A 72,089-nucleotide genomic window follows, 5' to 3' on the forward strand; every position below is an offset into this window, starting at 1 on the left:
GTAAAACAGTACTGTAATTTTACTGTACACCATAAGCCACTTTGAACCAAAACTTGATTTTGGATAATAGTGGGATACAAGAATGCATAAATAAATAAATAAATAAATAAATAAATAAATAAATAAACTTATTTAACAAGGGCACATGTGATATATGCTGACCCCTCCTCCCCCCATAGGGAGTTTAGTTATTATTATTATTAGTTTAGGGAATAAAATTTAAGTTCTGCAATTGAAAATTGAGAGTCAAGAAGAATATAAAAAGATCCTTGTAAAAGTAAATTGGAGAAGTTAAGCAAAAGTGAGATAGAAGAACTGTTTCTCTTCATATTTATGAAGAATTAAAAAAAAAACATTGTAGATTTGGTTTATCAAGGGACGTTAAAAAACAGTAAAAGCCCATAATCTTTACCAGCAGTAATTATTAAGAAGAAAGACATTGGTATCATTTCTTATTTTGATTACTGCAATGTAAATATTAAACTATAGAGTTTTATATTCTGCTAAGTTCAGAACAGATTGTACGTGGATTACAAGCAAGAGTTCCTTCATTCAGAAGAATTAGAATAAAAACATCTAAAAACTTAAATCTAAAATACATCCCTCATCATCACTATAAGACATCTTTTTCAACAAGCAAAAATGACTCTAGCACTCTTCAAAAAGCATAGTATAGTGGTATTCTCCGAATTTCTAAAAGCAATTTGTTCCAAAGCTTCACTCCCTAATATAAAAAGAACAGCTCTAACATGGATTTCTTTCCAATGCCTCTAAAAGATGGATAATTTAATTTCAAATTACGTTCTGATTTATCCGAGGAAAAAGATGATGGAAAATCCAAATAATTAATCAAATTACCAGGGCCATCACCATGTAACAATTTATTCATCATACAAACAAGCGTAGAGGTCCTTTTAGAAAGGCACGCTGAAAAATGGCTTGTGGTAATGTAGGCACGGGTTTTGGGTGTGCGCCAATCCATTTTTTAGCTCGCCTGTAAAAAAGGCCTTTCTAAACTTTTTGCCGAAAATGGACATGTGGCAAAATGAAAATTGCCGTGCGCCCATTTTGGGTCTGAGACCTTACTGCCAGCCATTGACCTAGCGGTAAGGACTCACACAGTAACCAGGTGGTAATGACCTACGTGCGCCAAATGCCACCACGCGACTATTACACGTGCCCGAAATGAAAAAATATTTTTAAGACACGCGTATCGGACGTGCACCAAAAATGAAATTACCGCAAAAGCCATGCAGTAGTCGGGCAGTAACTCCATTTTGGCACATGTTGGGCACACGTAGACACATGGCTTAGTAAAAGGGCCCCTTAAATTGAAATCTTGGTACACAGGAAGCCAATGTAATTCCTTTATAAGGGGGATGTTCTTTCATACGTTCCCAAACCATAAATCAATCTTGTAGCAGTGTTCTGTAGAAACTACAACCTTTGTAGCAAGTTTTTAGTAAGATCCTCAAATAGCAAGTTGCAATAATCCAAATATGAAAGTAAAACTGCCTGTACCACTGTTGTAAAACTATTGGAGTGGAGCTTAGAGCAAATTGCTCTTAATTGCCATAATTGATAAAAAATGTTTTTAGACAAGGTCTTCACGTCACTCAAAAGTTAGACCTGAATCAATTATAACTCTTAATACTTTTGAATGACCTTCAATCACTAATATCTCACCTGTTTTCAATTCCAAACAAGTTATAATGAAGGATGCATATCTCCTTCATAGGATTAAGGAATCACTTGATGCTCTTGGACATACTTCTGCTCTTTAGACTTGTCATCAGGATATTTCCAGTTGGCTACGGAACCAGAAGATGCAAAGAAAAGTGCTGTAGTCACTGCTTTCAGTTTGAGTGGACAAGGGTGTCTTTTAGTTTATGTAATACCCCAATTATATTTTCCTGAATGATGCAGATCATTTTAAATGAATATATCATGTCAATTTTATTACTTTATTTGGATGACACTTTAATCTTTCATCAGATTTTGACTTCCATTTGAATGATTTTTTGCTTCTAAACTCCCTTCCCCCAGAGCATTGTTCCCCTTCTGATCACCCCCCCCCCCCCCACATGATCTTGCTCTCCTTCCTGATTCATCATAAGCGGCCCCTATTACAAACCCTCCTACATGATCTTATGCTTCCTCCCATACCCCCATGAGCAGCCCCATTCTAGACACCCCATTCCTCCATAGGCTTTCTTGCTCTACCATAGGGTCCCTGGTAGTCTGCTAGGTAGTTTGGACATGAGCAATTCCTATTCGATCATGCTGGTTCTGGGTTCAAAATGGCTGCTATGATGTTTGAGCAGCACTATCACAATAACTACCTAGCATCATGAGACTGCCTCTAGAGGTTGCAACAGCCATTTGCAGCAGGAGCTGGAATGGGCAGGAGTGAGTGTGCATCACTTCTACCTTGAACTACCTGCTAGACCACCATGAATGTTATGGCAGGCCCATAGAGGCCTATTTGGGGAGGGGGCTAGGATGGGGGCTGCTCATGGAGGGGGTGCCGGAAGGAGGGTAAGAGCATTGTTCTGGGTGAAGATGGGGGGGGGGAGGTCTTAAGGAGTAAACTATATATTCAGTCTACTATTTGGTTAGCTAACCAAGTAGTGGGCTGAATATCACACCTTGCCGGGTGTATTCTGGGCACGACCAGAGACTGCATAGATCCTGGATAATCAGTGCCAGTACCCATATAGATGCTAGCATTGAATATCAAGGTCTAATTTGGCCTACGTTGGTCAGTGTTTAAAAAACCACTGACTGTTGTCAGCTGAATATTGACTGGAAGATGTTTTACCCAGCCAATATTTGATACAAGGGGAATATGTTGAAAAAAATGATATTGAAATGGTTTGTGAAGAAATATCTTTGAGTCCATTACAAATTAAGACATTTCAAAGGCAAGACTGTACCTTAAAACCTATAATTATGATTATATTAACTAAAGTATCCTTAAATTTAACCCTGTGTTCTGAAGAAACTCAGAAGTTGTAGAAGCAAAGATCCTGGTTAAAATTAGAACGAGGCAGCACAAGCCTGTCTCAAGACAGCACATCCAGTGTGAGCCTTTATTCTGTCCTGCAGCACCTGCTTCCACATTTTCAAAATACACTCTTTTCCTTTCTTCACATGTGCATGCTTGTGTGTACTTTGTCCCATGCATAAGCCTCTTCTGTATCAGATGTGCACTCATGGGTCCTAGGCACACGTACATGTGCACCTGACTATGCCCTATGGCTCTAGCACATCAGGCACATACCCTTGCACTCTGCCAGTGCCCGAGCCTGCCCAAGATATCTCTAGCTTCTCTCCTTTGAACCATCTCCCCATACCTAGCAACATGCATGCAACCACATGTCTCTTGCATGTGTGCTTCTGTGTATGACATCAGTTCTGGGTTTGTGGAGGAAAGAATCTTCAGCTCCAGCACCAGCTGCACAAAATGCTGCCTGGCTCAGGACATTCAGCCTTACCCCAAACAGGTTCCTGCCTCTTTCCTCCTCACGTAAACCCCGCTTGGCTGCTCAGACACAGCACCACTTCCAGGATCGCAAAAGAGTGGAATTTATTCTTGAGCCTGATTTTTCCCTCAGTGCAGCAGGATTGGAGCATACCTGCCCATCTCTGCCCAGTACTGGAAATCTGCAGCCCCTCAGAGACCCATACTCTGAACCCCCCCCCCTTCTTGGACCTCAAAAGCCCCAGTTAAATTTAATTTAAATTTTTTACTGTTCTACATTCTCCCCTCTTGTAAGAATTTTGCCCTTGTTTCCTCTTAAACAAGTAAAACAACCGAATCACTCAAGCATTCATCCCTGATTGTATTATACTAACTAATCAGTGGACCAAGTCATGAGGAGCCTCATTCAGATACTCAGACAGAGTCTCCCATACAGTGCTCACATCCATCTGCTATGTACTGGAAATACGGGAGCCAGTACTCTAATTAGAGTCCTTTATCACCAGGCACATCTGACTAATAAATATTCAGTTGTCACTTTTCTGGATTAGACTTTTTTTTTCAATGTGTTAGTCTTCCAGTTATTCAGGGAAAAGGAACATTCAACCTTTCTTCCTTTTATTCCAATTAATAGTTGAGCCACCCTGTCCAATATGATTAATAAACAAAATTCAAATTTCTCAGACAGCTTCCAACTGGCAGAATATTTGTCCAATTTGACATTTAGAACTTTCTTGCATGATATTTCATCACACAAACTTTCACAATATATGATGCCATCTGTAAGATTTGCCAGAAGAGATACAAATTAACCAGCTCAATTTGTTTTCAAATTGGCCTCACATATTTAACATGAATTATAATTGTCATTCAGATATTGAAGAAGTTTCCGTTGTTTATCCTAGTAGATTATCCAATAAAGGTCTCCGCTTCAGAACTGTAACCATTTCTCTCTATTTCTGTCTCTTCTGTATCATTGCACTAAGTAAGTGGCTCTGTAAATCCTACCTGGTCAATATTTGTCCTGCAGTGGTCAACAGGGCAACTGGGGAAAAGAGGAAGCAATATGAATCATCTTGGAGAGAGAAGATGGAGCCTGTATTCACACAGGTGTCATCTACAAACCTCCGACACAAATGGAAAATCTGGACAAAGATCTAGTTATAGATATCAAAAGGCTTGGAATAAAAGATGAGGTGCTGTTGCTGAGAGATTTCAACTTGTCGGATGCAGATTGGAGTGTTCCATCTACAGAGTCGGAAAGTAGAGAGAAAGGATGCTTTTCAAGGTGCTCTCCTCGGGCAAATGATGACAGAACCCACCAGAGAAGAGGCAATGCTTAATCTCATGCTCATAAATGGGGAAATGTGTCTAATATCTGGGTTCGATATATGAGCTAAAGGAGAATCTAGACACACAAAACTCAGTCCTGGATTTCAAACATGCTGAATTTAATAAAAAGAGGGAGTACCTGAGGAAAGAGCTAGCAGGATGGGAAGATACAATAAGGGAAGTGGAAAGTCAGTGATCCAAGCTGAAATGAGCAATACAAATGGCAATGGATTACAGAGTGACACGAGGACAAAGATTCATCCCCATTCCCCCCCAACCAAAATTTTTTTCCCATCCCCACCACATCCCAGTAGACAAGCGGACTTTGTAACCCCATCTTCTCACTGTCCCCACATTCTCCATCATCGTCCCCTCACCATCCCCATAGTTTTAATTTTCTTCCTCGCATCTCCCCGCTCAAAGCTGAAAGGAATATTTTATGTAATTTTCAACGCCCTCCCTGAACCCACACTCCATACACATTTTTAAGCCCCCTCCCTGCACACACCAACCATCTTTTTTCCAGCCCCCTCCCTGCAAATACATACATCTATATTTTTCCAACCCCTTTCCTCCATCTACCTTTTTTTCAGACCCCCCTGCACACATACAAGCACACACGTGCACACACATATTTTCCATTCCCCATCCCTGCACCCGCAGCCATCCTCCTGTTTCCAGCCCCATCCCTGCACCCACACCACCTTTTTCCTAGCTCCCCGTACATGCATACACATACATACACCCCCCTACACACAATATCCTTATTTTTGCTAGCCTCTCTCCCTGCACCCACAACCTTCCATCTTTTTGACAGCCTAGCTCCCTGCACCCATACTCCGTACACCTCCTCCTTCCTGCACACTCACTGGTCCAGTGCTGGGCAGAGCAGCACATCAAAAGTACTCAGTGGTGTGCTGGTAAAAGTTTAACAACAGGCTCTCTCCCCCATCCCCCTCTGCGCCCCCCCCCCCAAATTGCAGAGATGGCTATAGCCGGGGAGAGAGCCTGGGGGGGGGGGCAATGCATTACTCCAGGGAAAAAAAATTAAATGAACCCAGGTTCCAATCTAATTCATGTTTAATGTGCGATAAAATGCCATAAATATGTAAATAAATATAAACTTTTAATGTTGAGCACCTGATTCTCAAAGTGAACATATTCCAAACACTATAATGGAAATAAAATGATTTTTTCTACCTTTGTTGTCTGGTGACTTTGTTTTTCTGGTCATGCCGGCACAGTATCCGATTCTGCTGCTATCTGTCCTCTTAACTCCGTTTCCAGGGCTTCCTTTCCATTTATTTCTTTCCTTTCCTCCTTTCTTCATCATTTCTGGTCCTCTGCAGACTTGACTGTCCAGTGGATCCAGCTTCTGCCTATTTTCTTCATCCATGTGCAGTTTTTCTCTTCTCTTCCTTTTCCCTCATCTCATCTTCTTCCTCACTCTTCCCTCCCCTCCATCCATGTCCAGCATTTCTTCTCTCTCCCCTGCCCTCCCCTCCATCCACCCATGTCCAGTGACCCTCCTCTCTCCCCTGCCCCCCCTCCTCCAGCCACCCATGCCCAGTGACTCCCTTCTCTCCCCTGCCCCCCTCCTCCAGCCACCCATGCCCAGCGACTCCCTTCTCTCCCCTGCCCACCTCCTCCAGCCACCCATGACCAGTGACTCCCTTCTCTCCCCTGCCCCCCTCCTCCAGCCACCCATGCCCAGCGACTCCCTTCTCTCCCCTACCCCCCTCCTCCAGCCACCCATGTCAAGCGACTCCCTTCTCTCCCCTGCCACCCCCTCCAGCCACCGAGGTTGTCCAGCGGATGCTTCGGGCAGGCAGGAAAGATCCCCAGTCTTTCCTGTCCACTGCCGGTGCGCTGACTCTCCCCCGCTGCCAGATTGCTGTTCAAAATGGCCACCAAGACTTACAAGGGTGGCCTCCAAGACTTCAGCAGAAGTCTCGCGAGGCTGCCGCTGGAAGTCTCGGCGGCCATTTTTAAAGAGCGATCCGGCAGCGGGGGAGAGTCAGCGCCGGCAGCGGGCAGGCAAGACTGCCTACCCTGAAGAATTCACTGGACAAGGGAGGTGAGGGACTGGACCCTGTAGGAGTGAGGGAGGGAGGAAGGAAGAAGAGCCGGCTTACCCTCAGGAACAACCAGCTCGCAAGTCGGTAAAAAATTTGACAACCGGCTCTTGCGAGCTGGTGCGAGCCGGCTCCAGCACACCACTGAAAGTACCTCTTCAGGGCAGGAAAGAACTCCACTCTTTCCTGCCCACTGCTGTTGCTCTAGCTAGTGCCACCTCTTATTCAAGCAGCAGCCTTATGAGACTTCTCCTTGAAGTCTTAGCAGCCATTTTAAAGAAGTGGCAACACTTCTCAGTGGGTAGGAAAGAGTCGGGTTCTGTCCTGCTCCCTAAGAGGCCACTAGACCACCAGGACACATCAAGGTAGGCCCGGGGAAGGCTCACTGAGGCTTGGGGGCGGGATGGGATGGCCAACCTTTTATCCCTATTATTAATACAGGATAAAACCAATTGCAGTCCCTGTTTCCGTGGTGCTACTGCATAACAAACTACTGTTAGTACTATGTGATTTAAAAAAAAGTCCCCATTACAGCAGTAACTCCTGCGGTAACCATTACCGTGTCACGCTCTACAATGGATCTTTATGTAAGGAAAGAAAACAAAACAAAAGCAAGAGGAAAAGGAAACCTATATGGTTCACCAAACAAGTGTCTGAAGGAATAAAGGTAAAACAGGTGGCATTTATGAAGTACAGAAAAATGCAGAAAGAAGAACATAGAAAAGAATATTGCATAAAACACAAAAAAGTGAAGGGAGAAATATGGCTGGCAAAAGTGTAGGTGGAAAAAAAAGTGACTAGAGACATGAAGAGAGGTGACAAGGCATTTTTCAGGTATATTGGGGAAAGGAGGGCTAGTAATGGAATTGTAAGACTGAAAGCAGCTGAGAACTGATATGTGGAGAGTACTGAGGAAAAGGCAAGCATACTAAACACATTTCTGTTTTGTGTTCATGGAAGAAAATCCTGGAGCAGGACCTCTGTTGGCTGACAAAGACATATATGGGAGTGGAGTAGATATCACACCATTCCTGCTCTAGAAAAAAAATCTGCTGCACCCTCTGCAGCCTCACAGTAAGTACTTCAAGTACCACAGTACCTGAAGTACCATAAAGCTGCAGCTAGAGTTTGCATTAGCTATTTTTAAGAGTAGACCATGCCAGGCAGGAGCAAGTGGGCATTGATCTTGCACATTTCCCGTAGACCACCAGGAGGTTGTGGGGTTCAGGCCTCCTTACATTTTCTTTGGGGGGAGGAAGGATCGGAAATGGGAGTCATCCTGCAGGAACACATATGCTGCTATCTGGAGGTTAATTGAGCACTGGCTGATATTTAGAGCAGGGACAGGTTAACCTCACTACATGAAGTCAGGACAGCCTTATTGCTGTCCTAACTTTATGCGGTTACTTAGCCAGATAGCAGAGTGAATATTGCCGCTAACTGACTAGGTCACCATTCTGCCCTAACTCTGCCCCAGACTGCTTCCAGCTTCACCCGTTAGGAAAAGGCCATTTAGAGGGGATATTCAGTGGCACTGTCCAGTTAAGTGCTGCTGAATATCCCCATTTAGCCCTAGACAAGAGATTTAAAAGGCTGGGAGCCTCTTCTGGCCATTTAAATCGCTTTCAGTGTCAGCCAGTACATGTTTTTCTGTCTCATCTGTATTCTTGGAATCAATTTCAGTTTCACCATATTCAGTAGTATGAGTTTCTTCTAACAGAATATGTATATATCTCTATCTCTCAGATTAGAATTTTGTAACATAGTAACATCGTAAATGACGGCAGATAAAGACCTGGACGGTCTGGTCCATCCAGTCTGCCCAACAAGATAAGCTCATTTTACATGGTATGTGACACTGTATATGTATACTCGTTTGATTTGTCCTTGTCATCCTCAGGGCACAGACCGCAGAAGTCTGCCCAACACTGTTCTTGTTCTAAAAGTTCTGAAGCTAATGTCGAAGCCCCTTAAAATTTATACTTTAGTCCATCCATATCTATTCAGTCACAATCAGGGCATAGACCGTAGAAGTCTTCCCAGTCTGCCCAGCACTGGTTTTGCTTCCCAATTACTGGTGTTGCCACCCAATCTCTGTTAAGATTCCATGGATCCATTCCTTCTAAACAGGATTCTTTTGTGTTTATCCCATGCATGTTTGAATTCCATTACCGTTTTCATCTCCACCACCTCCCGTGGGAGGGCATTCCACATATCCACCACCCTCGCTGTGAAAAAATACTTCCTGACATTACTCCTGAGTCTGCCCCCCTTCAACCTCAATTCATGTACTCTAGTACTACCACCTTCCCATCTCTAGAAAAGGAGATTTGTGAGATTTGTTCTTCCTCAGCTAATTCACTTACCACTAACTCTTCTATCTTTAAAGGACACAAAAGCGATGTCTATGAAGCACTTTATATGGGCTTCCTTTCTTCTAGCCTGATTTTAATAGTGTTGTTGGAAATGTGTTCTCAATTACATAGGGTTGTTCTTCCCATAGGTCTTGAATTTTGTGATGACCCACAAATTTTTGTTGTCACAGTAGTACTCTATCTCATTGACATAAAATAGGATTCTTGGATCTTCAATTGTAATCTCTCTTCTAAATGTGGTCCAAATTCTCTAGCTATTTTGATGGTGGTATCTCATTTCTTTAAATGCTTCCTGATCAAATCATTTAAGTTGGTACTGATGACATCTTCCTCTGTATTACTGTTAATATCTCTAGGTAGTCTAGAATCCCTAAACCATTGTTTTTTGTTAGTTAATTGAGATGGGACTTGAGACAGATTGGGTGTGTGTATGTTATGTTATCTGTCTGAGCAGATAAAAATTGACATTTATTTAGGATCCAGTTTTTGAGAAGAGTGACTGGAAGGGAAGCAATAGTAAATAAGAGGGACAGAATGGTAGCTTTCTCTTGTGATACTTTTGAAAGTGAGTGAGACTCCAATCGATCGCTAACAGGAAGAAAACCTCTGGATTTAAAGTGCTCTAAATCTGACTGAAAGGAAAGAGAGAGAGCACATGCAAATGGGGAATGCTCATTGTTCTTAATTAGATTTTGTGAGTGAGAATGTTAAAGAGAGAAAATTTAATCAGTTTTCTGGCCCTCTTCAAGTGTAATATCCTCTTAAAGCAGACACATGCTATAATATCCAGGGAGTATAACCTTAGCACACACAAGACATCTCTGTTCTTTCCTGAAGTTTACTTTATTGAATACATGTAGCTAATTTACTCACAGTTTGTAGATTCTCAGAAACTTATTGCCCTAAGGCAAGAGACTTCCTAGTTCTGAATGCTGCACCAGTAGGTGGAGGTGGAGTTATGGATAGAAAAGGCTTTATGGCAGAAGTGGGAGAATTGACAGGTAGATTAAGGTAGTTTCAGAGACAAGCTGGAATCATGGGCAAACAATTTCAAACTGAAACTTAACAGAGAGAAAACCAAATTCTTAATACTAACAAACCCTCACCAACCAATTACTTCTACTTTTACTACTGGTAACAAAACTTATCCACAGGAGCATAATTTGAAAATCCTGGGAATAATAATTGATCAACATCTCTCATTTGAACCACAAGTATGCAAATTAGTGTCTAATGTATTCAAATCATTATGCAAAAAGATTAAGACCTTATTTTCAAAACACAATTTTCAGATCATTAATGCAATGCTTGGTACTATCAAAATTTGATTACTGTGATGCAGTCTATTAAAGATTTAAGACCTCACTAATCAGAAAATTACAAACTGCTCAAAACACAGCAGCTAGTCTTGTACTTAAAACTACCTGATACTCAAAAGTGACCCCATTTCTACTCAAACTACACTAGCTAACTATAAGTTCACGCATTACTTTCAAATTATGGGCATTCACTCACCAAATAATTTATGGTTCATCCCCATCTTACATGCAGAATCTTATAGAACTATCAACATGCAATACTAAAAAATCATCCAGAGACTTTCTTGTTTTACACTTCCCTCAATGCTAGATTTTCATACCAAAGTACAACCAGATGGAACTCTTTTTCCAAACAACTCCATCAAACTGAAGGCTATCATATTTTGTAAACGATTGAAAACTCACTTGATAAGATCGACCTCTAAGAATAGAAATACCTAACCCTCTAACTAAACTGCAATGACAACTTTGTCCATATTCACATTCTATCCTATATACTACAAACATGTTATATGATCAGGATTTCATGTTATGCTATTATTAGTAATTTGTTCTATGTAATCAGAATGCCTTGTCAGTTCTACTTTTGTTATATTTGTTATATTGTGAGCCACATTGAACCTGAATCCTATTTGAGATAATGTGGGATATAAGTGTCATCAATAAATAAATAAGTTCACTCCAGAGGAGCAGAGAAGCACATAGTTCTGAGGCAAGATGGAAGTGTCTGAGCTTGCATGGACAGAGGGACCAAGAAGAAGACCCACAAGGCCAGAGGGTGAGGTGAAGGGACCATTAGGGACAGAGCTTGAGACAGGCTACAGAGGAGGTCATAGAGGGCAGTCCTTGATTAGAGAGAGAGGTCAAACCCTTGCTGACCCATCAGATCAAAGATAGTAGAGATAATCAAGAAATAGCAGCAGGTAGACAAAGGACTCAAGCTCGGCTGAGGGAAAGAGGATGCCTTTTCAGGAGAAAAGGCCATTAGTAGTACAGCCCATACAAACAAGCAGGGGTGGCTGCTGTACATGGAGACTACATTACACACAATGCATTGCTCACATACCATGGCAGGAAGTGACTGCAGCACTAAAAATCCTAAGAAGTGAGTATAACATTAAACACCGGAAAGCCTAATATAAGGCTGCCGGGGGCAGAACAAATCAGTATGAGTGAGGATTCTGATTGATAAAAGAGAAACAGCAGAAGGGTTAGTTTTCAGTCAGCAGCTGATTCTTCCTGAGTGTTTCTAACAATAAAAAAAGAAGTTTTTTTTTTCAGATTAAGAGTTCACTGTATTGAGAAAATACCTAGATATAGGGCTGAAGGCGGCTGTGTTGTTAAAGAGAAAATAAAGTGTTTTGACCATGGAGCTGTAACCTGATTGAAGCTGTGGAGTATTGGTCAATGTGAGAAAGAGTGCTTGGCAAATACACTTGATTTAATTGGAATGAAAGCCTCTCTTACAAAAATATTTCAGGAATGTGTGAAAGTGGTTGTGTGCTAAGAACTAAAAACAATATGAAACATCTGACTGTGTACAGAAGTTAATAATAATGATATTGATTTTATTTTATCTAAGAAACTAAGGGCCCTGTTTACTAACGTGCACTAGCATTTTTAGCGCTCACAAAAAATTACCATGCGCTAACGCTAGAGACACCCATAGGAATATATGGGTGTCTCTAGTGTTAGCGCATGCTAATTTTTAGTGCATATTAAAAACACTAGTGTGCCTACAGCGTGGTTTAGTAAACAGGGCCCTAAGGGCCTGAAAGGGAGAACCTGTAAATTATTACAGTCTCAAACTAACAATCTAGGGGGTCTTTTCTAACAATTAGTGCATGTTATCTGACTCAGGGCCCATTTTATTCCTATGGGCCCTGCTACAGATAGTTGCACTATTCATTAGTAAAATACCCCCTCAGTGTGAAAAAAGACTGATTGATAGTGTTTGGTGATCTGTATTGAATTAAAAGAAATAACAGTAATTTGGGGGTTGGTTAGGTAGAGATTTTTAATTAAGAGAGGAAATTTATTTTCTTCATTTCAGAACACAAAGGTTATTAATACTTATCTGAAGAAAATCTTATATCTAGTTACATAGTAACATAGTAGATGACGGCAGAAAAAGACCTGCACGGTCCATCCAGTCTGCCCAACAAGACAAACTCATATGTGTATACCTTACCTTGATTTGTACCTGCCTTATTCAGGGCACAGACTGTACAAGTCTGCCCAGCAGTACTTCCCGCCTCCCAACCACCAGTCCCAACCACCAGTCCCGCCTGTTAATGTGCTTAAATGAATGTAGCTCCTAGCTTATATCAACTATTTAAAATCACCCCTCCACATATTACACTGCTAGATCAGATTTCTAAGAGGCTGATTCACCAAGGTACGGTAAAAGTTTATAATGCAGAAAAGGTGGAGATTATTCAACACCATGTATTTCCCATGTTACAGACTTTACTGCATCTTCATCACCTCCTAAATCTTTCTGATATAGTAGAGAAACAAGCTGCATTTTCCAAATAAATTCCACCCCCCCCCCCCACACACAAAAGCATTTTGTTCACCCCAAAGACTTAATAATTAGGTTCACTATGGGGGTCTTTTACTAAGCAACGGTAAACCCAACATGAACTTACCACTTGCTAAACACGGTAGCCCAGCGGTAGTTCCCACCCCGAGCGTGTGCCATTTCCAGACCTACAGAGCTTGCCGGGTGGTAATCGGGCAGTACCGCGTGTTGCCCAGTTACCACCAGGTTAGCACGGGAGCCCTTAATGTCACATCAATGGGTGGCGGTAAATGCTCCCCTCCCCCCCATGAAATGGCCATGCACCAAGTGCTTCACTTGCCGTACAGCTATTTTTTTTTAACTGCCTTTTACCCACTGCAATAAAAGGGGGGCCTCAGCTCACATCAAAAACACATGCTGATGCCAGCACGGGCCCCATTTTGCCGCAGCTGAGTAAAAGGACCCCTATCTGGTATCAAAAGCAATCGTAAATTAGTTGGAAAGTGCAGATGGAGGCAGGGGAAATGAACTACTTTATCACACCGTATGTGTGCAAAAACTCATACATGTAAGTGGTATTTGACAAGAATCTTACTTTCAAGCCTCATGTGACAGCAGTAATAACTGTGGAGGAGTGGCCTAGTGGTTAGAGCGCTGGTCTTGCAATCCAGAGGTGGCTGGTTCAAATCCCACTGCTGCTCCTTGTGATCTTGGGCAAGTCACTTAACCCTCCGTTGCCTCAGGTACAAACTTAGATTGTGAGCCCTCCTGGGACAGAGAAATATCCAGTGCACCTGAATGTAACTCACCTTGAGCTACTACTGAAAAAGGTGTGAGCCAAATCTAAATAAATAAAACTAAAATGTTTTGATTATTGTGCAGGTTAAGAAAAATTAGAGACAGTTTAATTATGAATACTTTCCAAATGGTTGTTCAAACACTGGCCAAGTTCCATAAATGGAACCTTAAAAATCGGAGCTGAAAAACCAAATGGTTAGAGTGATTCTATAAAATACCCATAAAGTTAGGCACAGTTTATAGAATATGTTCTTGTGACTAAAATTTAGGTGCACCCATATAGGCCATCACCTAAAACCAGGCCTAAATACCTGCACGTATTAATTCAAAATGTCATTAACAGCATTACTTTTGAGACACACAGCAGCATTTCTAACTGTAACTAACTGTAAAGTTAGTTAAAACCTAGAAAGAAAAGAAAAGATGTTTAAAGTATCTAGTTATTTATTGTGAGCCTTCAAGGGACAAAAAAAGTACCTTTTGTGTCTTCCTTACTCCCTCCAGTAGATCATATTTCTGTAACCTGGATGTGCGAAGTACTATGTCTATATATGGATGGCCATCTTTTTGCACATGGTCATCCCTTCCCCTTCTGCAATCAGAATTAGACGTTCATCTTTTGGCTCTTTCCTAGTCCCACCTAATACATGCCTAGACCATGCCCCCATGCCATGTAGACATACTGCAGTTTTAGATGTCCATATCATGACTTTATAAAATCGATATTTGGATGTCTGTGTGATATGGACATCTAAATGCCAGTTTTCAAAAGTGCAAAACAGGAACAGAGCTCCTAAAATAATTACCCACATGTCTCTAGGTATTCCGATAATTGTTCATTAGCTAAACTTTCTGCAATTTTCTTCAAAATAGGAATATTTGCAATGGGTCTGTAATTGGTTAATTGTGTTTATTTATTTATTTATAGCATTTATACCCCACTCGATAGCAGGTTCAGTGTGGCTTACAAGGTATGGTACAGAGTATCACAGAGATAAAACAAAGTATGGTACAACGTATCACAAAGGTAAACCAGTTATAGAGAGTAGGACAATAGGACGAGACGTGGGGGAGAGGATTGGAGTGTTCTATTCAAGGATGGGTTCTTTAAGATGTCAGTTAGTAATATATCACCTGCTATGCAGGGAAATTGTCCCTGCTCAGGTAATTCTAATAACCAAGTAAAAAGCCAAATCAGAATTGATGGAGGAGGAGTTTTTAGTAATTGAGAGGGACAAAAGTCTAAATCATAATGTAAAGTGGAAAATCTTTTTAATAATCGATGAATGACAGTTGGTTGAAATGGAAAAACAATAAGCCCTCTATCAGTTGATGTAGAATGAAGCCACAATGGTGAAATAGCTGGGCCACCATCGGGTGTAAGTTAAGTGTTAAATTTCATTGTTTAAAGTATATGTAATGATTGACAATAATCTATGTGGATTTGGTGTTCTGTCAGTTGACGTCTAAAAATGTAAGATTGGCGCTATTATATATATCTGATAAACGGTTTATAAAGCCATGGTTTATAGTTTTTGAAAAACTGTTTTAATGGAGTCATATGCCTAATATGGAATTGTCAGTAACTGTGTTATCTGTTTTCCAATAAGGTTATGTTGGAAGCATTATTCTCAAATTGAGCAGTAGTCTTCCAACTGCATTACTGACAATGAGGTGTGGTGCTTCAGTATTGTGTTTTCAATCGCTGAAGACAGGCAGGCTCCCTTCAGTCTTGCAGAACTTGCCTGTCATTCAGTATTGAAAATGTGATAGTGAAACATTGGCAGGATTGTAGGTAGAGGGCTCCCGCTCAGTGTATAGGGAACAGAGGATAGAAGATTGGATGAAAATGACATAATTGTCTCCTTTAATTGCAATAACAGTTGACATAGAATGGTATTTTGAAACACAACCCCTGATGAAGCCATGGTAGTGAAACATTTGGGCCACTGTTGGGTGCAAATTAAATGTTTTATTTCTAATTTTTTGTGTATTTTTCATTGCAGAATTTTGTTGCAGTTTTTTTGAAATTTGAAAAAAAAATCATATTGATTAAAATTGTATAAAATTAGAAGTTTGTAAAAAAAAACCAACAAGGTTTTTTGACCAATGATAAAATTGAGAGCTTCGGTAAACGTTCTAGTGTCTGGGTGTTTGAGGTCTTTTTCCTTGTGTGTTACACAGTTTACATTAACATTCTTACTTGGTTCTTTGTGAGTGGGTGGTATTTTCCTCTTAGGGCCACTGAACAAGGAATCAATTTCGGTGCTAAGATTTGTAAACTTTCTTGGAGATGAACAGCTAATTGTTTAGCAGTCGGTAGTTTTGTTTTTTGTTTGACAAATACTACCCACAGTCCTAAGCAACTTTTTTGAATCAAAGGAATGTGTCCCTCCTAATGTGGAATAATAGGCTTTCTTTGATTGAACTAACTGAATGTTATATGTATGTATGTTAATTTTTGATTTCCACAGTAATTTAATTTCAGGCTTTTCACATTTTTTTTCTCCAAGGTCACTCTAATTGTTTGCACTCATGTTTTAGATTAAGTTATCATTATACCAAGGCGTTGCGTGTTTGCAAGATATTGGCCACCTAATTAATGGGGCAATTGTATCTAAGGTGTTCTTGATGGCATAATTTAAATTTTTCAACATTACTAGTTAGGTTTTGTTACATCATGTCATATAGCCTGCCTCAACTTATACAGTTCAGGGTGGATAACAATAAAAAGAAACTAGAACTAAATTGTCTGGGAATTACAATAATTACCAGAAAAACCATTTAAACATATGCTCTATATATATACACTTAAATCAAGTTAAGAGAAAACTAAGGCCTACTTTGTGAAAAAGCAAAGCTACTACCTATATCCGGTATTGTTTGAGGACAGCAGCCTTATATTCTCACAGATGGGTAATGCAGGTCTGCGCCGCCGGTCCGGAGCTTGTAACAAACTTAAAAATAGGTCTATGAGTGCAAGACACACTCCACCATGCATGTACAAGAGCCTTCCCACCCGCCTCGAGAGCGCTGGACCAGCAGTACAATATAAAGCATAATAAAAAGGAGACAATTCCAAGGGAAGGTGGGCGGGTATGTGGGAATACAAGGCCTGCTGTCCTCAGAGAATATCTGCTACAGTTAAGTGTCTTTGCTTTCTTCGAGGACAAGCAGGCCTATAACCTTTGGAAGGACAAGTTGAAAGGTGGTTTGACTCTGATTTACATTTATTTATTGGGATTTATTAACCACCTCTATGAAGAGATTCACGCAAGACGGTGTACAAAATAAAACTTACAATTTTGTTTGCAGCATAACAATAGCAAAAAACCAAATATAACAAGAACATAAGAATAGCCATACTGGGTCAGACCAATGATCCATCTAGCCTAGTATCCTGCTGTCAACAGTGGCCAATCCAGGTCACAAGTACCTGGCAGAAACCTAGATAGTAGCAACATTCCATGCTATCAATCCCAGGGCAAGTAGCGGCTTCCTCATGTCTGTCTCAACAACAAACTATGGACTATTCCTCCAGGAACCTGTCCAAACCTTTTTTAAACCCAGATCCACTAACCGCTGTTACTACATCCTCCAGGAAAGAGTTCCAGAGCTTAGCTATTCTTTGAGTGAAAAAATATTTCCTCTTATTTGTTTTAAAAGTATTTCTATGTAACTTCATTGATTATTCCCTACTCTTTGTACTTTTTTTAACAAGTAAAAATATCAATTCACTTCTACTCACTGCTTTTTTTGTAGGAAAAAAGGTACCAGTACTCATTATGGGCAGGGCCACCACCTATGGCTCCACCCCTATGATAGCCACGCCCCTAATACCAACCATGGCGCATATAAACAGGCATCATTGAAAATATTATACCAGTATAGGAGAAAAAAATAACTTGAATTTTTTCATATAAATAATTTCTGTAAGATGTTACAGCTCCAATATACCCAGTGCAAAATAAGATAGCAGATGTAAATTCTCAAACTGGACATATTCCAAACACTAAAATGAAAATAAAATGATTTCTTTCTACCTTTGTTGTCTGGTGACTTTGTTTTTCTGATCATGTCAGTTCCAGTCTCTGATTCTGCTGCTCTCTATCTGTTCCCTTAACTCCATTTCCAGGACTTCCTTTCCATTTATTTCTTTACTTTCCTCCTTTCTTCTTTATTTCTTGCTCTACATCCATAGGTAAAGCTGGGTCCTCCACAGACTTGACTGGAGAAGGTATAGAGTGGATCCAGTTTTTGCCAATTTTCTCCATCCATGTGCAGTTTTTCTCCTCTTTTCCCTTTCCCTCATCTCCATCCTCATCTCCTTCCTATTCTTCCCTCCCCTGCATCCATATGCATCTCCTGCCCTTCCTCTCTCTTCCCTCTCATCCATCCACGTTCAGCATTTCTCCTCTCTCCTCCCCTCTATCCATGTTCATCTCACTTCCTCTTTCTTCCCTCTCCTCCATCCATGTTCATCTCACTTCCTCTCTCATTCCTGCCCTCCCTCCATGTCCAGCATTTCAACTCTCTGCCCTCCATCCGTGTCCAGAATTTCTTGTCTCCCCTAAATCCATGTGCATCCCCTCCTCTGTGTTCCCTCCCCTCCATCCATGTACAGCATTTCTCCTCTCCCCCTCCACTCCCCTCCATCCGTGTTCATCTCACTTCCTCTGTCTTTCCTCCTCTCCATTCATGTCCAGCATTTCAACTCTCTCCCCTCCCACCATCCATGTGCATCTCCTTCTTCTGTCTTCCCTCTCCTCCATCCAAGTCCAGCATTTCTTCTTTCTCCCTTCTCCTCCATCCGTGTGCATCTCCTTCCTTAACTCTCCATTGCCTCAGGTACAAACTTAGATTGTGAGCCCTCCTGGGACAGAGAAGTATCCAGAGTACCTGAATGTAACTCACCTTGAGCTACTACTGAAAAAGGTGTGAGCAAAATCCAAATAAATAAATAAATAAATAATAAATAAATAAATAAATAAATAAATAAATAAGTTGACCACCTGAAGAAAAGACCCTGAATTGTACAGACCAAGTTGACTGTTTATGAACTGTTTCTTTCCCAAGTTATTGTTAGTAAAATAAGTTGAAGTTTTTTGCAACTGAGACTCTGACTAATCTTTGGAGTAAAGTGCCCAGAGAAAGAGTACACTCAGCCTAGTGGTTTCCAAACCTGGTCCTGGAAGCACCCCAGCCAGTCAAGTATTCATGAGAGAAATTTGTATGCGCTACCTCCTCTGCATGCAAATCTCACTCATGAATATTCATTGTGGGTATCCTCAAAGCCTGACTGGCTAGGGTGCCTCCAGGACTAAGTTTGGGAACCACTGGCCTAACAGATTTATTCTGGCACTGGCCAGCACCCAGCTCTAGTGATCCAGCCAGTGGGAGCTGTGTGTGTGGAAGAAGTATTCTGTTTGTGTGACCCCAGTCCTGGGGTAAGGTGGAATGATACCCTGGGGTGGAGCTGAGCTGGATGTGTGCCAGGGGTTACATAAGCAAAACTGCAAAGTCTTAAATGTTCCAGACAAAAAGGTATCAACTAAAACAGTCAAGAACTCATCTTCCATATCTGAGTCTTTATCTATAAGATCAAGGCAGTCCCCTACAGCCCTTTTGCTCTCAGGTCTCACCTACTCCCAGGGCCTTAGGCCTTTCCTCAGTTTCCTGGTTCAGCATTCACTTTGGGGTCCTGTTTGCCCTGGGTTGGGTAGCCCATTTACTCCTGCTGGTTATCAGTGTCCAAGGCTTCTTGGTCCAGAATTCACTTTGGGGTCCTTTTTGCACCAGGTTGGGTAGCCCATTTATTCCTGGTAGCCATCAGTGAGGGAGCTCCTTTCACTCCCTGGGCTAAGGCTCTTCCCTCTGGTTCTTCCTTCTCATCTTTGCCCCCTTTCTACTGCAGGAGTTCTGAAACTGCTCCCTTTGGGGCCCTTCCTTCTCTTGATTGGCAGATAGGGGTTTAAGGAAACTAGAAGCTTCTCCTTTTAGATGGCTTCCCTGTTTCCTAGGGAACACTAAAACTTCTGTCAATCCTTGGGATTCCATTCTGGGTTCCCCAACCCCCCACCCCCGAGCTCTAAATCCCTCCATAAGGCTCCTTTGTACAACCCAGATGGGGAGAAGTGGAATGGGTACACTGTGACTGCTCCTCCCAGCACCACAATACATGAAAAGGGAATGTATGATAACACATAGGACCTATTTTCCTGAAATAGTATCGTTTGCGAATGTGAATTCATTTTGTATAAATGGGAAGAATCACTTTCCAAAGCAAATGGTCTAGCTTGTTGGACAGGACAAAAATAAACGCTATTAATCATACCTGGAACTAATAAGGCCAAAAACAAAGTCAATATCAAAGTTCAACTTCTGTTAAGACCCCAAGCTTTAAAATTTACACAGTAATTTTATTGTTTAGCACAAAGTGTGAAAATGAGAAATGATTGACAGAGAATGTATTACAAATCTTCTCTCCATTCCTGGGATTAGGGCTGTATATATGGAAGGTACAAAGAGTAAACCACATTCATCATTGTGCATTTTTTTCAAACCAAGTTTTACCATTAACATAGCTATTGTTTTTAGCATTGGAAACTTTCATTGACCTTTCTAATGTCAAACATTGGAAACTTTCAGTAGCAAATGCATACACATATTTTTAGATGCATAATCATGTTTCCCCTCAGGTGAAAATAAGTTAACAAGTAAATGCTTGTTGTCAATGTCCAAACATGCAACGGAAATAAAATGTGCTTTTCTATTTTTAGAAATATTTTCACGTATTCTTTTCTTGCTGGTGCGGGAAAAGTGATCTCATTGTTGCAACCATTTCAATGGTGAAAGATTACGTATAAATATTGATTTTAGTCACACATACCAAACTAAGTGCCAAAAATGCTATAAGTTTTTTCCCCTCATTTTGTGTTGATGGGAAAAAGTCTGTAGTACTTCTGACTCTGAGTTTTACATTTCTGAAACTTGGAATTCCTTCCTGTAAAGATCATGATTCCTCTCTGGCATTAATTTGCATTTCACAATACGGGAATTTCTTGTTTTAATTAAATGGAAATTAAACATGCTTGATTCACACCAGTTCATCAAACAACTTCCATTTGCCCTGCGATGTTTAGTATAAGTAACTACCCAAAAAGTAGTGAAAAGTAGAGTGGAGATGTGCTATAGTGGCTAGAATAACAAATTTACTAAATTGCTTCATTTCTTTGAAGCATTGAATGAACATGTATAAAGCCGGTTGATGTAGATTTTCTGAAAGCTTTTGAGAGACTCCTGAGATAATACCACAATATTACTGTATTTGTTCATACCGGAATTGGCAAACGCCTTTACGATACTGTGTAAGCCACATTGAGCTTGCAAATAGGTGGGGAAATGTGGGATACAAATGTAACAAATAAATAATCCAAAATCATAGTCACATGATGCTAGATTCCTCTTTAGGAGTCACGAACCAAGAAAAAGATCTAGGTGTCAATACACTGAAATCTTCTCAGTGTGCAGCAACAGCCAAAAAAAGCAAACAGAATGCTAGCTATTATTAAGAAAGGGATAGCAAATAAGACTAAGAATATTATAATGCTTCTGTATCGCTCCATGGTGCAATCTCCTATTTGTTTATGTTTCAATATTTTTATTAGGTTGATAACAACAGATTACAACAACAATTTTTGCAAAAGCACACAAATATATCATGTCAGCAGACATTCAACTGTTACAAACATTACTGATTATTGTTTTTATTTTGTCCCCTCCCAGACCTTCCCTCCCACCCCCCCCCCCATTCCTTTTCTAATGCCCCATCATGGTGTCATGTACCATGCACTTATGAACGTGTCACATATTTAACATTGTTTACCGTTATTAGTTTCAAGTATTTTGCAATAGCCGGTCCCAGGTAAGCTTACCCAAGGTCACACTCAAAGCATGTACTAATAACACGTGGAGTCCCTACACAATCTAGCAGTGATTAATTTATTCTGGGTCGTGTCAGGTGCTACAGATTTAATAGGAAACTTCTCCCTTTAGGAGGGAGAGAAGCCCATAAAGACTCCCACAGAGCTCTGAACCGTAAGCCCGGTGTACTTTCCATGTCTATAACACCACACCTGTCTATCCGCATTTGTTTTATTAATTGTGATCTCCAGACTTGTAGCGGAGGTTCATCTTTGAGTCTCCATGATTGCAGGATAGTATTTAGTCCAAAATACACAGCCAATTTTGCAAATGCTTTAAATCCCTCTGGGGGTTCCCTCGAATATTTAAAACTGTTAAACAGAAATAAAGGGTCCCAGAGCAGGGTACAATTCCATAACTGCTCTACCTGCTCCAGTACCCTTCGCCAAAAGTGTTCGATAAGTTTACAATGCCAGAACATATGTCCTAGTGTAGCCCTCTTGTGTTTGCACTTGGGACAAGCCTCGTTAGTGGTGAGATAAGGATATATGTGTGTTCTCAGTACCCACCTATACAGCCTCTCTCTCTGTGGTATGGTGAGCCTATGCACATATAGAGCTTTAATATAGGACCTACTACTACTAATACTACTACTTAACATTTCTAAAGCGCTACTAGGGTTACGCAGCGCTGTACAATTTAACATAGAGGGACAGTCCCTGCTGAAGGAGCTTACAATCTAAAAGGACCTGCATGCATCAGCAGAAACTGTACATCCTAGATCCTCCGACCAGGTTCGGGCTAGGCGCGCGTAATCTAGTTCAGCCACCATATCCTTCAGCTGCTGGTGATGGAATTTCAATGGGATAGAGAGCTGAGCTCCTAATGTGAAGTCTTCGGACAAGACCTCTCTTACGTCCTCTGTTAAAGCAGTCCACTCTAGGGAGGCTACATAGTGCTTTAATTGAAAATATTCAAAGACGTTACCCGGGGCGATCTTGTACCGGGACTGCAGATCCGCATATGTGAGCATCTGTCCCTCATTCTACTGCTTTATGAGACTGATTGTACAAATCCTGACTAGATTAATCTCAACACAGCTCTATGTTCTATTTATTGTTTCATGGCTTAACAAAAAATCATGTTATTCTTAACTCAGCAAAGACTGTTGCCTGCTGGATTACATGTAGTCCCACTTTTCCATCACTCTCCCCCAGATTCTCAAACTTTGCTATTTGACTTGCGCATCATTTTAAGTACCTTGGGATTATTTTGGATCAAGAATTCTCCTATACTCAGCAAATTTCTGCCTTGATTTAAGCCTATTTTCTGACCATAGGTCAATTTAAAAGTGTCAGATCCCATCTAGACTCATCATCACAAATGACACTACTTTATGCTTTACTGATATCAAGGTTAGATTATTGTAACACTATCTACTCTGGTCTCCCTCAACACTCTATCCATCATCTTCAAACAATTCAAAATACTGCTCTCTGTCCCTATGCACACACTACCAAATTCGACCACATAATTCCTCTACTTATCCAACACCACTGGCTTCCTATTTCTTACTCACAAAGCCCTTACCCCGGTATGCCTTCATATTTGTCCTTCTTAATTATTCCCTATACCCCAACCAGGGCTCTCCGCTCCCTCATTGACAATCAACTTCACATTCCACCCCCAAAAGAGGCCCACTATGAGACCAATAGGCACCGAGCTTTCTTTTGGATTGCTTCATTACTCTGGAATTCTCTCCCCTCTGCTATTCGACGAACAGTCTTACCCTAAATTTACAGCTCTGCTAAAAACTCACCTATTTGAAAAAGCCTTTTTGATTCTGCTGGGAGCCAAGGCCTTCTATGGATTCACTAGTCCGCAATTTGCTGTACTTACCCTCTATATCTATAAATGACTCATCTTCTGTTACTACTCTTCTTTCACCCTTCCTATTCTATAATGAAATGGTGTTCCTTTCTTTTTATCTTATTTGATGTTAATGTACATCACCTTATTATTTTCCCGAGGAAAAGTGATTCACTAAATCTTAAGAAACTATAAATCATTTTCAGGATGTGCAAAAACTGAGCATGCTCAGGGAGTCCCGGAGTCAGCAGCTGGAGGCACACTGCTGACTTCCCAGTTATTGCAGCAGCAGAAGGAGAGGAGTGGTTTGGCAGGGAATTTCTTTGCTGGTGGGGCTTTGGAATCCCCACCAGCAAAGCTATTATTTTTAACATACCAGGGGGAGGGGGGAGGGAATACGTTGCCCCCTCAGTCTACCTCTGAGCTTCCCCCCAAAATCGGAGGGCTGGCTACGCCTCTGGCTGTGCCCCCTTTTAGTTTGTTAGTTCAACATAAACTCTCTTTCTCCTGTAAAAGATGTGGTATCTACCCCACTACCATCTGGCAGAGCTCATTGACAAATCTCTTCTTCAGTAAAACTGACTGGAAAAGTGTTAATTTCATTTGTCTGTTTTTATTCAACCTACATAGCTTATGGAATTCAAATTTAGAAGCCATTGTACTCTATTATGGAAGGCTCATGTATCCCATCTGAAGGCTAAAAATAAAGCAATGGGGAAAAGCTATTCAAGAGGGTGAGGTGAATTGTGAACATGTGATTCTGAATTTGAGATGGTCAGCTTCAGGGTGCCAAACAGCAACAAATAAGCTAATAATAAGTGCAAGATGAGGTATTTGGGGCCATGTTGACTCCACATCATAGAATGCATTATTGGCCTCATTACAATATATATAAGCCTCATTATATCAACCGATTGGCGAATGCCTTTACGGTACTATAAGCCACATTGAGCCTGCAAATAGGTGGGGAAATGTGGGGTACAAATGTAACAAATAAATAAATATCTTTAAATTACTCTAGCAATGTTAGTCACCTGTAGAAAAAGAAAGAGGAAGCACATAAAGCATGCAAACACAAGTGGAATGATGTGAGAAACCACATTTGCCATGATCAGGAAGTTGCAAGAGACATAAAAGGAGAGCCTCTTTTCTTACTTCAGAGAGGGAATAGAGCTTTGGATACAGCTCATGCCTATTCAACAGATATCACCTCACACCTAAACTTCCTGCTACAACATGGTTCTTTCCCTACTGAACATGGCAACACACTACTTACACCAATACCTAAAAACCCCAAGAAACCAGCGAATGATGTTGCCAACTACCGCCCTGTCGCATCCATCCCTTTGCTAATCAAACTGATGGAAAACAGAGTGACCTCCCAAATCAACAAATATATACATAAATTCTCCATTCTACATGAATCGCAATCAGGTTTCCGTCCAGCTTACAGTACAGAAACCATCCTAGTCACTCTAATATCCAAATTTAAACAGGAAATTTCATTTGGTAACAACATCCTCCTCCTACAATTTGATCTATCAAGCACATTTGACATGGTAAATCATAATATTCTAACCAAACTACTGGATAAACCTGGGATCGGTGGAAACGTCAATAATTGGATAAAAGGCTTCATCACCTCAAGATCTTACCAAGTTAAATCAACCTCAACCATTTCATCTCCATGGTTACCAAACTGGGGCGTACCTCAAGGATCTCCTTTATCCCTGATCCTATTCAATCTCATGATGATACCCCTGGCCATAGCTCTATTCAGACATGGTCTTAACCCTTTCATCTACGCAGATGATGTCACCATTTTCATTCCCTTTAAATCTAATCTAACAGAAATTTTCGACAAAATATCCTTGGGCATTAACATCCTAACCTCCTGGGCTAACGCCTTCAAAATGAAAATGAACAAAGAGAAAACACAATGCCTAATCCTATCATCCCAACACTCAGCGCTCCTCCCTACTAATCTTACCACCCCTGACATCACAATCCCCATATCTGACAATCTGAAAATCCTTGGAGTGACATTAGACAACCATCTCTCACTCGAAAGTCACGCAAAATCCACTACAAAGAAAATGTTCAGCATGATGTGGATATTGAAACGTGTAAAACCCTATCTCCCCCTAAATACTTTCCGGAACTTGGTACAATCCACGGTACTTACCCACGCTGACTACTGTAGCAGTATTTTCTTAGGCTGCAAGACCCACATCCTGAAAAAACTTCAAACTGCCCAAAATACAGCAGCAAGACTTATTTTTGGCAAATCTCGATTTGAAAGCGCAACTCCTCTTTGTGAAAAACTTCAATGGCTCCCTATCAGAGAACGTATCAACTTCAAGGTCCATACATTAATCCACAAGATTATCAACGGTGAATCTCCAAGCTATATGCTTAATCTGATTGACCTTCCCACAAGAAACAGGTCTGAAACTTCACGTACTTATCTCAACCTACACTACCCTAATTGCAAAGGTCTCAGATATAAAACTTATTATGGATCCAATTTCTCCTTCTTAGGCAGCCAACTCTGGAATGCCCTCCCTAGACCTATTAGATCAATCAATGACTATCTACCCTTCTGGAAATCACTAAAAACCCATCTATTCAAACAAGCCTATCCAAATGACACAAACTAATCCTATAAACCATTCTACCCAACACATATCCAGGAGACAACGACCTTGACTACTTTTCCCACCATAACTCCCCCTCCTCCACCCCTTCCAATGTTCACCTACCCTTGCTCTCTCCTCTCCTACTCCCTTCACCCTGTCCCTCTCTCACCAATTCTCTTTTATTATTCCATGATACTTAACTTTACTGTCTTTATCAATGTTCTGTAATCCCTATTACTATGTAAGCCGCATTGAACCTGCTTTTAGTGGGAAAGCGCGGGGTACAAATGTAATAATAATAATAGCTCAAGGCAATTTCATTCAGGTACAGTAGGTACTAGCTCATGTCTGTGGAGATGCTAGTGTTCAAAACAGTATCTAGGGCAATCCTGTGGCTAAAAAGGACACATGAAATCTCATATGATAAATTGCTATACCATTCTAAAACAGAAGCCTAAATATCATTGGGTGGACATTTTCAAATCTTTATATGTGGATGAGCAGTGAAAATTGCCTTCCCTCAATCTACCTAGCTGAATGTGTGTTAGCTCACAATGCATTTCAGGGAGGCATTTTCAGGGAAAATGAATGTATGTAGATTGTATTTTCAGACCTTCATACATTATTTTCTGTGGAAACTCTACCTGCATATAAAGCAGGAACAAAAGCCCATAGGTATTTTATTTTTTGAATTTGGTGCAAAGTTCAGAGGTAGACAGAACCTGTTAACTTTGCAGGAAGGCGATCAGTTTCAAAACTGCCCTCTGATCTGCCACAGAGGATTCCAGCAGTTGGAGCTGCAAGTGTTCCTATGTAGAATATAATAATAAGCATTTGTAAATGAGGAAAAGAATATGAATGACATGCAGAAAACACAATAAAATAATACAAAAATTCATTTGAAATAGAATAAATGTCTCTTAAGTGCCAAGACCTGAAGAGTTCAAAAGTGGAAGTTGTCATGATTCACCTGAATTCTGATTGTCAAAGTCTTCTGCCTGCTATACCAAGGACATCTTGAGTGGCATGATTTGTCTTCAAAACCGGGCCCAGTGATGGATATTGGGTAGAAGCACAGACTTAGCCTTTGTGTAGACAGCCTCAGAAGCCTACATGAAAGAACTATTTTAGAGCTCTCCACATTTAGACACTGGTGCTCTTAACACACAGACTTTGCAAAATTTTTCAAAATGAAAATATATCTTTACTAATAATAATTCAATTGCAGCTACCTTTTTACAAGTACTTTCTCATGGAAAATAATGTGTATCGTAGAAAACGCGCTCTCCATGTGTTTATTCACTTCCCATTCCTGATATAAGCACAACACCAAGTGCTTCTCTCAATGCAGCTAAAAGTTTGTGCAATGTGCAAACTTGTAGACATTTTAAAGGGAAACCATTTTCAGACAGCCAATTAGTATACATAAAACACTTTTCCTTAGATTGTGAGCCCACCAGGGACAGAGAAAGTATCTGCATATAATGTATACAGAACTGTGTATGTCTAGTAGCACTATAGAAATGATTATTATTAGTAGTAGTACCGATTACTTTGAAAAATATTCTCCCCATATAGAACAGATACTTTTCAGTGCTGGGCCATGCATCTGTTAAGAATGAACTATACTGCCCTCTGTGTGGATATATTGTGTAGGAATTTGTAAAATATCACAAAGTTCAAATTGTGGTTGGTCAAGAACAGAATTGTTGTCATACCGTGTCAGACCAAAGGTCCATCCAGCCCAGTACACTGTTTCTAATAGTGGCCAATCCAGCTCACAAGTACCGGGCAGAATCCTGAATAGTAGCAAGATCTCATGCTACTTATCTCCAGGGTTAAGCAGTGGCTTTCCTGGGGTCTACATTAATAACAGTTTGCGGACTTTAGCTCCATGAATTTGTCCAAACCTTTTAAAAATACAGCTATATAAACTGCTTTTACCATATCCTCTGGTAGTGAGTTCCAGAGTTTAATTATGTGTTGAGTGAAAAAAAAATGCTCTCTTATTTAAGTGTGTTCCTATGTAACTTCATGAAATGTCTCCTAATGTTTGAACTTTTTGAAAGAGTAAACAATTGACTTGTGTTTACACATTGCACGCCACTCAAGATTGAGTGGAATTTCTACCAGTACTTGTGAACTTTGAATAAAGCTTAGTGAATGGGTGACTTGATTCTTCACATATTAGTTGTCAAATGTTTCTCTGCCATTGTAAGCCCCATCTAAGCTATTTCTTAGGGATAATCCTTATGTCAACATTTGAAAGTTCTGAAGAAACTAAAGGAGGAAATAAAGAAATTAAGTTAATCTTTTAAACGTTAGCAAGAAAGAAATAAGATGTTTTCTGTTGACCATGCACTGTACATGTAGAAAAGCATACCTTACTGTACAAACTATCCAACACAAATGTTTCTTCAAAAGAAGCACAGTGCATAACAACAGATAAGGATCATAAGGCTCATCCAGTCTGCCCTGTTTCCTACCTGTTGTATATGATGGGGTCACCACATGTATTGCTGATGCTATTGATTAATGTAATAGCTGATGGAAATTATTCTTGTGTGCTTTAGGGGAGCCATTAGCCCTGATAGTTGTATAATATATAATGTGGGGGCTATAGATATGTGGCTTCCTCACTCAGGGGCCCTTTTACAGATCGGCAATAAGCCCAATGCGGGCTTACTGCTCGCTCTTCTAGGACTATCGCCGGCCCAACATGACTGCCGGCAGTAGTCCCACCCCGAGCATGTGCTATTTCCAGGGGAAAAAGAAAACCCCCTAGAAATAGCTTGCGTGGCGATAACCCAGCAGTAATTGGGCATCGCCATGTGCTGCCCGGTTACCGCCGGGTTAGTTGCGGTAGCTCTTATTGCCACCTCAGTGTTTATTCCCTTCCCATCCCCAGTATAAGCAATGGGTGGCGGTAAGGGTTCCATCTTACCGCATGGCCATGTGTGTCTGGGGACTTCTTTACCCACTGCGCTAAAAGGGCCCTGGCGTGTGGGGAAAATGGCTCCTGCCGCTGGTACAGGGCCCTTTTTCCTGCAGCTTGGTAAAAGGACCCCTCAGAATGACCATGAGATATGGAAATGTGATGCTATCAAGCAAAACTATAAAAGCGCCTAATTTGGGAGGGAAACTTGCCCTTTTTCTATTGTCTTAAGACAGTTACTGAGTTCAATGAACCCTGCACTCTAGAATTTGTAGAATTAGGACCTGATTGTCAGACTGATTGAGGTCAAGCAAAAGAAAGAATCTTTCCTTCATCTGAGGCTGGGAAGTCTGGGGGGTGGGGGGGGGGGAGAAGTTCCAGGAATTAGGAGAACAACATTCCTAGTTCTGAAAAGCTGCCAGCAGTAGGGTCAGCAGTAGGGTTTGGAATGATTGTATTATCCAACAGAAAAATTCAGAGGCAGCAGGAAAATAGCTCGTGCTCCAAATGGTTACAAAGCCAATCCTGCTTAGATGTTAATGTTGAACATTTACACCCAATGCTCACTAAAACGCATAAGAATATTAAAGGATATGGACCTCAGGGTTAAACGCTCCCCACAGGAAACAAGCTGCAAATGGGGGCTACAGCAATGTAATCAAAGGTTCGAACTTTCCTGTAATGTACATAACAAATCCTCAGTGGAGATAAAAGCTTTCCAGCACAAAAAAACCCCTCCAATTATAGAAGTTCAAAGTAATGTTTAACACTGAGGCACCCTTTTACTAAGGCAAAGGCCTAACGTGGGCCTACTGTGAGCTAAAAGGGTAATACTGCGGGATGCACTGAGGCATCCTGCTGTAGTTTCCCACTTAATTCCGATTTGGAAAATATTTTTTTATTTTCCAGCACGGGAGGCGTGCCCATGGATGGAGAATAGGCATGCATGAGCTAATCGGGTATTATGGCACTTTACTTTATGCTACCTGATTATCATGGGAATAGTGTGGTAACCCTTACTGCCTCCTAAATAGTGACGGTAATGGCTCCAGTGGTAATGGCCACTCGCTAATGGGGAAATTAGAAAAATATGTCATGGTGGCTATTTTACAGCTTGCTAAAAGTGGCTGCAGCATGCCAAAAACCCACACTCTGACACAAGTGCTGGCCACTTTTTAGTGTGGCTTGGTAAAAGGACCCCTAAGTATCACTGTAAAGTCCCACACTATTACAGGTAATCTTAATGCATCACAGTATTTATCTTTAATCAGTCCACAAATTGCAGGTATCGTTAGTCCACTTATCAACAATGGTCACTTATCTGTGTATCAATCAATGCTGCTTGCTTGATGCATCCAAATTTCACACTCAACAAGGGCCCCCAGTTTTGCCAATGCTGTGTTAGGGGTTTTACCACACGAAACTTTGGACCAATATGACATTAACCAGGGCATCCCATAAATAACAAACTTCATCATTTGAATCAGCCACTAAACTCTGTCAACAAATCAATACAAGACACAAGCATCAGAATAAGAATATAAGAATAGCCATACTGGGTCAGACCAATGGTCCATCTAGCCCAGTATCCTGTTTCCAACAATGGCCAATCCAGGTCACAAGTACCTGGCAGAAATCCAAATAGTAGCAACATTGCATGCTACCAATCCCAGGGTAAGCAGTGGCTTCCCCATTATCTGTCTCAATAATAGACTATGGACTTTTCCTCCAGGAACCTTTTTAAACCCAGATATGCTAACCACAACAGTCTCAGGATCTGAAAATTATTAATAAAAAGCATGGGCAACAGATGTATAAGTCTGCTGTTTGTATTTGATTATTGTATGAGTTGTCTCTTACTTTGTACTTCAGTAAAATAGATTTGTACCTTTAAAAACATTTCATTCAGTGGGGCAGGAGAAGAGAGGCGAGAGGCACTTCATCAACCCAAGGGAGCTCGGAGGAGCCTGGAGGAGCCTGGAGCCATTAGCTTCACTAGGAGAGGTTGAAGCTGTTCCATCTAATACTGTGGGGGAGGTAGGAGCTGTAAGGACCCTTACGGTTCAAATTACACTGGCTGCCTGTTCAGGAGCGCATTGCCTTTAAACTCTGCTCCTTGACCCATAAAATTATCTATGGGTTTGCCCCGGAGTATATGCAACCCTTGATCGACCTCCCGCCCAGGAATGCCAACCCTGCTGCTCGTTCCTTCCTCCACCTTCACTTCCCAAACTGTAAGGGTGTCAAGTACAAGAGGATCTTCACCTCATCTTTCCGCTATTGGAGTCCTAAGCACTGGAATTCTCTCCCGCAACACCTTAAAACTCAAGTGGACTACGCCCTCTTCAAGAAGTTGTTGAAGACCTACTTCTTTGCCAAGACCTACTCCTCACTTTATACTGCTGCTTGATGCACCCTCCCTGGCTCCTACCCTACTAGTTCACCCTGTTAGATGCTTCTCCCCCTGCATACTCCTTGTATATTCTTGTAAGTTTTCCTATTCTGTATTTTATTTAATGTTTGTAAGCCACATTGTGCCTGCATGAGTGGGAAAATGTGGGATATAAGTGAACAATAAATAAATAAATAAATAAGTGTGGAGAAAGATTCTACTAACAAGGAACCCGAGGTACTGATGACTCTATTTCCTTTATCCATATCTAAACCCACTGAAGTCACCCTTGATAGTTTATGGAGTTTAATTGTGGACTTGGGTAAAGCATTGTGTCCTCAAGTCCAAAATTTGACCCAGGATTTGACTAGTTTGGAAAGGAAACGTAAAGAAACTAACTCTGGATTAGAAACTTTAACTCAACAAAATTAGGTACAAGAGAAAGAATTGCAGTATATGCAAACTCTTCAAAGTACTATTGTTAAAGACTTGACATATTTGAGGAGGAAGACTTAATCTCTTGAGAATTTTTCTAGGAGTAATAATCTCCGATTCCTTAATTTTCCTAAACAATTTACAGTTTCCCCCGAGATATGTTGAAAAACTATATTAAAGAAATATTAGGAGTGGTTGAAGAAAGTATTCCACCTTTTTCACAAGTATATTATTTACCTTCTAAACCAGCAGTTAATCGGCAAGATCAAGATAATCAAGAGCTGGATGTCTCTGCTTTACTGGAGTCCTCGGATATGTTCTTTAAAAATAAAGATAAGACTTTTCTGGGATTGAAAATTCAAATCTTTCCAGACGTCTCCAAGGACACACAGAAGAGATGTCAGCAATTTTTATTAATGAAACCACGAGTTCTTCAGTTAGGAGCTACTTTTTTTTTTCGATATCCATGTAAATGTGTCATCAGATACCAATCCGTAAAATATGTCTTTTATGACCTTCCCATCTTACAGCTTTTTTGTCAACTAAACGGATTACTGGGGGACAATAATTCCCCAGTAATAGGCTCTCTCTTTGATTTAATTAACAGGAATCTAATGATTTGTTAGATGAAGTAAATGCCTCTTATTGTTTTCCTTAAATTAAAAATTCTATTGTTTAATATCTTGGATCTAAAATGTGGACTTGAGTTATGATTGACAGATGATTATTTTCCTTTTTTATTTATCAGATATATTTATATATTACTATTGTTATAGCATACTTTTCTGTACAAGTATTTTTTTTGCTTGACTAATTCTTGAAATTTTGATAAATAATAATAAAAAAAGCATTTCATTGATAATGTTTATCTAAACCAAAAGGATCCAACGTATTTAACTGCTTGCACTGACATAACTTCTTCCTTATATCACCATGGTGTATGTCAGGCAGAACCACATCAACAACCATACAATGTAAATCATCAAATTAGTGGTAAGTCTGACAGTGCTGAACCAAAATACAGTTTAAGTTAGGACAGCCTCTTTTGTTGGCCTGAATTAATCTGCATGGTTGTATGGATAGCAGCTGAACATTACAGACTATCCATAGCATGAGGTAGAATACCCACATTCCACTTTTGCTCCACCCTTACACTACCTAGATAAGGGGCAGTCTGTTTATGATTTAGTTTTGATTTAATTTATTGACGTGATATACTGCTTAACACTTTTATAAAGTTTTAAAGCGGTTTCCAATAAAATACATAGAACATATCAAAAGTAATTATTCATAAAAACATATAAGCAATACATCATAAGAATATTATTCATAATACATCAGTCTACAAAATTAAGAACAGCCAAAGTATTTTCAAAGATCCAAGTTTTTAAAGCATTACAAAAGCCAATGTAACTAGTACTACAGCTAACACTATTAGGAAAGGAATTCCACAGGGATGGTCCAACCTAACAGAAAGATCTATTTCTTATTGACGTCAATTTAACTATATTTAACAACAGAATTCGAAGAAGACAATGCTGGGAAGATTGCAGTGGGCATTGATAAATTTGTTTATATAGATTATTGGAAAAATATTTTGGAACACCCATGCAAAAAAAAACTTAAAATGCCAAACACAATAACTTGAATGTAATTCAAGCAGAAATTGGTAACTAATGCAACTCCTTTAAATTAGGAGTAATGTGATCAAACTTTTTCATTCCTGTCACAAGACGTGCAACTGTATTTTGAACCAACTGAATTTGGATTCAGTGGCATTATCCATATAGTGATGCTGAAAATTGGTGACTAGGGCACTTATCTGCAAAGCTGCTGCTAAGTGCTTTTGAATATCAGGCCATAAGTTTCTACTGACTACATTTATTCTTACTGTGAAGACAAATTTTTAACAAATTTTTAGTCAGCTAGTAGAAACTTTAGGCCTGATAAACAGCAGAGCTCCAAAAATTAATGCTTCTAAATGTGTTCCTCATTTGTAGGCAAATTCAAGAGCATAAGGGGTCAGTATGCAACACAGTTTAAGTGGGCACGAGAGGCTCTTAAAAAATTTTTGAAATGCAATATAGAAGTATCACTTTCCTTATGTTTTATAACCACATGTTGACTTTACAGTTCTGTGTGTTTAAAAAGAAAATAACCAATGGTGATCGAGCTTAATGCACTAATATTATGTTATATTACATGATTCTTGTATTCTGTAAGTACCATTGCTGGTACAGGTCTTTATCTGCCGTCATCTACTTTGTTACTATGTAAATATTAGTTTGATTTCTCATTCCGGAAATGAGCTCTCTATACCTGACTGCTTAAAGTACTCTGTCACTTATGAACTTTAATGCAATACCACTCTGTATTTCTCGTTCCGGTAATGGCGATCGCCACTATGGTACATTGAGCCACATTGAGCCTGCAAATAGGTGGGAAAATGTGGGATACAAATGCAACAAATAAATACCTAAACCATGCTGAACTGACCAGCTGCCAATATTCAGCAGCATTTAACCGGGCATTGCCACTGAATATGAGCAGTCTGGGGAGCAGAGTCAGGGCAGATCTGGGAGTTAGGCAGTGCCTGTGCCCACATCTAACTGGACAAGATAGTCTGCAGAAAAGGCAGTCCTAACTTTGCCCGGTTAGGTATGTGAATATGGCTCAGAATATTGCTGTACCCACATAACTTCTGGGTGCTGCCACAGTCTCAGATATGGCTGGCATTGAATTCCTGAGTCTATTTTAGCTGGTGGCAGCCAACTCTTAGAAAAACACTCACTGCTGCAGGCTGAATATTGACCAGTATGCTTATAAATTCAGCCCTTCCATTCATTTCCATTCTATTGAGTAGTGATTAATGTACTGTTTATCTGATTTAATCTAATGGGTAATAACTGGATTGTTTTGTATTTTTTTGTGTCTTGTTCTTATTAAGCATGCAATTTTGGAAACCACCTTGGTTTTAAGGTGGTATATATAAATTTTAAAATAAATAAATAAATAAATAATAAATTTATGAGCCTAGTGCTGAAAATCAATGCCAAACTCCTAACTTTTTCCCCCTCCCTAAGTAATCCTTTTACTAGGTCGTGCTAAAAAGTGCCCGGCGATAATTTTAGTCTGTGGGTTTTCCGTGCGCTCTGGCTACTTTTTAGTGTGGCTCTAAAATGGGCAAAATTCTATTTCTGCCATTAATAGCCATGCGCTAATTTCCAAATTAGCACATGGCCATTACCATATGATCCCTTATCGCCTCCTATTTAGTAGGCGGTATGGGCTCTTGAGCTACTCGTGCAGTAATTAGGCAGCATGCAGCAATGTGCCCATGTTGCCTGATTATCGTCAGGAACACCTACTCACTGCCCTCTGCTCTAGAAAATAAAAATGATTTTCTAGCTCAGGGAATGGTGCGTGGGAAACGCAGAACTACTGTAGTGCACCTGGGCACGCTCAGCAGTAGTGATGTTTTGCCATGCATTACCAGGGCTGCCAAGAGGGGGGGGGGCAAAATTCCCCGGGCCCAGCCTCCAAGGGGGGGCCGGCGCTGGGGTCTCTCTTTCTCTCTGTCCTGCTCCTGACGGAACTCGAGTGATTGGGTTTCGACTGGAGCAGGAGAGAGAGAACTCTGGCGCCGGGGCCCCCTCTAGTGCTGCTCTTCAATCACTTCTACTGCTGTGCTGAGCGTCTGCTTTTCCTCCTCTGATGCATGCTCAGTTTTGAAACTGAGCATTCACAATGAGAAAAAAAGCAGCCGCAGGGGCAGGGCAGGCATGGAGTGAAGAGCAGTGCTGGATTCTTCTACTGGCGGGGCCTTGGGATCCCTGCCAGCCCCAAGGTACCACAGTTGCGGCAGTGGCAATCCTGGGGGAAGGGGGAGGCGGGAGCAGCGACGATCGGGGGGGGGGGGGGCAGCAGTGACCCGGGCCTGGTTCTTGCCAGCCCTGCGCACTACCCATATGGTAGCTCTACTGAGCCTTTGTAAAAAGGCCCCTAAATCTGGTTCTGTTGCTACCCACGTTGTATGCTCCTAAATGTAAGAGTTTAGTGAAATTTTCAGTATAAAGTTACTAGTACTACTACTAATCATTTCTATAGCTCTACTAGATGTACACAGCACTGTACACATTTTATGCAGGTACTTTATCCCTAGAAGGCTCACAGTCTAAGTGTTTTTTTTCTTTTTTTTTCACTCTACCCTAGTAAATTTTCAAAGAGGCCAATTTAGGAGCATAACTCTCAAAGTTAGTCAAAGAATTTATGCTCACATCAGGTCCTTTACCTTTTATATACAGCTAAACCATGGACTGAACTTGACTTCATCTGGGTGAGTGAAGAGTGTATGCAGAGAGCCAGATTTCTGTAAAGTGTCCACTGAATTCAGGGCTTTGAAAAGTGTTACCCCTTTCCACTGCCCCAGAAGGAAAGAAATATGTCTTCCCCTTTTCACTGGAAGAAGATGCTAGAGGGTCACTATTGGGCTCATTTTCGAAAGAGAAGGACGTCCATCTTTCAACATAAATCGGAAGATGGACGTCCTTCTCCCAGAGACGTCCAAATCGGTATAATTGAAACCTGATTTTGGATGTCTCCAACTGCACTCCATCTCAAGGACGTCCAAATTTCAAGGGGGTGTGTTGGAGGTGTAGTGGAGGCGGAACTTCGGTGTGCCTAACACTTGGACGTCTTTGACCCATAATCGAAAAAAACAAGGATGTCCCTGACGAACACTTGGACGTTTTCACCCGGACGTGTTTTTATTACGAATAAGGCACAAAAAGGTGCCCAAAATGACCAGATGACCACCGGAGAGAATCAGAGATGACCTTCCATTACTCCCCCAGTGGTCACTAACCCCCTCCCACCCTCAAAAAACATCTTTAAAAATATGTCGTGCCAACCTCAGATGTCATACTCAGGTCTATGACAGCGCATGCAGATCCCAGGAGCAGTTTTAGTGGGTACTGCAGTGCACTTCAGACAAGTGGACCCAGGTCCATACCCCCCTACCTGTTACATTTGTGGAAGAAACAGCGAGCTCTCCAAAACCCACCACAAACCCACTGTACCCATATATAGGTGCCCCCCCCCTTCACCAGTAAGGGCTATAGTAGTGTTGTACAGTTGTGGGTAGTGGGTTTTGGGGGGCTCAGCACACAAGGTAAGGGAGCTATGTTCCTGGGAACATTTTATGAAGTCCACGGCAGTGCCCCCTAGGGTGCCCGGTTGGTGTCCTGGCATGTCAGGGGGACCAGTGCACTACAAATGCTGGCTCCTCTCACGTCCAAATGGCTTGCATTAGGATGTTTTTGACATGGACGTCTTTGGTTTCGAAAATCGCCAAAAGTCAGAAACGTCCATGTCTAGGGACATCCAAATCCAGGGATGTCCAAATTTAAGGATTTGGACGTTTCTGGTGGTATTTTCGAAATGAAAGATGGACGTCCATTGTTTTTTGAAAATACGTTTTTTCCCTGCCCCTGGATTTGGACGTTTTGCAAAGATGTCCAATTTGCAACTTGGACGTTTCTTTCGAAAATGCCCCTCCACATGTTACTTATCCCTTTCATGCTTTTATTTCTCCATAACTAAGGATCCTCTGTGCTTATCTCATGTTTTTGAGCCTTGTTAATGTTTTTATCTTCATCACTGACTCGAAAAGGCTGTTCCATTCATCCTCTACCCTTTCTGCAAAGTATTTATTTATTTGTGACATTTATATTCCACATTATCCCAAAGAAGTTTGAATTCAATGTGGCTTACAATAAACAGTATAGGATACATAACAAAGAATAATGCATAAGAAAGTAATTTGTTGTAAGAATCCAATTTTACAATACAATATCATAAACATACTGGATAGCTATGGATGTTTAACATTTAGAAAATCTATTATGAATGAGAAATTGTACATGAAGAAAAGAGAAAGTTAATGGTAAATAGAGTAATAACCAATTCAGGTAAAAATTAATTGTTTGAGGTATGGTTGTTCTTTGTGAGGGTTCGTTTGAATAGGAACGATTTGAGGATTTTGCGGAATCTTGTATATTCCTGTATATTTCTTATGTTGGGTGGTAAGGAGATCCACCATTTGGTTCCTAGGTAAGTGAAGTCTGCAAGTAGTAAGAGATGCAGGAAAACCATGATTAGTTTTCATTTAGTATACAAACTACATTGCAGTCTTTCTGTTTTTCTAAATATTATTCTTGCTATAGGGTGTGCCAATGGATTTTGGCTAATTTACTTGTCTATCCTTTACATCACCTTTCCTACTTCACCTACCTGCTTTCCTTGTCTTTTAATTATATGTGGGCGAAACCTAGACAGTGAGAAGGACAAATGAATGAACTGCATTATCACTGCCTTCATGTATGAGACTTCAAGTAACTTATAAGTGGATTATCTCACAAAATTGTGTTCAGTTTTCTCCTGCTTGCTTTGCTGCTCAACCTTTAAAAGGCGTTTGCTAACCTCTTTTTTTCTAGAACTTTTGTAACTATTATCAGGATTCCTGCTCTAGTTGTAGTTGAATGGTTAGTTTACCTGAATTGCAATCACTTGTGTAGCTACTCCCTGTGTTATTCTCAGCACTTCCTCAGTGCCATCATCAAATATAATTTCAGAATCTTTGGGTGTGGGACACCCAGCCTATGTGGAGCTGATGATTCAGCTGCCTCTTGATCTGCCGCCCTCTGTGGGATGCTGCTACATTTGTACTTGAGACAGAACTTTGTAAGCAAAAAGAGAAGAGTGGGGGAAGATAGGCTCTTTCCAATCAATAAGGGAGACGTATATTTGAAAAAAGCATAATGTTTATTATAACAGGTCGACTTGACACAGCCGTATTTCGGCGACGTAGCGCCTTCTTCAGGAGTCTACAAAGCCAAATATAAAACATAAATATGACTGTAAACTGTAAACAACAATGATCATAAAAGAATATTATAGATATATTAATGTAGAAGACATCTATAAAAGCATGAATTATAATTAATACTAGTAAAAAAGGCCCGTTTCTGACACAAATGAAACGGGCGCTAGCAAGGTTTTCCTCGGAGTGTGTATGTTTGAGAAAGTGAATGTGAGAGTGACTGTGTGTGAGAGAGAGAGTGAATGTGCGAGTGTGTGTGTGAGAGAGAGAGAGTGAGTCTGGGTGTGAGTGTGTCTGTGAGAGAGAGAGTGTGTGTGTGTGAGAATGAGAGTGTGTGCAAGTGCGTATGTGAGACACAGTGTGAGAGAGAGAGAGAGTGTGTTTCACACAGATACAGTGTGTGCGAGAGACAGAGTGTGTGTGAGACACAGACTCTCTGTGAGACTGAGTGTATGAGACCAAGAGAGTGTGTGAGTGACTGTGTGACACATAGAGAGTGAATGTGATACAGTGTGAGACATAGTGTGTGAGAGACAGTGTGAGAGTGAGAGAAAGAAAGACATTGACTGTGAGAGAGTGTGTGAGAGAGAGAGAGTGTGTGTGTGACAGAGATACCTCCCCCCCTCTCTGGTGTCAGGCCCCCCTCCCCCCTCTCTCTCTGGTGTCTGAGCGTTACTGTGCAGGACGCTGAGCTCTGGCTGTGCTTCAAGGAACTGACCAATCCTATTTAATAGAATGCACCTCCAACATTCTGAAGCCGAGAAACCTCGTGTGGTTGGTCACTTCTGCTTGTGACGAATCCAGAAGTACGTGATGTCAATTCAGGAGATGGATACAGAGAGCAGGAATGCCTCAGCCATGCAGTCAGCTTCAGAATGTTGGAGGTGCGTTTTATTATATAGGATATCTATAATATTCTTTATACTTTTTTCAAATATACGTCTTCCTTATTGATTGGAAAGAGCCTATCTTCCCCCACTCTTCTCTTTTTTTTTCCTGTATTGTTTTGTGGGGATTAAGTGCACCTCCAAACTTTGTGTGGCTTCCTTTTTTAGAGAACTTTGTAAGCTCCATTTTCAAAGTGGGTAAAACAAATGCTTGAGCAGAGACTGAGATATGGACTTTTCTGTCATTATATAGTTAAAACTGTAAATGTGTGGCTTCTGAATTCAAGCGGGTGTTTATAGTAGTATAACCTAGTAGTACAACCCTTAGCAACAAATAAGTGTGGAAGTAGCTCCACAGATCGACCAACTACTTCTATTCAGGATACATGGGGGACATGTATTTTGATTCCTATCATTATGCCTGTTCATCTCTAAGCCACAAGGCACACTTGTAGTGTTTTTTAAATTAATCATAACACATAACATAACATTTTATTCTTATAGCCCACAATACCTTGCAGTTCAATGTAGATTACACATAAAGAGACTGGACATCCCAGGAAATACAGTAACAAAAGTAATTAATCAAAGAGTCTAATACATTCATCTCCTTCCATAGTTCCTAAATTAAAAAAATCTTAAGCAAAGAAAAATGTGCATAATTTGACTCCTGATTTATCAAAGGGGAAACTTCTCTGCCTAATTTAGCTGCCTAATAAGAAAGCAGAGGATCTATATATTTCTTTCTAATAGTCATCAGTTCTTGACTGGCCGGTCATAGCCTTGTCCCCTCACTGATAATTTGAGCGACACTGTTCATCATATAGCAATTTCCAGCACAGGGGCGTAGCTAGAAAACAGATTTTGGGTGGGCCTAGGCAAGAAGTGGGTGGGCACCAAGTGTTCTCTCCCTCCCCCCCCCCCCAAAAAAAAATATTTCTCAGCTGGCGAGAAAACCTTGGCAGTCTAAAGCAGGCATGACTGAAAACTGAGAATGCACAGTTGCTGGTATCGTGGAGAGTAGTGTTTTCATTACTATCAGGGGGAAGTCTTCAGCTGGCGGAGCTTGGGATCCCCACCAGCTACCTGTTACGTTCCTCACCTGGTTCCAGGCCTGCGCGGCCGAGTCGCCGGCGAGGCGCGGTCCAGCAGAGATAGCCGGCTATCTTGGTGGTGTTTCTCCAGGATAGGTTGGCCATCTTGGGATGGCATCTCAGCTTGAGTTGGCCATCTTGGGGTTGGCCGGCTGCAGGAAGGAAGCCCATATTTGGGCGTTGTGCTTCTCTGCTGATGAGGGCAGCCATCTTGGATCAGCTGCACATGTTTGAGACTGATTCCTACACAATTTAAAGCCCTGCCTCCAGGGCTTTAAATGCTTCGGCCTCCACTGTGTTTGAGGTCCACGCTGGTGCTCCTTGCCTTCAGTTCCAGTGTTCCAGACCTCGACTTGTTTCCCGGACCTTGCTTGTTTTGCTGCCTGCCTTGACCTTGGACTGTTTTTGACTACTCTTTGCCCTACGGATTTACCTGGCTTTTGGACTGTGTCTGTTTGCCTGCCTGTCTGGTCAGTGGTCGTGCTACCCCACAGGTTCCAGAAGTCCTGGTGGCTGCCCGAACCTGGGGGCTCAACTCCCAGGGAACGGCGGTCGCTCCCCAGGTGAAGATAGGGGTTGTCTGGCTGACTGACCGAGTGCGGTGTCACTCCATCCTAGCCGTGCTCAGTTGGGGCACAAGGGCTCACATTTCTCCAGTCATAACACTACTGCTAAACATGTGCTACTGTTGGGTGGGCCTGAGCCCTAAGTGGGTGGGCCCTGGCCAGGCCCACCTGTGGCTATGCCACTGCTCCAGCATATCTCTCATTCAAGAACACACAACACTATTGACCTCTAGTCATGCAACCTCAGAGACTTGTTTTTCAGACTGAAAACACTTCCTAGCTTCTGAATGCAATACCCCAGTCCCCCCCCCCCCAACATTACATAGTAACAGATGGCAGATAAAGACCAACATAGTTCATCTAGTCTGTCCAGCTTAACATATACCTTTGTTTAGGATTGACGTATTGTTCCAGGCAGGTTACACACCTCTTTGGCATATATTTTGTTTTCATTCCTCCTCTTGCTAGTTAGGGATCTATATTTGTCTCATGCCTTTTTTGTATTCTGTCACTGTTTTTGTCTTCCACCTGCAACATTTTGATTCCTTTAGTGCCATGGTTAGAAATACAAACCATATTGGATTGTTTCCCAAGACCCTTGTAAACCAGACCATCAATCTCCATGATCCCCCCATCCGCACCATATCTATCCCTGCAACCATGGAACAAAGGGAGAAAGAGGGTAAGTATGTAGTTTTGAAAGAAATGGAAACCCCCTCCCTCGGCCCACAAAACTATGTTGCACAGATTCTTTCCAGTAACATGTTGTAATCTTGGAGAGCTAAACCTTCCCTGAGCTGGATTAGAGTGCCAAGCACATGGGTTTCTTTTGGATGATCCTACATGTGGCTGACTTTGGTAGCATTCCAGTGGACATATTGTCATGCTGCACAGGTGAACTATTCACTTTAATAACGACAGCTTGCAGTATGCTTGGCACCAACAGGATTTTCATTAGCATCCGGCATGTGTGCCATTTTCGTGCTCTTAAAGGTCAGTTTTTGTTTTTGTTTTAAAACAAAGTATACATTTGTGCTAAGCACAATGTGAGGCTGTTAACTCTAATAACAGCTCATAGTAAAGGTCTGCACAGTCTTGTTTATTACTCTAACTGCATGAGGAGTGACTTTAAGGAATAAACAGATATAATGATTTTCACTACTTTTTAAAAATAGTTTCAGGTATCATTTATGAGAGATTGCATTTTGTAGCTGTTTTCTACTACTACTCAGTGCATTTTGTCTAGCAAAAAAGGTGCCGGTACTCAAATGCCAGGACACCCTTCAGGGATGGAGTGATCATTGAGGGACCCACCCCACAATAGCCAGGTCCCCTGCAACCAGACACAGAATCTATGACAAGGCAGAATTTGTATGTAGAACCTGAGCTCTTTCATTAAAATATGAGAGCCATGGGTCAATTTTAGCAGACAGTGGAAAAGGTGCCGGTACTCAGTACCCCCAAGTACCCCCTCAAAAAAAGCCCTGCTACTACTACTACTATTTAGCATTTTTATAGCGCTACAAAGTGTACGCAGCGCTGCACAAGCATAGAAGAAAGACAGTCCATGCTCAAAGAGCTTACAATCTAATAGACAAAAAAAATAAAGCAAGCAAATCAATTAATGTGTAGAGGAAAGAGGAGAGGAGGGTAGGGTAGGTGGAGGCGAGTGGTTACAAGTGGTTACAAGTCAAAAGCAATGTTAAAGAGGTGGGCTTTCAATCTAGATTTAAAGATGGTCAAGGATGGGGCAAGACGTAGGGGCTCAGGAAGTCTATTCCAGGCGTAGGGTGCAGCGAGACAGAAGGAGCGAAGTCTGGAGTTGGCAGTAGTGGAGAAGGGAACAGATAAGAAGGATTTATCCATAGAACGGAGTGCACAGGAAGGGTTGTAGGGAAGGACGAGTGTGGAGAGATACTGGGGAGCAACAGAGTGAGTACATTTATAGGTTAGTAGAAGAAGTTTGAACAGGATGCGAAAACGGATAGGGAGCCAGTGAAGCGACCTGAGGAGAGGGGTAGTATGAGTAAAGTGACTCTGGCGGAAGACGAGACGGGCAGCAGAGTTTTGAACTGACTGGAGAGGGGAGAGGTGACTAAGTGGGTGGCCAGCAAGAAGCAGACATATATGAAATTCATATTACACATATTAGTGTTAGCAGAGTTTCTCACTAAAGGGCCCTTTTACTAAGCCGCGTAGGCGCCTATGCGCGTTAATTTGGAGTTACCACCCGGCTACTGCGTGGCCCATGTGGTAATTTCATTTTTGACATGCATCCACTACGCACCCCAGAAAATATATTTTATTTTCTGGCGCGTGGTGAAAATCTGCCTTGATGCACGTAGGTAATTACCACATGGTTAACGTGAGAGGCCTTACTGCTAAGTCAATGGCTGGCGGTAGGTATTGAGACCCAAAAATGGATGCACACCTATTTTTGCCAAAAATTTTAAAAAGGCCTTTTGTATAGGTGCGATTCAAAATGGATCTGTGCACACCCAAAACACGCACCTACAGTGGGGGAAATAAGTATTTGATCCCTTGCTGATTTTGTAAGTTTGCCCACTGACAAAGACATGAGCAGCCCATAATTGAAGGGTAGGTTATTGGTAACAGTGAGAGATAGCACATCACAAATTAAATCCGGAAAATCACATTGTGGAAAGTATATGAATTTATTTGCATTCTGCAGAGGGAAATAAGTATTTAATCCCTCTGGCAAACAAGACCTAATACTTGGTGGCAAAACCCTTGTTGGCAAGCACAGCGGTCAGACGTCTTCTGTAGTTGATGATGAGGTTTGCACACATGTCAGGAGGAATTTTGGTCCACTCCTCTTTGCAGATCATCTCTAAATCATTAAGAGTTCTGGGCTGTCGCTTGGCAACTCGCATCTTCAGCTCCCTCCATAAGTTTTCAATGGGATTAAGGTCTGGTGACTGGCTAGGCCACTCCATGACCCTAATGTGCTTCTTCCTGAGCCACTCCTTTGTTGCCTTGGCTGTATGTTTTGGGTCATTGTCGTGCTGGAAGACCCAGCCACGACCCATTTTTAAGGCCCTGGCGGAGGGAAGGAGGTTGTCACTCAGAATTGTACGGTACATGGCCCCATCCATTCTCCCATTGATGCGGTGAAGTAGTCCTGTGCCCTTAGCAGAGAAACACCCCCAAAACATAACATTTCCACCTCCATGCTTGACAGTGGGGACGGTGTTCTTTGGGTCATAGGCAGCATTTCTCTTCCTCCAAACACGGCGAGTTGAGTTCATGCCAAAGAGCTCAATTTTTGTCTCATCTGACCACAGCACCTTCTCCCAATCACTCTCGGCATCATCCAGGTGTTCACTGGCAAACTTCAGACGGGCCGTCACATGTGCCTTCCGGAGCAGGGGGACCTTGCGGGCACTGCAGGATTGCAATCCGTTATGTCGTAATGTGTTACCAATGGTTTTCGTGGTGACAGTGGTCCCAGCTGCCTTGAGATCATTGACAAGTTCCCCCCTTGTAGTTGTAGGCTGATTTCTAACCTTCCTCATGATCAAGGATACCCCACGAGGTGAGATTTTGCGTGGAGCCCCAGATCTTTGTCGATTGACAGTCATTTTGTACTTCTTCCATTTTCTTACTATGGCACCAACAGTTGTCTCCTTCTCGCCCAGCGTCTTACTGATGGTTTTGTAGCCCATTCCAGCCTTGTGCAGGTGTATGATCTTGTCCCTGACATCCTTAGACAGCTCCTTGCTCTTGGCCATTTTGTAGAGGTTAGAGTCTGACTGATTCACTGAGTCTGTGGACAGGTGTCTTTCATACAGGTGACCATTGCCGACAGCTGTCTGTCATGCAGGTAACGAGTTGATTTGGAGCATCTACCTGGTCTGTAGGGGCCAGATCTCTTACTGGTTGGTGGGGGATCAAATACTTATTTCCCTCTGCAGAATGCAAATAAATTCATATACTTTCCACAATGTGATTTTCCGGATTTAATTTGTGATGTGCTATCTCTCACTGTTACCAATAACCTACCCTTCAATTATGGGCTGCTCATGACTTTGTCAGTGGGCAAACTTACAAAATCAGCAAGGGATCAAATACTTATTTCCCCCACTGTATATTAGCATACCCCACTTTTGACGCACCTTATTAAAAGGGCTCCTAAATCCTTCTCACAATCATCTACTAGATGGAGAATGGTAACAGATGGAAAACTGTTCTAAGCTGAAATATTTCAATAAGCCAACTGGCAGAGCTCCAGAAAATGGGAGCTGGCTCAGGGCCACTCCAAGGCAGAATGGGGCAACGCAGATTAAAGAACAGAGTTTGAATTCTTTGCTTGGGAGCAGGAAATAGATCTGGTTTTCAAAGTAAACAAAATATTTATTTATTTATTTGTTGCATTTGTACCCCACATTTTCCCACCTATTTGCAGGCTCAATGTGGCTTACATAGTCCCGTCAAAGGCGTTTGCCCAGTCGGTGGATAACAAATACAAAGTTGCATAGTGATCATATGAGGTATAAGGTATTTGAATTAACTAGTTTCATAGACAAAAGTCATAAAACTCAAAATATGAATATTTAGGAATATTCTGAAAGCCAGGCCTGTTTGCAGCTTTTGAGAGCTGGAGTTACTTTTCCCAGGCTAGAGGTATGAGGTGCTTGACCAGAGAAGTGACAGGGGCAGTATTTTAAACTAGATGCCTACAATATCCATATATTATATTATATGGATATTGTAGGCACGCTAAAAACACTAATGCACCTTAGTAAACAGGGCCCTATATTTCTTTTGGTTTTTGACATATGCATTCTGGCATTTGACTCATTACATACCCAATTGTTGAATGTATTTGCCTTGATTTGACATCAATAAAAAATGTTGAAACAGATGTTCCATTAGTATTATGCTGACATTGTATTATATCTGTGTTATTTGAAATTCGTTGCTGTTAAATGTGTATATTTTGATCCTGTTCCATGGTAGTCCTATTATTAGGCTTTAATTTGCCTCTTTCAAGTTTATTTCATTTATTGTATTCATGTTTATATTTTGCAATTTTTACTATTGTTATGCTGTTAACAAAATTGTAAGTTTTATGTTAAACTGTACCTGCTGTACACCACCTTGGGTGAATCTCTTCATATAGGTGGTTAATAAATCCCAATAAATAAATAAATGAGACAGTTTTAATGTAATAGAATGCAGATAAGAAAAGTGGGAAATCACAACACAAGGATGAATAAATATAGGAGATGAATGAGGGATATTATGGAAGGTCAGGTTTGATCATAGAGTTGTGATTTGCTATGTAGTTCACAGAGGTATCTAGAAAGCTCTGTGACACAAGATTTTAAATGGAATTGCCTCTGAGTGTACCCAAATAAAGATGATGTTTCAAAAGAAAATTATTATCTTTGTAAAAATGATATCACCAGGGACAACGTCATAAAGATATAAGAAACATGAGGCAAATGCAGGGCTTTGAAGATGTTAAGAAAAATGAAGATGATTTGTACAAGTTATTTTCATAGGTGCTCTGAAAAGTGTGATTACAATGAGATAAAACCAAATATCCTGAAGAATAGAATCAGGGATGTCAATGTCTGTGGGAAGGGAGCTAAAGAGTTCTAATCACTAGTATCAAATGCATCAAAACATGAAGTATAATGAAGTATAGTGGAAATGTGAGCATGAGGAGTAATTGGAAATCTTATAGAAGAAACGAACACAGTAACATAGTAAAGGATGGCAGAAAAAGACTAACATGCCCCAGCGAGTCTGCCTAGGAAAGTTGTTGGGGTCGTACCTACTGTGCAGTGCAGGGGCCCTATTACCAAAGGCACGGTAGGGCTACAGCGGGGGTAGTATGCGGCAAAACAGCACTACTTCTAGGCACGCCCAGGCACCCTGTGGCTGTTCTGGGTTTACCATGCACTATTTCCCGTGCTAGACAATAATTTTTATTTTCTAGCACGGGGAAGGGGAGTAGGCGTTCCCAGTAGTAATTGGGTAGTGTGGGCACATGACCCATGCTGCCTGATTACCACATGAGTAGCATGTGAGCCCTTACCGCTTACTAAATAGTAGGTGGTAAGGGCTCAGGTGGTAAGGGCTGCACTATTTTGGAAATTAGCACATGGCCATTAATAGAAACATTAAAATTTGGCCATTTTTGAACCACACTAACAGGTGGCAATAGTGCGTAGGAAGCCCATACACTAAAACTACTGTTGGCCACTTTTTAGCACGGCTTAGTAAAAGGACCCCTTAATATTCAGTGCTTTATGTATTTAGTTAGACATTTATACCCCACATTACCTTGAACATACTCGAGTTCAATGTGGCTTACAATAAATAAAACGACAGGCAAAGTTTATAATACCATAAACAAGATGCTAATAAGAACTAAATAATAAACCATTGATGGCCAGTTATAATCTAATGCACTCCATCAATGGGTAGAAACCTCTCAAAAAGGAAACTTTTCAGTCTTTTGAGAAATACCAAGTAATCAGGCTACCCCTGGATTGCCATTGGCAGTGAGTTCCACCATTTAGCACCTTGCTATCTAAAGTCTGTGGAGTGAATCGACTTATAGCACACTCTCTTGCAATCTGAAAGATGAAGTCTAAGGTAGTACCTAGAACACGTTATATTGCATAGGGGAATAGTTATTAAGTGCTGCATATAATCTGGTGTAATGCCATAAAATATTTGAAAGACAAAAACACATGTTGCCATGTTGCCTCAGAACCTGTAATCCTTTGGCTTCTAGAAAATTAACTATCCTTTCCTTCAGCAGCGACTCCATTATTTTTTTCTACCACTGACATGAGGCTTACTGGCCTGTAATTTCCCAATTCTTCCCTGTCTCCGCTTTTGTGAAGAGGGACCACATCAGCTCATCTCCAATCCCATGGAACCTCTCCCATCTCTAAAGATCTATTAAATAAATCCTTAAGAGATTCCACCAGGGACTTCTATGAGCTCCCTCAGTATCCTGGGATGTATCCCATCCATTCCCACAGATTTGTCTACTTTCAGATTCTCAAGCTGGTATAAACACTTTCTTTCATGAATAGCGCAATATCCACTCCATTCCCAGATATTCCCTCAGCAGCTGACTAAGGTCCTTCTCCAGCATTTTCTTCTGTGAACACTAAAGAGAAGTATTTGTTTAGCATGTTCGCTTTATCCTCATCACTCTCCGCATAGCTATTCCTATCTTTTCTCCTTTCTCCAATCATCAAAACTCTGTGCAATGCTAATTTACTGGTCAACCCACTTCAACTGTGACATGCTGAAAGAAAAAAGTGCAAGAGAGCTGACTTGACTGAGAGACTTTGAAACAGCTACAGGTGAAATTTTGGCCACAGTCGGTGGGGTGTACAGTGCGATATTCTAAGCACTTTATTTTTGGGGGGAAAGTTAAATCTTTTATGGATTCAATTGTCACAGATAAAGTGGGTTGACCAGTAAATTAGCATTGCATAGAGTTTTAATGATTCAAAGTGGGATGTTTCTTTTTTTATGCCAGTGGCGTGATAACCCTTTAAAACTTATCACATACAAAAAAACTGAAGGTGGGGTTCTGAGGCTTTTCCCCACGTGGTCATCATACTCTGTTGCGATACATTGCCTTTATATAACTAGTATGTGTTTTGAATTTTGCTCGCGATTAAGGAGGGGGATAGAGATATTGCATGATTGAAATAGTAACCAAAATATCCACATGCAGTTCTTCCAACTTGGAATGAGCCTGATTTATAAAATCCAAAGATCCTGAAAGGTTTTTGCAAGTGTACTACAAGTCTGAAATTGGTGGGTTATTGCTTTTAATACTGGGTGTTGTTGCTCGTGCTATATTTTATAATTATAGGTTGCTAAGCAAGCAGTTCTTGGGAAGCAAGGTGCTGCTGCAGTTTAGTGAATGTTGTCTTACATTATTATTAGATACATAAATAAGGGAACCTGAAATTTTGCTCTGTTTCATGATGCAAAGCACATGTTTGAACTGACTCTAAAATACTGGAGAACTATCCTATCACTGAAGCCAACTGCTAACAGCACCACTCCTACAACACATTTTTAACTCTTTCACTTTGTTGCCTTTCCTTTCTCTTTTTGTGCTGCTGACACATATCATTCTGCCTATGACTATCATGTTCTTCCTCACATTACTGCAATTACAAAACAAAATTACTTCCATATGGTTTTCTCCTAGCTACCTCTCCTCCCTGTCTTCTCTGCTTTCAACACCCCAAGCTCACACCCTGACAGCCTCAGCCCTTCCTGTTTTCAGTTTCGCCTCTCTGTTTGTATCCCAGACTTCCTCTGCTCTCCAGCTCATTCTCACTGCTGTAGCTATCATCCACTTATACAGCAATTTTCTTTCTCTTTGTTTCCAATGCAACCCTCTTCTTCCTTTCTTGCTTCTCTCTTCCATATTGTCAATAACTATTCATCCATCAAATACACCCATCTCATCCCAATTCTTGATCCACACAACTTTAAATACATAAAGAAATAACTACTCCCTAACGCAATATGTCCTACCTACAGTGGCCACAAATGATAATTCTGAAGTAATTCCTACATCTGGGAAAGGAGAAAAGACTACGTGCAACAGAGGAATTCAATAAAGTGGCTCGAATCTTGGTGTAAAGAAAAAAGTTTTAGATACATAAGAGAATGGGGTATTATGTGGAAAAGTAACAGGCTGTACCATAATGATGGGCTATAACTTTCTGTAACCAAAACTAGCAAATATACTCCAGACCAAGTACAAACATATTATGAAAATATTTTAATTAAGCATATCAAAAATGCACAATAGCAAAAGCAACTCACTCATATCATTCATACCTTCCACACGAACCACTCAAACTACAAAATTTAATGTTATTAATACAAAATAAACACACACACACACACACACAAAATATACATCAAAAGAGTCCAAAAAAATCTGCTCAAAAATTGGGCTAAAAGTCAGTTTAAGAGAACTACAGTATCTCCAATAATATAACCATCACCAGGAACATCCAAACTTGTAAATGTCATCCAACGACTATACATCCATCCAAAATGGTAGAGAATCGCTTAAACAAGATAGCACTCGCTTGGAAATAATTTCTCCATATGAATAGAAAGTCAGCTGAAGATCTCAGCTGTTGCACATCTTTGTTCTCATGGTATATGAACTCCATATGGTGATCACACTGTCAAACCATTAATTGTTCCCTGATGCGGAACCACATTTCACCATGCTTCATCAGGAGGAACAAATAAAGTCAGAGGGACTATATCCAAACCTCGCCAGCGAAAACTGTCAACCTCAAGATTCTTGCTTGTTCTTGAGGTTGACGGTTTTCATTGATCCAGCATGTTTCCTGCCCTTTTCTCCCTTCCCTTCACCCCATGATCCATCATCTCACCATCCTACAGTTCCTTCACTCCATGATCCAGCATGTTTCCCTCTCTCTTTCCTTCCTCCTCTTCACCCCATGATCCAGCATGTTTCCTGCTTTCTTTCCTCGCCTTCACCCCATGATCCAGCATGTTTCCTGCTTTTCTTCCTCCCCTTCACCCCATGATCCAGCATGTTTCTCTCTCTCCTTCCTCCTCTTCACCCCATGATCCAGCATCTCACCTTCTCTTCCACCTCTGCCCTGAGTCCATACTTTTCAATGTAATTTTCCCCTTCAGAGTAATAACAGTGGCAGTGTTTCATTTTCAGCAGCCTGCCCTGTGTCAGCCCAGGAGTACTTCTTTCTGCTGTGCCCCACCTCGTTGGCTGTAACTTCCTGTTTCCGCAGGGGCGTGGCAGAGAAAAGGGCTCCTGGGCTATGACAGGGCAGGCTGCTGAATGTGAAATGCTGCTGCTGTTAGTGCTCCGAAGGGGAAAATCAGGTTGAAAGGTACATAGGGGGGGGGGGGGGGGAGAAGCTCAGGACAGCTGCAACTGGTGGAGGAAGTGGCGGCGGTGAGACAAAGAGAGAGAGAGAGAGAGTAGCTCAGGACAGCTGCCTCTGGAGACTTGCTCATGGGAAACAGGTGAAAAAAGGTGGCAGTACACCATACCATTGTATATCGGCACAAAAAAGAAGCCCTGCGCCTATATTCGGTGCAGATTTTTCAGGCACCATATTTAGAATCTAGTTGTTTTTGTATCATATACATACTATTCCAATATTTGGAAGGGAAGGGGGACGGATTTTGGATTTAATTCATACCTTTTTCATTGGTAGCTCAGGGCAAGTTACATTCAGGTATAGTGCATATTTTTCTGTCCCTGGATAGCTTACGATCTACATTTATACCAGAGGCAATGGAGGGTTAAGTTGAGTTGCCCAAGGTAACAAGGAGATACAGTGAGATTTGAACTAGAGACGTGCATGGGAATGGGGTTTATAGGAATCCCACAGAATCTGCGGGAATCCCCTCTGGAGCTACGGGATTCCTGTGGGGAGAGTAGCAGTTCTGCAGGGGTCCTGTGGGAATGGAAGCAGTTCCTGTAGGGTTCCCGTGGAAGTGTAAGCTGCACCTGCTCCAGCCTTCCACCTACCAAGTACCAAGTTCTTTCAGTGCCGCCTCCTCCTCCTCCTTGCTCTAACAGCTCAAATGCTGAAAGTCTTCCATTAATCATCTCTGCTCCTGGGCTGATGCGCGGGCCTCAGCTCTGACACAGGCACGAATATCAGAGAACCTGATCTACTGGTGCATGCATATGGCTACCTCTCAGCACACAGTGCCAGCGAATCAGAGACAAGTATTACATGTTGTAAAACTCCCAGCCACGGAGGAGTGTGATAGGGCTCCCACAGCCTGTGTCCTGCCCTGCTCGATCTGTGCACTTTTACAGTCTGGAAGTTTTCTTTTTACCCTCTGTGTTCTGGGGGTTTGGAATTCCACAAGGTCCTTTGCAATCCACCAGACCACAGGGAGAGCTATATTGTAATCCACAGTCAGGGCTATCCCGCTCAACCTCTTCACTTTTACAGTCTGGAGGTTTCCCCCTTAGCTGTCCACTGCTTGGGATGAAGACTCCTAGGTGGGTGTGGCACTCCAATGCTTTCCGGCTTCCACCACCACTTCCCCCACTCAGCTCCAAACCCCTCTGGAACAATCTCTCTCTCTCCCCTCTTCTTTTCTATGGAAGGGAAGGAGAGTCTCTGTGTACTCCCTTCTCCTCCCATTTTCTCTCAGGTTCCTTCAACTTTCCTGTCAGTGTTGCAGCACAAACCTCCAATTTAAACAGTTCACTTTTATCACAGCACAAAACCCAATTTAAACAGTTCATTTTTCCGCTTCAAAATTTTTTCCCCTGTCCACCTATTACCAGGCCAGGGGAATGTAAGGGCCCCACCCTTTCACTATCAGCACCAACTCCTGACTACTTCCCACTTGACCCAGGTTGAAACATTCGTTCCTTAATCCCACCTCTGATGCAGCCACTTTTTGCCTCCCTGCATCAAGCCAGAGAATCAGGCTGCCATCTGCCCTCTTAACTCTCTACCTTTAGCTTTGGCAAGAGCTAAGATATCCATGGGTTCCTCTTCCAGGTTCTCCTCTCTCTCTTTCTCCCCACTGTCCCCTGATTGCCAATCCATGGATTCCTCTACCTGCCCCCTCCCAGCTGCTCTTCATTCCCCTGATTGAACTTACTCAGAGTCTCCTCCTTCCCCTTAGCCCTCTGGGACTGATAGTGTGAATAATTCTTACTTGCTCTACTCTGTGTCTCCCTCAGGGGCTGCTGGGAATTGTAGTCTTTGGCTCTCACTATTTCCTCTGAGGAAGGTGACCAACTGCAGTCCCTAACATGCTGGATCCTTGGGGAATGGAATCTACGGTGACCACCCCTACGGGCAGACTCAGGCCATAGGCGCCGACTCCGTGGGTGCTGTGGGTGCTCGAGCGCCCGCAATATTCCACCCACCGGAAGTAGTTTGTTCCCTCCCTCCAAGTTCCAGGGTCGTCGTCCTTCCCTTCTTCCCTCCCTCCCTCCCTTCCTTCGAGTTCCAGGCCCCCTCCCTCCCTCCGAATTTTAAAAGTCATCTCTTGACTTGTCTTGACTTACCTCGTCGGGGACGGGTTACGGCGGCCGGCAGCAGCGGTGATGAAATGCGTGCAGGCTCGGCCCTTCTCCCTCTCTGTCTCTTAGCACTGGTCCTGCCCTCATTTCCTGTTTCCACAAGGGCGGGACCAGAGCTGAGAGACAGAGAGGGAGAAGGGCCGAGCCTGCACGCATTTCATCACTGCTGCTGCTGGTCACCGTAACCCGTCCCCGACGAGGTCAGTCAAGACAAGTCAAGAGATGACTTTTAAAATTCGGAGGGAGGGAGGGAGGGGGCCTGGAACTCGAAGGAAGGGAGGGACGACAACCCTGGAACTGGGAGGGAGAGAGGGAGGGAGAGGGGACCCTGTGGAACTGGTAGGGAGAGGGGACCCTGGAACTCGGAGGGAGGGAGGGAGGAAGGGGACCCTGGACTCAGAGGAAGGGGACCCTGGAACTTGGAGGGAGGGAGGGACAGGACCCTGGAACTCGGAGGGAGGGAGGGACGGGACCCTGGAACTCGGAGGGAGGGGGAGGGAAAGGAGAGAGAGAGAGGGGAGGGAGGGGGGCCTGGAACTCGAAGGAAGGGAGGGAGGGGGCCTGGAACTCGGAGGGAGGTGAAGTGGGGATGAGGGAGGGGGATGGGGAGGGTGATGAGAGGGAGGGGGAATGCACCACCTGTAAAAAAAAAATTTCAGCACCCCCAATCATTTTGAAAAGTTGGCTCCTATGACTCAGGCCACCTCGAAGGAGCCCTTCCCTCCCCTTCCCGGGCCATTTCTCACTCCATGTCCTCGTACTCTTCACAATTTGCGCACCAGAGTGTTCAAAGTTCCAACTTCTGTTCCTTCCTTGCCTGCAGTGCTGCAGCTCAAACCCAAAGACAGACAGAGAGCCAACTGGAATTTTTTTTTTTTTAGGTACCATTAAATTCTTGCAGGGAAGGGTGGGGATGAGTAAGATTCCAGCAGGAACAGGTGGGAATGGGTTAGATTCCAGTGGGGAGAGGTGGGGAAAGGTAAGGTTCCAGCAGGGACGGGTGGGGACAGGTTAGATTTCTGTTACCATGCAACTCTCTAATTTGAAGGAGGCTTCTCTGGTTTTCAGCTCACTGCTGTATCCATTAGACTACTCATCTGCTGTGCTTTGGATGGAAAGAAACAGAGTGCTTGCTCAATTTATTGCAAAGTCCTAAGGAAGGATCTTATCACTCTCAAATCCATTTACAGTAGTAGTGCCAACGCATGTAGATGATTCAGTCTGAAACTAAATACAATCACCCATTTTTCCCTTTTTTCATTTTGCTTTTCTGTGGAGGAGTGGCCTAGTGGTTAGGGTGGTGGACTTTGGTCCTGGGGAACTGAGGAACTGAGTTTGATTCCTGGCACAGGCAGCTCCTTGTGACTTTGGGCAAGTCACTTAACCCTCCATTGCCTGCCATGTTGAGCCTGCCATGAGTGGGAAAGCACAGGGTACAAATGTAACAAAAATAAATAATTGAGTTCCTGGAGATATTTATGTTTAAAACTTTTGTGAACTGTAACTGTTTACATTTTTGAAGTGGTATCCAGGTATGAAACTTTATCAGATGAATTTATTAGCTTCATCATCGATTTACTCATTACCTGCACTAAAATCCATAATAAGGAGTCAAGAGACCATATAATTACAAACCTCATAAAGTAATTAATAATAATTGACAGCTTCTGGTCTGTCTGCATTTCAGAAACTGCTCCTGTTTTATTCCAACATGGCAAGAACTCTGCACTTATTATTATTTCTACTTATCATTTATTTTCTATTTTGTTTACTTTCTGTTCCAAGATACAGAAGTAATATTTTATAACAAACAGAAGATAGCAATTTCCAGTTACCCCATGCATCTCAGTTTTCCTACAACCGCCCAAAATGCAGTTCTTCACTCTCCATTCCAACAACAGCACATACTTTCACATGCTATACATTAATCCCCGGATTCTATATAGCACGCCTAGAGATCTGCGCAGAAATCTAGGCATATCTATAACAATCCATGTAACATAATTGGTTTAACAACCTAATCAGCGTTAATAACAGCCCTTAACAAGCAATAATGAGCACTAATTGGCAATAATTAGAATGTGCATGCACAACTCACAAAGCATATTCTGTAATGAACTGTGCCTAAATTCTAATGCACGCAGTTCAAAAGGGGTGTGGCTATGAGCAGGGAAATGGGCATTTCGTGGGTGTTCCAAAATTTACATGCACAGTTATAAAATATGGCCCAGTGTGCGACCCTCCACATATACCTCATTCGATCACTATATAACCTTGTATTTGCTATCAACCGACTGGGCAAACGCCTTGACGGTCCTTTGTAAGCCACATTGAGCCTGCAAATAGGTGGGAAAATGTGGGATACAAATGCAATAAATAAATCTACACGCAAGGAGTTAGGCCACATTTTTGTTGGCCTAATGGACGCACATTGTTTTAGGCACTAGGATTACCACCTAAGTGTATTCTATATACCACGCCTAAATCTAGGCGTCGCTTATAGAATACACTTAGGCAGAAATCTTTACCATACGGTTTTTTTAGGCAGCATGTATAGAATGTGACCCTAACAACACATGCTTCCTGAGCCACTTAAACATGATGTCCTACTCCTTTTGACTGGTGATAATGAGACATCCTTGCCATTGACTGTCACTGCATGAACTACTGCTATATTTGTTTGTAGAGTAACCACTCATAAGTACATAAGTATTGGCATACTGGGACAGACCAAAGGTCCATCAAGCCCAGCATCCTGTTTCCAACAGTGGCCAATCCAGGTCACAAATACCTGGCAAGATCCCAAAAAAGTACAAAACATTTTATACTGCTTATCTCAGAAATAGTGGATTTTCCCCAAGTCCATTTAATAATGGTCTATGGACTTTTCCTTTAGGAAGCCGTCCAAACCTTTTTTAAACTCTACTGAGCTAACTGCCTTTACCACATTCTCTGGTAACGAATTCCAGAGTTTAATTACACATTGAGTGAAGAAAAACTTTATCTGATTCATTTTAAATTTATTACATTGTAGCTTCATCGCATGCCCCCTAGTCCCAGTATTTTTGGAAAACGTAAACAGACGCTTCACATCTACCCGTACCACTCCACTCATTATTTTATTGACGTCTATCATATCTCCCCTCAGCCGCCTTTTCTCCAAGCTGAAGAGCCCTAGCCGCTATAGCTTTTCCTCATTCTTGTGGTATGTCCTCTGTGAGTATAATTCAAATGCAGCCATATCTCACATGAGTTGCTGCCCATGTTAGTAAAGTAGATTTCATTTATCTGGTACTTCAGGATTATTTTTTGACCAATAACACCACAGTCTATAGAAACATTCTCTTTGTTTTTGGTACCCTTGCATAATGTTTCCTAGAAGCAAAAGGCTACATTTCCACTTAGTCAATATTCTAGTGTTTTTTTCTAACTCCTCAAGTGCAGCAGACCAAACATTTCTTAGCATTCCAAGAAAGAAAGTAAGAGTTGGCATTTCAAGAAAGAGAGTAAGAATGTTCCTCTCTGCCTTTTACATTTCTCCCATTTTTGTATAGGATTGGAATGACACCCTTTAGCTTGATTATAAATATCCTAAGAAGTATTTTTAGTATGGTTTCCTGCAGACCTACATTTGTCTTATAGACATATGTATTCCCCATATCTGGTTCCGTGCCTCCTGACCAATATCCTGAAACCACACAGTCATCAGGTGCCCATCCTCACTAGACTTCCTACAAAGCTGATACCACTTTGCATCTCTCCGCTCCAAAATTTAATAAATTAGCAGACTCCTTGTTTAAGTTTTACATGGCTCCTTTATTTACTAAGGGTTAGATTCTATATATGGTGCCTGACAAATCCACTTGGTAAAAAAATATGCCTACATTTTGTAGAATAGGCTTCAATTTCTGCACAGTATATAGAATATGAGCGCCTCTCCACGCAACCAAATTTGGTCTCATCCATTTAGGTCATCTTTTACTTTGTGTAAATCCCGACGCCTAAATTAGGCGCAGAGTGGGTGTATTCTATAACAACGCACATAGATTGTAGAAATGCCCATGACCCACCCATTTCATGCCCATAACCATGCCCCCTTTTCAACTATGCGACTTGGAATTTACGCGTACCACATTACCGAATGCACTTAGTGAGTTGTGCACCTAAATTTTAATTAAAGCCAATTAGTGCTGTTAGTTGCTTGTTAACATCCAATTGAGAGCGCTGATTAGCTAGTTTACCAATTAAGTTACACACATTGTTGTAGCATAAGCTTTAATTTCTGCATGGAAATTAAGGCGCAATATATAGAATTTGGAGGTAAAGCTGATAATAATGTCTAATTTAGAGGAATGGGAGCAAATACATATTGGGTAAATCCCTTCACAGTAAAGACAGTGGAAGTAGTAAAGGAAAGTCTGTCCACTCGGGTTAATTCAATTCAAAATGAAATAAAACAACTACAAGACTTTGATACTATTGTGGCTAAAGACAAATTAGCTCTTCATAGAAAGATTGAGCAGATTGACAACTTTAATAGGCGTTTGAATCTTCGCCTCTTGAATTTCCCTAAAGTTCCAGGGTCTCTACCTATGGATTTATTTAAGAGATATCTTCATGAAAACTTAATTCCACTAGATGCTATTCCTCTGATTAATAAGATTTATTACCTGCCAAAAAGGCCCTGGAAAGATGAAGAGAATCCTAGAGGTGGGGAAGAAATTGATTTGAATAATATATCTGCAATTCTGGAACAATCGCTAGAAAACGCTTCAGAGAGAGCTACACTTTTGGTTTCATTTGTGTTTGAACAAGATCTTAATGCTATTTTAAGACTTTACTTTAAACACTCTAAAGATATTTTTGGTGGTGAAAAAAATTGGATCTATCCAGATGTTACTAAAACAACCCAAGAAAGGAGAAAGATTTTCCTGACTATGAAACAAGATGTTCTGAAACTCGGTGGAACATTCTTCCTTGCTTATCCATGTAAATGTGCGATTCGATTTGGAGAGACTAAGTATATATTTTATATACCTGAACAATTGAACGTTTTTCTGGATATGAAAAGGTTGAAATAATGTTGGAAAATATAATATGTAGAGGCTTCACACGTAACCTTTAATAATTCAATTATACCTATATAACTCCTATTTAATTCCTTTACAAGTCCCCCTATTATAGTGGTCTGAGAAAGCTGAATTTATTTTAATTTCTTTATTGTATTATTTTCTTCGTTGCTAATATTGTATAGCTGTGTTTCTGTTTAACAAGTGAATGACTTGTGAAAATTATTGTAAAAATTTATATAAATAAATAATAATTAAAAAATGAATATTTAATGTATACATGACATGTTGATTGACCCTCACTTGTAGTCCCTAGTTTTTTAACCTCCTAGCTGGCAGTTTTAAAGGAAACTCTTCTACCTTCAACCTCTTACTGGGCCACTGATATCCAGTGTCTTCAATTTTCCAAAATTACTTTTTAACAAAAGGAGCCAATTTGTTCTATACCTTAGATATTGGGACTGTTATATGAGCCTTATATAACTATCCCAATATCATTGTTTCTCATATCTCTAAAACAATAACATTTATTCTTTCCTCCCCAGTCCCCACCTTTCTGCCTCTGATAGCCATCATTTCCCTAATCTTTATAGCTAGCAGCACAAGGGATAATATACACAATATTGGGAACAAGGAGCACCCCTGCCTTATCCTCTCATCTAATGTAAAACTCTTCATGAGTAAGTAATATCTTGGCAGTAAGAGACGGAAGAGAAAAAAGGCACAATAAACCACTCCATAGACAAATCCAAAATGTGGCATTGGCTGAACAAAAGGAACCCTGAAGAAAAAAACTGAAGGTCTTACCATGGTAGACGGGAACAAGCACCTTAAACAAATGCAATACAGGCTAAAATTGATAAAAAAAAATCCAACAACAGCAAATGCTGCCTACGCAAAGAAGCTGAAGAGACTGTGGAACACCTAGTCACTGACTACAAAAAGATCACTGAGAACAACTACAAGGAAAGATTAAAAAAAAAAGTAGCGGCCATGAAGTAGCGGCCATGATAAACTGGAATATCTTATTGAAGTATCATTTGCCTGTATCAAAAATTGGTCCAGTCAATATTCAGTTGGCTGGCTGATCATGCATAGTTAAATTAGCCCTGGATATTCAATGCTGGGCCATATCCAGGCACTGGCATTGAATATCTGAGTGTCACCAGACTTCTCCTGGCTGCCAAAACTTAGATGGAACACTGTTGATATTCAGCCGGAAGCAGCATAAGATACTTTTATGGGTCTTGACTGAATATTGGCTAGGACCAGCATAAGTGAAATCCCTAGTTCATCCCTCCTCCCCCACAAGCATAGTCAGATCCCCCTCCCTCCCTCCAAGCAATGTGGTGATCCCTTTCCTTCCTCTCTCCTCCCAAGCAAAGGCCGATCCTCCTCCCAGCCCTTCCCCCAAATCATAGCAGGCCCCCTCCCATGAGCATACCTGAAAAGGCCTGGTGGTCTAGTGGTGATCAGGGCAGGAGTGGACCCCACTTGCTCCTCCTCCTTGAAGTTTCTGTTCAAAATAGCTGCCGTGACCTCTAGGGGTCAGCATCTAACAGTAGTACTGCAAGACTACCCCTAGAAGTTACAGCAGCCATTTTAAACAGGAGTTATGAAGGGTAGGAGTAAATGGGGTTCAATCCTTCCCCGAACATCATTAGACCATTGGGTTCTTCCTGTAGGCCCAGGGTGCCTACTACAACTTGGGGAGGGGGGGAGGGCTGGGAGGGGGATTGGCTTTTGCTAGAGAAGAGAGGGCAGGAAGGTGGTCAGCTTTTACTTAGGAGAGGAAGGGGCCCATAATTTTGCTCATGGGGCGGGAAGGTGGGAGATCAGTACATTGCTCAGGAGGTGATTACTACTTTGCTGAGCAGTTGGGAGGGAGAGGGATCATTACTTTGCTTAGGTGGGCGGGGGTGGGGGGTAGGGTGAATCATCTTCAGGCCACAACCTGGTAGCTATGTGGGTCCTAGCTGATACTCAGTGCTGGAATCTGTATAGCTAACTGGGCGAAGTTAAGCTTGCTTTTTATGCTGTCCTACATGCCTAGTTAGCTATGCGGGCACCGGCACTGAATATTGCAGTCAGCTGCTTAACTCCCAGCTCATTCCTGGCTCTTTCCCTATACTGCCCCTCACCTGCCTACTTCCATCATGGCTGGTGAGTGCTAATATTCAGCTCTCTGCCTGTTTAAACAACTTGGAATATTGATCACGGTGGGACAACAAAATTGAAACCATGATAGAAAATGAACAAGCCAAAATTCATGAGATTTCAGGAGAGAGACTGATAAATACTTGTCAAACAATAGTCTGAATATCACTGTGGTTGTAAAGAAGCAGGTGTAGATCATAGATGTGCCAGTACCAGAAGGGGTTTAAATTGGGAGATCAAATGGATGGCGCTGATATAGCTTTAACTCTGATTGGATGAAAATGCCCTGTCCACTGAGCTCTGATTGGTGCTCAGTTATACAGTTGATGTTACTTCTATATAAAAGATTGAAAAAAAAAAAACTGCGGCCACTTTAAAACTCGTGATGAACACAGACTGGTTTGTTCTTGTAAAGTTGTTTTTTTATTTCTTTAGGAGATTACCTTGAGACAGGCAGTGGGGAAACATGGATTCAATATCGGTTATGAATACGTCTCCTGAATGACTTCTCAAATACCTTGTTGTGAAGGTTCATATTGCAGTTAAAGAAGAAGATAAAGAAGACACTATACTGAGCTAAGTACTTAACTTATTTTATATGAAGAAATAAATGCAAATGAAATTGAAATTATAGAAGTAAATTATAAAAATTAAAATAAAAAATCTTATAATGGAGTGATGAGGATTACATGCTCACCCTTATCTATGCTAGGCTCAAAAGAAATTAGCCTAGTGGATGATGCATGCAAATCTGATGGATCCAATAATAAATCAGTAATTGTAAATTAAAATGATTGCTGATAAAGTATATAAATAGGAGCTGGGCTAGTTTTTAATGTAGTACCAGAAGATAGTCATGTTGAAGACAAACAGCTGGAGAAGATCACAAAATATCAAGACTTGAAGACTGAAGTTGGGTGATTTCGGTGAAAAACTGCAGTTGCTGTCCCTGTAGAAACTGGCATCCTTGAAGCAATATCTAGAGACCTGGAAAAATATCAGAACATGTTGGGCATTGACAAAATCACCATTGTCAACTGCAGAAGGTCACACTGCATTACATATTTCCAGTGAATGTATATTACCTGTAAAGATAACAAGTGGTAGCTGGAATATGTCTGTGGTAGTGTTGGGGGGGTGTTCCTGGCATGTGGTGGAAATCCACCATATTGCTAATGTGAGGCAGTGGTTGTTACTGTGCATGAATAACACACCGCTAACAAAAAATGCAGTTGACTACATGAAATTCCACGTAGGATGATTAACAATTGAATTAATATCTCCCGGATTCTCTATATGGTGCCCAACATTGTATGCCCAAGTTACGCATTCAACTTAATTGAGTAACAAGACCTTAACTAGCAATAATTGGATGCTAACAACCAAATGTTGCAGTTAATTCTCTACCTCGCCACCTCTCCCTCCACTAGTCTGTTCCCCTCTCTCTCCTTCCCCTCATTCCTTTTCCTCCTTTCCTGAAGTTACTATAGAGGAAACTACACTTCTCCTTTCTTCCTCAAAATGTACCACCTGTTCCTCTGATCCCATTCCCACCCACCTTCTTAATGCCATCTCACCTGCTCTTATTCCTTTTATCTGTCACATTCTCAACCTCTCACTTTCCACTGCAACTGTCCCTACTGCCTTTAAACATGCTATGGTCACACCTCTCCTTAAGAAGCCTTCACTTGACCCTACTTGTCCCTCTAATTACTGACCCATCTCCCTCCTCCCTTTTCTCTCCAAATTACTTGAGCGTGCTGTTCACCACCGCTGCCTTGAGTTTCTCTCCTCACATGCTATTCTTGACCCACTACAATCTGGTTTTCGCCCTCCCCACTCAACCGAAACTGCGCTTACTAAAGTCTCCAATGACCTATTACTGGCTAAATCTAGAGGTCAATATTCCATCCTCATTCTTCTTGATCTTTCCGCTGCTTTTGACACTGTCGATCACAGCATACTTCTCGATACCCTGTCCTCACTTGGATTCCAGGGCTCTGTCCTTTCCTGTTTCTCTTCCTACCTCTCCCTCTGCACCTTTAGTGTTCACTCTGGTGGATCCTCTTCTACTTCTATCCCTCTGCCTGTCGGCGTACCTCAGGTTTCTGTTCTTGGTCCCCTCCTCTTTTCTATCTACACTTCTTCCCTTGGTTCATTAATCTCATCCCATGGCTTTTCCTACCATCTCTATGCTGATGACTCCCAAATCTACCTTTCTACCCCTGATATCTCACCTTGCATCCAAACCAAGTTTCAGCGTTCTTGTCTGACATTGCTGTCTGGATGTCTCAACGCCACCTGAAATTAAACATGACCAAAACAGAGCTTCTCATTTTTCCTCCCAAACCCACCTCCCCACTCCCCCCATTTTCTATTTCCGTTGATGGCTCTCTCATTCTCCCTGTCTCCTCAGCTCGAAACCTTGGGGTCATCGTTGACTCTTCTCTCTCCTTCTCTGCTCATATCCAGCAGATCGCCAAGACCTGTCGTTTCTTTCTTTACAACATCTGTAAAATCTGCCCCTTTCTTTCCGAGCACTCTACCAAAACCCTCATCCACACCCTTGTCACCTCTCGTTTAGACTACTACAATCTGCTTCTTGCTGGCCTCCCACTTAGTCACCTCTCCCCTCTCCAATTGGTTCAAAACTCTGCTGCCCGTCTCGACTTCCGCCAGGGTCGCTTTACTCATACTACCCCTCTCCTCAAGTCGCTTCACTGGCTCCCTATCCGTTTTCGCATCTTGTTCAAACTTCTTCTACTAACCTATAAATGTACTCACTCTGCTACTCCCCAGTATCTCTCCACACTCGTCCTACCCTAGACCTCTTCCCGTGCGCTCCGCTCCATGGATAAATCCTTCTTATCTGTTCCCTTCTCCACTACTGCCAACTCCAGACTTCGCGCCTTCTGTCTCGCTGCACCTTATGCCTGGAATAAACTTCCTGAGCCCCTACGTCTTGCCCCATCCTTGGCCACCTTTAAATCTAGACTGAAAGCCCACCTCTTTAACATTGCTTTTGACTCGTAACCACTTGTAACCACTCGCCTCCACCTACCCTCCTCTCCTCCTTCCTGTACACATTAATTAATCTGATTTGCTTACTTTATTTTTTGTCTATTAAATTGTAAGCTCTTTGAGCAGGGACTGTCTTTCTTCTATGTTTGTGCAGCGCTCCGTACGCCTTGTAGCGCTATAGAAATGCTAAATAGTAGTAGTAGTAGTAGTAATAGGATTTGCACGCGCATCTGGTTGCGCACTATTCTATAAAGCTCGGCACCTAAATTTATAGCATGTAACTAAAAAGGGGGTGTGGCCAGGGGCAAGCTAAATACTCTGATCACAACCTTTAATATATCTAAGGATGTAGCAAGAGCTAAACAAAGAAGTAGAAAACAGTTTTTGTTACTTAGACCAAGGTCCCAACAAATAGGGACACGTTTCTTCTTATCATTTCCTTGTAGGTGTAATATCTGGTTTAATAATCTTGAGTACATATTTTTTGAACCATTGTAACTGACTGTATTTCTCAGTGACAAGACTGTTGCTTTTCATGTCCCCAAGGAGGGTTAGATTAGATTTTCTCCTGTTTCAAAGTGCCTTGAACAAGCGATATAATATAGACTGAGGATTCAGCACTCTTGTATCTGCTTTTGTCTCTTTTCTTTTCCTTTTTACTTTGTCTCCATATTGAGTTTTTGTCCCCTTTATTGTGGACTTTCTAAGCAATGCAGATTATATTGTTTATTTCTTTGTATAACTTTCTTAGAGCTGTTATGTTTCTTTTCTTTTTGCACTATTTCCTGTTTCAAGTTTTATACTTAAGAACATAAGTGTTGCCATACTGGGACAGACCAAAGGTCCATCAAGCCCAGTATCCTGTTTCCAACAGTGGATAATTCAGGTTACAAGTGCCTGGTAAGATCCCAAAAGAAAAAATGACTTTATGCTGCTTATCCTAGAATTAAACAGTGGATTTTTCCCGTCCATCTTAATAATGGCTTATGGACTTTTCTTTTAGGAAGTTATCCAAATATTTTTTAAATCCTGCAAAGATAACTGCTTTTACCAGATTCTCTGGCAATATATTCCAGAGTAATTACATGTTGAGTGAAGAAATATTTTCTCTGATTTGTTTTAAATGTACTACTTAATAACTTCATTACATGATCCCTAGTCCTAGTATTTTTGGAAAGACTAAACAATCGATTCATGTCCACCCATTCCTTTCCACTCATTCTTTTATAGCCCTCTATCCTATCTCCAGTCGTCTGTTCTCCAAGCTGAAGAACCCTAGCCGCTTTAGCCTTTCCTCATAGGGAAGTTGTTCCATCCCCTTTATCATTTTTGTCGCCCTTCTCTGTACCTTTTCTAATTCCGCTCTATCTTTTTTAGATGCGGTGACCAGAATTGCACACAGTGTTCAAAGTGCGGTAAAACCATGGTGTAATACAAAAGCATTATAGCATTCTCATTTTTGCTTTCCATTCCTTTCCTAATAATTAGTAATATTCTATTTGCTTTCATAGCTGCCACTCCACACCGAGCAGAGGGTTTCAACGTATCATCAGTGATGACACCTAGATCCTTTTCCTGGTCGGTGACTCCTAATGTAGAATCTTGCATCACATAGTTATAGTTTGGGTTTCTTTTTCCCACATCCATCATTTTGCACTTACTCAGTTTTCTAGGCATTTTGTATGCAGTGCGTCCAAATCACAAAAGGGTGTGTTGGGAGTGGGATTTGGGTGCTCTCAAAACTTGCATGTTTTTCTGCCATAATGAAACAAAGTAAAAGTGCCCAGGGCTAAAAGTTAGACGTTTTGGTGTGGATCTGTTTTAATCATGACCACATCACAAAAAGTTGCCTTTGAATATTATGTGCAATTCTGGTCACCACATCTTAAAAAAGGTAGGGGATGAGATGACTTCCCTATGAGGAAAGGCTAAAGCAGCTAGGGCTCTTCAGCTTGGACAAAAGACAGCTGACGGGAGATATGATAGAGGTCTATAAATTAGTGAGTAGAGTGGAATGGGTAGACGTGAATTGCTAGTTTACTCTTTCCAAAAATACTAGGACTAGGGGACACGCAATGAAGCTACAAAGTAGTAAAGTTAAAACAAATTGAAGAAAATATTTCTTCACTTAACGTGTAATTAAACTTTGGAATTTGTTGCCACAGAATGTAGTAAAAGCAGTTAGCTTAGCAGGGTTTAAAAAAGGTTTGGCTAGCTTCCTAAAAGAAAAGTTCATAAACCATTATTAAAATGAACTTGGGAAAAATCCACTGCTTATTTCTAGGATAAGCAGCATAAAATGTATTGTACTGTTTTGGGATCTTGCCAGGTACTTGTAACCTGAATTGGCCATTGTTGGAAACAGGATGCTGGGCTTGATGGACCTTTGGTCTGTCCCAGTATGGCAATACGTATGTACTTATAAGTGACCAAATGACCACTGGAGAGATTAAGACATGCTCTGCTGGGATGTCTGTGTGGCCAGCCTACTAAGAACGCTGGCCCCTCATATATCCCAATGACTTGTTTTTGTGCGTTTTTCCCTTGGATGGTTTTTTTATTCAAAAGTAGTCCAAAAAGATAGACATACTGAGCACAAAAACATCTAGCAAATGGCCATTATCAAAACAAAAAGTTGACCATTTTTCTGGTTTCAAAATGGCTATGTTCGCTACTGGATTTTTGGATGTTTTCAGCAAAACGTCCAAAATTTGATTTAGATGTCAATTCAAAAATGTGTCTCCACATATATCTATTGAAGTTTACAGTTTAAATATTTTGCCACTATATTCTTTGGCATTTGATACATATTTATAGACTCAAGATCTGCCCACTTTAGCCTTCCCAAACACCTGAGCCACCAACCGCCTGTGCTAATGAGGTACTAAACATTTGGGGCCTTATAAACAACCTAAAAAAAAGGAGTAATGAATCAACTGGACAGGTGTTCAAACTTAATCCTAAAAGGTAAATAATAAATTAGGCCATCTGAGAGGGCGTGCCTTAGAATAGAGCTGTATGGAATAGTATATTTTACTATTTGACCAAATATGAAGAATAAAAAATATTATTTGGCTGAATATGAATAATGGGCATTGAGCTTTAACATAACAAATAATAAAAGAAGTAACATAAAATCAGAGATCAAGTATTTATTTCAGTATGATTTAGCACAGTAGAGTCCTGGATTATTCGTATTCGAATTTAAATTACTATTTGGCTGAGTAAGAATACTGTATTTGGGGCACTCTTCAGGGCCAAATCAAATTGAATATGAATATTTGGTACCTTAGAGCATTATGTATGTTTATGGTTACTCAACACTTGATATACTGTCTTTCAAGTCAAAAGGCAAAGCAGTTTACAAATAAACACAGAAAGTGTAGGAAAAGAATAGAACCACATAATATCCACAAGAATGTGATTCTGGAAAGTTTTATATACTCCTCTAGTAATCCCCTTTATATTGGGGGATTACACCAATATGTAAAGATGAGTCTTAATAGCAGCCCTAAGCTTTGGGTAGGATTGTTGAGACCTTACCTGGGGAAGGACAGAGTTCCAGAGAGAAGGAATGGGGCAAAAGAATGCAGAATGATGGGTTAATTCAAGGTATAAACAGAAGATTGGCAGAACCATGAGGTGATTCTGGGAAGCTGAACAGAGGGAACAGGAGGGCATATAGGGAGAAATAAACGAAGAAAGGTAAGGGAGTTTCCTGAGTGGAGGACCTTGTGGGCCAATGTCAAAATCTTGTGTTGGATGTGATAAGGGATGGGGAGCCAGTGGTGGTAAGCCAAGTGGAGGGGACTTGATCTTAATGGTGGGCATGTGAAAGCAATTGGATAGTTGAGTTCTGAACTGTTTGAAGTGTTTTCAGGAGAGTTTTCGTTAAGCTAGCATAAACTACGTTACAATAGTCTAATTGTGAAGCTACAAGAGAATATAAGAGCATGCAGCAGCATCCAGATAAATGTGCAAAAATGAATCTGGTGCAGGGAAGCAAAACAAAATTTTACAAGAAAAGAAACTTGAGGCTTTAAAGAAAGCTGTAGGTCAAGGATGACTCAAGTATTTCAAGCATTCAACCAAGGTAAAGGGGTACCACATACAGTAGAAGGATAAGATGTACAGCCAGTGATACAGATGGCTGAACCATTACCAGTAGTCATCATACAGTTTGTTTGATCAAATGAATAAAAGCATGTTTGCTGAATATTGCAGCTATACAAAAGTCATAATTGTTTATAAAGTAATCTAAATAAAATGGTAAAGTTTCTTGTTCTTGTAATGATTTCTGGCAATAATATTGTATAGCTTTGCTTAGCTAAGTTTTTGGCAATAAAATTAGATGACAGACATCTCTACTGACGTAAATTTTCCATGACACTATTGTACTTGAAAAGAATTAGCTCAAGGGTGAAGTCAAAAGCAGCCATCTTTTGTTTTAAACATCACAAGAGCACTCTGACCTGTCACAACTCAGCAGCTGTTAAAATATATGCATCTCTCCCCTCTCATAGAACATAGAACAAGAATAATAGAAAGCAATCAAAGACTGGCCCAGTGGCACCCAGGGCATGCTAAACCATTACGCAAACTAGATGGTTATATAGGGCAGCAACTTCTAGGGAGACAGCAACGAGCAACTACAGCTGAAGCAAAATGATAGGTCCTGATTAGGACTTATGACTACTTTTACCTATTGCCCTGGATATTGTAATGAGGTGGCAAGTGCCTCCTCCAAATAAAACAGCTTGAAACTCCACTGGATTGAACCCAAGATAACACAAACCCCCTGCCTAATTTGATACAATCTGGTACAGTGCAGTGTGGGTACAATCCCTGTCTGACAGGAGATGTGCTTAATTGCATGTCGTTCCCTGCTGCTGTAGAACTAGTCTTGTGAAGATCCATGAGATTTCATGGCTTATTCCCCAGGATTGTCTGCCTGGTGGGAGTTGGTGTCTGGGGAGCCATGGACAAGTCTCTTTGTAGGATGAAAAAGAAGTGAAAAGGTGTCAGATTACAGGAAGGGAGTGAGAAGGGGTTAGAGTAGAGAGAGAGGGTGAGAAGGGTTGAGAGTGGACAGAGAAAGGGAAGGAAGTTGTGAAGGGAGATGGAGAGGGTTGGGAAGGGTCTCATTTGAGGAGAAGGATGGTGTCAGAGTGGAGAGAGGGAGGCATGAGACGGCATGAGTGGAGGAAGGGAAAGAGGGACAGGGTGATAAGGGGATCAAAATGTTGAGAGGGAGCGGTGAGAAGGAAAGAAAAGTGGAGAGTGGAAGGGAGGGGGAAAGTGTCTGGAGAAGGATCTAGAGGGGCTGAAAAAAGATTCAGAAGCAGTGTAAAGAGAAAGAAGATTGTGGAAGGGGTGTGAGACAGATGTAGGGGTGTGAGACAGATGTATGAAGAAGGTGAGAGGAAGAGCAGGAATTTCAGTAGAGGGTAAGAGAGAGAAAAAGGGCCTGGATGCCAGGAGAGGTTAAGTGACAGGTAAGGAGCTAGGGCTCGTGGGAGAATGATAGAAAAAGATAGAGGTGGGCTGGGGAGGGGAAAGAGTGCAAAATGGAATTCCTGTAGATAGGTGAGAGGTGAAAAGAGGGATAGGGTTGTAGAGTGAGAAGGGGAGAATGAGGGGTAAAAGCTAACTGTGAGTGCAGATGCAGAGAAAAACATAAAGCAGAGATCAATGTCAGAGATAAATGTAGAGAGGGAAGGAAAGACGGAAGAAAGAAGAATACAAAATGATAACCTGGACAACTTTAAAACTTGTGTTACTCAATATTTAAAGGACATCATATACTTATCTGCTAAATCAGATATTTCTTAACTCAGTCAAAAACTATTTTTTTTATTGATTTATGTTATTAAACAAGCAATAATATACTTGTACAGAAAAATTCAGTTAAATTAAAGTGTTAATACAGAAAGTAATATAAGAAAAATTATTCTATTAACCTCACTCAAGTCCACAATTCGAGTCCAAGATCCCTAAACCATGGAGATCAAGGAAATACTAATTAAATTTTTATCAGTTGTGCACAAATCCTATATTTCTTAACAAGAGCAAATGCTGGATAATTCAACCTCCAGCATTTCGTTTAGATGTTATAAAGGCTGCGAGTTGAGAAGGTTCGTAATAAGCAAATTTCTCTGAATGGTATCTGATCACACATTTACATGGATACTTAAGGAAAAAAGTAGCTCCTAACTGAAGCACTTCTGGTTTCATTCAGTCAAAAACTATTAATGGAATCTAAATCTGCATCTCAAGTATGCAAGCTTTTGCAACTTACTGGAAAAATGCTTCATCACCGTTAGAAAAAAATTGGGGAAATGGAATTTGGAAGGGAATCTGATAAAATAGACTGGAGCCTATTTGGGTCAAAATCACTCTGACCATCACTTTCAGCGACATTACTTAAATCATCATACTTCACTCTACATAAAGCATACTGCACACCAGACAAAATTGCTAAGCTATCAAACAAATGCAGGTCCTGCTCATTTGACTGTGGCTCATTATCACATATGATTTACTACTGCCCTAATCAGAAATCATTCTGGTCTTCAGTATGGGACAGAATAGCCTGCATTATACATCTGCAAACTACTCACTCTTATAAAATCATCATCCTATGCTCATCAACTCCTGGTCTTCAAACTTAGAATTCAGTCAAACTTCATGAGAGCTCTAGCAATCCATCAAATTGTCTCCCACTGGAAAGACAATATGAAGAAACAGCAGCTTCCAAATGTAAATCTGCACTCTACAAATCAAAAGTATGGGCTCCCTTGGATCTATTTTGTCAGTCATTATAATCTGTGAAGCTATATATGTAAACTTCATCTTATTTATTTATTTCTTAGGATTTCCTTACTGCCTTTCTGAAGCAGTGGCATAGCCAAGGGTGGGCTCAGGCCCATCCAGTACCAGCATAGCTATAATGTGGCTGGCAGGAATCCCTAAGCCCCACCCGACGAAAACTCCCAACAACTGTCCCTCCTGCATACCTTGTAAATAGCAGATCTTCGCCTGCAGTGAGCAGTGACTGATGCATACTGCTCGCACCGGCCCCATAGCCTTCGCTCTGATGTATTCTTGCCTAGGCGGAAACAGGAAGTTGCATCAGAGGGAAGGGTATGGAGCCAACATCAGCAGTGTATTTTAGTTGCTGCCCATTGCTGGTGAAAATCTGCTATTTAAAAGGTATGCGGGAGAGGGAGGATATTTGAGAGACTATATGGCATGCAGGTGAGAGAAGGAGAGACCATATCATCTGTGGGATGAGGCGGGGTTCTTCTGCCCACCCATCTTGGGCCCAGGCCCACCCAATTTTGGGTGTCTGACTACGCCCCTGTTCTGAAGGAATTCACTCAAGGCGGTGTACAGTAACAAGAGGGTCCCAGAAAACAACAAGGCAAATGATCTGTAAACTCCAATGTGGAACACAAAACAGCAGATCAGTATAATATACAGAAGCTTTAATTGATAATATCATATACCAGAATGTTGCCCGACACAGGCCGTGTTTCGCCCAAAAGGGCTGCGTCAGGGGCTATAATGTAGAACGTGAAAAAAATGTCTAACAGGGAATATTGTTCACATTAATCTTCAAAAACATATAAAAGAAAAACCAGCACGACAGCAACTCCTGTTGTGTACTGATGTCCAAGAGGCGCTTTACTAATGACGCGGCCTGTGTCGGGCAACATTCTGGTATATGATATTATCAATTAAAGCTTCTGTATATTATACTGATCTGCTGTTTGGTGTACAGTAACAATAAATCAAACATGAGCAATAGACAATTACAGCAGTAAAAATATTCAAATAACAATACAAAGTATAGCATTGTATACTACTTACAATGTCAGCACAATACGTAATAGAACATTTTAATTGATAGTGTAGGGTATAAGCAAAGATGGAACTATAGATAGGTAAGAGAGAGAGGTGCACATAAGGTCAGAGAGATGGTTAACATATATATACCCTGTGGGCCAACACTTCACAAGACCAGAACACTGAACCAGTGATTTCACAGTAAGAATACTGAAAGGTAATTTTAAAACAATACAGGAACGTAAGACCTTTGAAATAAGAATGATTGAATATTTTGACACACAACAAACAGGACTTAATAAGGATCTGGGTTTTCTAACCCATTATAAACCATAAGCTGTATTTCTCTGTTTATTTCTCTGTTTATTACCCTCCT

This window comes from Microcaecilia unicolor, chromosome 2, assembly GCF_901765095.1.
Source record: "Microcaecilia unicolor chromosome 2, aMicUni1.1, whole genome shotgun sequence".
Classification (NCBI taxonomy): Eukaryota; Metazoa; Chordata; class Amphibia; order Gymnophiona; family Siphonopidae; genus Microcaecilia; species Microcaecilia unicolor.